This window comes from Corvus hawaiiensis, chromosome W (genome assembly GCF_020740725.1).
Source record: "Corvus hawaiiensis isolate bCorHaw1 chromosome W, bCorHaw1.pri.cur, whole genome shotgun sequence".
NCBI lineage: Eukaryota > Metazoa > Chordata > Aves > Passeriformes > Corvidae > Corvus > Corvus hawaiiensis.
The window spans coordinates 2593495-2664824 of NC_063254.1; the positions used below are offsets into that span (position 1 = coordinate 2593495).

Consider the following 71330-nt stretch of genomic DNA (forward strand, 5'->3'; position numbering starts at 1 on the left):
AATGTGATTTGCTAGTCTAACTACTGCATTGCACCTGGTCAGATAGACAGCAACTTCAAGGAAAAATATAAAAAACCCCCCAACAATTATTTAGAATCATAGAATAATAGAATCATTAAGGTTGGAAAAAACCTTCAAGATCATCAAGTCCAACCTTTGACTGAATACCACCATGCCCACTAAACCATATCACCAAGTGTCACGCCTACTCATTTTTTTAACACTTCCAGGGATGGTGACTCCACCACTTCCCTGGGGACCTTGTTCCAATGCTTAACCACCCTTTCAGTGAAGAAATTCTTCCTGATGTCAAACCTGAGCCTCCCCTGTTACAACTTGAGGCCATTTTGCCTTGTCCTATTGCTGGATGCCTGGGAGAAGAGGCTGACCCCCGCCTGGCCACAACCTCCTTTCAGGGAGTTATAGAGAGAGATAAGGTCTCCCCTGAGCCTTATCTTCTCCAGACTGAACAACCCTTGTACCATCAACTGCTCCTCATAGGATTCATCTTCCAGACCCTTCCCCAGCTCTGTTGCCCTTCTCTGGACACACTCCAGCACCTCAATATCTTGTCATGAAGGGCCCAGAACTGGGCACAGGACTCTAGGTGCTGCCTCACCAGTGCAGAGTACAGGGGGACAATCACTGACCTAGTCCTGCTGGCTGGCCTCACTATTGCTGACATAGGCCAGGATGCCATTGGCCTTGGCCACCTGGGCACACTCTGGCTCATGTTCAGTTGCTGTCAACCAGCACCACCAGGTCTTTCTCTGCCAGGCAGCTTTCCTGCCACTCTGGCTCAAGCCTGTAGCACTGCATGGGACAAAGTGGTCAAGCTGGCTTTATAAAGATGCTGAGATGTTAGAAACATATTACCAAAATATAATTTACTTTTCCCCCCATAAAGATAATTAAATATATGAAAAAGTAGAGGGCATAACAGAAGCATGAGCATATATGGTTCTTGAGATGGAAGAATAAAATAGACAAAAAAAGAGATACCAGGGAAAAAATTCTCTGTACATAGTTACACGTCTAGAGGTATATACATTGACTATAATGTGTACTGTGCACACTTTCACATTATTTATTTTTTAAAAGGACTAATCAAATAAGCCTAATGTAACCAGAATGTAAGCACTTTGACAGCTTATCTTCATTAAAAATTATAAGCTTAATTTCTTCCCCGTTTTTAAAAGCACCACCTGATATAGGAATTCTTTTACTACTGAGCTGATTTATAGTACAGCACTGAAAAAACGTCTTTCAAGTGTTTCAAAATGCAGAATAAAATAAACCATTTATAACATAAAAAATATGATCTCACCTCGAAAAATTACCAACCTAATAGCAGTAATAAACATGATTTTTAGTTGTACAATATTTAAATTATTTCAATACAATATTGAAATTACTAAACCCTTCAGAAATTATTTTGTAATTTTATTTATTCACATATCCTTGAATCACAGAATCAGAATAGTTGAGTTGAAATGGACAGCTGGAGATACTCTAGTTCAACCCCTCCTGCTAAAACCAGGATCAACTAAAGAAGATTGCTCAGGGCCTTTTCCAGTCAGGTTTTGAATATCTTCAAGGAAAGAGACTCCGTGACCCTTTTGAACAACCTAGTCTAGAATTAAACCATCTTCATAATGAACTTTAAGTCAAGTTTCTCTCTTACTGTCTCACATGCTTTCACTCTCATTCTCACTCTCTCGCTCTCATTCTGTTACTTGCTCTCGTGCTATCTCGTGCTTTCAGTCTCACTCTTGAACTCATGCTCTCTCACTCTCTGACCCACCCATGAGCACACTCATATTCCCTCCCTCTACACTTGTTCTCTCTTGCACACAAATACTCTTGTGCTCTCAGTCACTCTCTTGTGAGCTCCCCTTGCTTGTGCTCTCTGTCATGCTCTTGCTCGCTTGCTCAATCTTGCTCTTATTCTCTCACTCTTTCTTGTTCATACTCTCTTGCTTTCATTTGTGATCTCTCCCTCTCGTGCTCCCTCAGTCATGCTTTTGCTTGCATTCACTAAGTCTCCCTAACTTGTCCTCAGGCTTGCTTGCAATCACATTTGTCGTCTTACTGACATTCTCTCACTTATGTACACTTTCTTGTTCTCTCTTGCTCAGTCACAGCCTCAAGCTTGTTCTTACTTGCTCTCACATTCTTGCTTGCTCTCTTGCTTCCATGCTTTTCCAGTCATACTCTGGCTCACATATAGTCTTTTGCTCACTCACACTGTCATGACCTCTCCCACGTCCATCTTACTCTTTCTCCCTTGTGCTCTTGCTTGTGTTAATTCAATCTTGCTCACTCACTCCTCCTCATACTATCTGAGTCATGGTCTTGCTTGTGCTGCTTCACTCATGCTATCTTGCTCTCGCTTTCTGTCTCTCTTGCTCACTTGAAGTCTCTTACTTGCTCTCACTTACTCTTGCATTTTTCCTCCTTGTCTTGATCATGCTCTGGCTCACTGTCATGAGTTGGCCACAGCTAGCACCCACACAGGCACTCACTCACCCACCTCCCATCAGCAGGAGAGGAATTAGGAAAAACAGGAGCAAGAAAACTAATCGGTCAAAATGAAGACAGGGAAAACACCCATCAATAACTGTCATGGGCAAAACAAATTTGATTTGGAGAATTTAAGTTAATTTGGTTTACAGAAAATAGTGAATTCGATTTATTTTGCAGAATGTGGATACTGATGCCCTACCCGATAAGTCTTACTGTTGCACTAGCCTGGAATTGACTGTAAGGGTATGTGGAAGGAGAGTGCCTTCTCCTTTAAAGGTATCTGGTCAAAGGAGCCTTAAACAAGAACACACAGACACAAACCTGACCAACAAATAAGGGAGGCAGTGATGAGAAGAAACCCAATCAATCAATTGGTAAGGTTAGGTGGAGTGTGACAAATGTTTAATTTTTTAGGCAAGATTATCTGACTAAGAATCTTGCCAAATTGGGATGATAAGGGAGGGAGAGAGACAAACAAACAGACATAAAACTTGACCAATTAGTCTTAACAAAGATAATAACCAGAAAAAACATGGTTTAATTGATGGGCTATCAAGAAATTGCAGGCAAATTCTGACTTTGCAACTGATAAGGCTTCAAACCTGAGATTTCAGCATGTTGGAGGGGGAGGTCAGTGGAACTATGCAAACCAATGTCAATGTGCAGAAGAAAATTGGGGAGGAACAAACATGGGGTAGAAACAAAAGTATAAAGGGGGCTGGTCACATGTAAAATAAGGCTGGTCAGTACACTTGTCTGAGCCACACAACCTAATCACAGCACTCTATCCTATCTTCTTATTAAATGCTGTTACAGTGGGGATTCTGTAACACAATGTATCAAACAACGAGGCCCGTGGGAAAGAAATATATATGGACCGATTCTTGATAGATGTTTCAGAGAGATGTTTATTTCTCCAGCCGCATGGCCGGAGCTCTCCCTAGGAACTGTTACAGTCACGGGACCCAAGGGTCCTTGCCCGCGCAGGGGAATACAAAACAACAAATGGGGAACGAGGCTGACCAGGGGCTAGGGAAACCCCATGTCTCCCCCCCAGGGCCCCTCTCCCAGGGCTACATGTCAGGGGGGAGGGACCCCGACAAAATGCTTTCTTAACTAGTTCTCTGTGCAATCTTACTCTATCCTGTGTGTGTGTCTCCTGAGAGAACTAAGTGCCAGCTAATGGTGAGGCATGTGTGAATGGAATTGTGGCCATCTACTGGAGTCAGACAGAGGTGTGGGCACCCTGTGGGATGTGGTGTCAACTATTGGAGTGAATGGGGATTTGGGCCAGAAGCCACTGGATCAGGAACAGTGTTGTCCATGGTCCAGCCAGAACAGGGTTAATTTTTGCAGTAGCCTGTAGATACAAAAATGCTGCTAGCAAGGATTTTCTTGCTACTTTCTAAGTCTGTGAGAGACTTTTCTCTCTCACAGAAGAGGTAGCAGGGAATGTAAACAACCAAGCCACCTGCAACCTTGAAAAGTCTTGTTTATGGTATAGTAGAAAAATATTTTGACAATGGATGTTTTAGGATTTTAGCCAATCACCACCAAGGGGTGGCTGGTCCTTTGTCCAATTAGACTATGAAGAAAAAAGTCTATAAAAGAGTTTGTAAAATAATTAAATCAATCAATCTTGCTGCACAATTCCTGCCTGCTGGATCTTCTCTCCTCCTCCTCCCTATGGCTGCGGGACACGGTGATATACCCTAGGGCCCAGGCCAGCGGTAATATTTGGTGCTGCCCAACGTGATCTGCACTCTCTGACATGTCCTGCTGCTGCAAGCCAAGCCGAATTTCTCTAGAGGTACGCTGTTCCCCTTCCCTCCCAAGGACCGGGAGGTCCGACGTGACTGAGAAATGGCGAACAGCGGCTCACAAACCGACGCTGTGGTACTGGTCCGGAAAGGTGGGTTTAGCATATTGCAAACCTCCATTTCTGAAAATTCAGTTCGGGAATTATTAGATTGGGCTACCTTAAAAGGGGTTTCCATGGACAGAGATACTGCCCTGGACCTTGCCTTATGGCAGGAACTTGGCTGTGCTGTCCGGCACGAACTCCTGTCTGGGGACCCATCAGTATTAGAATTATACCAGACCTAGCGTTCGTTATTTATGCTGCTGACAGACCTTGACTGTAGCAGCTGAGCTGGCTCGCCTATTTCGGTGATGAGTGACGGAGGAATGTCCGAGGGGGCAAATGATGGTGAATCCGAAAAAACACCCCCGGCTCCACAGGCAGAGCCTGCGCTGCCTCACCCTGCACAGCGTGACCCAGGTACAGCATAGAAGGAAGAAAAGTAGGAGTGAGTCCAATTATCAAGATTTACACAGCCTTTTAAAGATATGTTAACCAATAGTTACTAAAAACGTACATTATTTTCACTTTCCTACCAATTATTCAGTAACACAACTAGGAACTGCGGAATTTTCTATCCAATCATTCCAAACCACTTTTACTGCAGAATATGGAGTAGTAGAAGAAGGAGAGGAAGGTTTAGAGAACAACAACAATCTTCCATTATGGTATTTTTTACTCTTATCTATTTACTACAAACAGAAGCCCAAAACCTCTAAATTTTTCACGCTGTGACAGTCTTACATAGCAGACCTAATTCACACCACTGTATTTTCTAGTTCTTGTCTGACTGTTGGTAATTTTTTTCCAAGGTTTGAAGCTAAACTAGTGTTGTTCAGGGGGGTTAAAACCCTTAAAAACAGGCAGAGAAATAATCTCAGCACTCTGGGTTCCTACACCTTCCAGGCTACAGTCAACAATTTACTTATGTCCGGTGGCCCATCTATCTTTTGCAGCTTTATGTCATTAGCAGATTGACCTGTAAACAGGTAGGCCAGGTGGATCTGCTGCTCAGGTGAGTCAGGGTCTAAGGTAGTGTATTTTTGTGCAACCTCTTTAAGCCTATTTAGAAACTCTGTGGGGGTCTCATTTGGATTTTGTTTGATCTCATATAACCTAGCCCAATTCACTACTTTAGGAACGGCACATTTTAACCCAACAACCACCTATTTTTGGTGTCGCTTCAGCTTTTCCATCTGTTCTGGGACATTGGGATCCCAGCCAGGGTTTGCTAGGGGATAGATATCATTAACTGACCCTTGGAGACTCCCAGTTGCAATTTGAGTTTCTATAGCAGATATAGCAGCTTTGTTGACCATTTCTCTCTCTGTTTTATCCAATAATTCATCTAGCATAACATTTAGATCACCCCAATCTGGGTTTTGGGATTTTATGGCCATTTCTACACGCATAGCTACTCTCTCTGGGTTGTCCCTGTACTTCTCAATTGAGTTTTTCCACTGCTGTAATTCTCCGAGAGAAAATGGTGCTTTTACAAAAATGACTCCTTGATTTCCCACAGCCTGTCTCAGAGGTGCTTCTAATGCAAGTTCTTCCTCCCCCCCTTTATCTGCTTTGGGCCTTGTGTGTTTAGCGACGGGACTGACTGCTTTCATAGCTTCTCGGGCTATCTTACCCCTTCTTCTCCCACCCTCCCCGTGAGAACCATCTGTATCAGAATCATCCCCTTCGCTTTTAATTGAAATTGGTTCATTGATTTTTGTCCTGGGTTGCAGTGTATTCTATTACCATCCTCAGGAGCTGTTGAAACCAGGTGGGGCAGTGTTTCCTTGCCTCCTCTCCCCAGACTATCTTTCTGTTAATTGCCCATCATTGTCCTGCCGCCTGACTCAGAGATAACTCCCTCTGGACTATCTTCTGTTAACGAGTCTAATCAACACTTTGCCTCATGACTCATTACCCCATTGTGAGATGCTCCACCCAGAGGGAGGAACCAAGCATCCCATCGTGGATATAATCTGGGACTCTGACCACCAGAGACACCCCTTCCCACTGGATTTCCAGAGGACAGGAGCTACACAGCCACCATTGGACTTTCTGAGGAAGAGCAGACTCTTTTACTACAGGATCACTGCTTCAGAGGACTGCAGCCACCATTCTACCAGACTGCTACCACCACCCTGCCTAACAGGGACTCAGGTTGTACCTTGACTCTGTCAGTTTGAACCAGTGTTTTCTTTTACATTTTTTCCTTTTCTTTAATTTCCATTAAATTGTTATTCTGACTTGGTGCCTCCCACTGGTTTGTTTTCAAACTAGTACATAATTTTAAAGATTGTTCCAGCTGAATGTTGATCAGGAACTGTCTTGCTTTTTGCGGCAGTGGAGGGGTAAGGAGGCAGGGGCTGCAAGCAGCTTCTCCTGTCCCTAGCTCCGCAAGAGCCGCCTGGGTCAGGGCCATCCCATCTGCCCTCAGCTTTAACATTGTCTGCGCCGCAGGGTGGGGAGAGCGAGTGGCTCCTCCTGTGTCTGGCTCGGAAACTTGCGGTTCTCTGTATTGGGGAATGCCTCCGCAATTGCCCGTGTCCATTTCTGCCTTCACTTCCGTGTTCCGGGTACTCGGGGAAAGGTGGCCAGCCTTCCTTTTCCCCTCCCCCTTCCTCGTCTCTGCCTCTGGAAAAGTCAGGGGGTGGCGGCCAGTCTGCACCTTCTCTGCCTCTGGGGTGGTCAGGGGCCGGTGGACAATCCACCCCTTCTCTGCCTCTGGAAAAGTCAGGGGCCGGTGGCCAGTCCACCCCTTCTCCGCCTCTGGGGCAGTCAGGGGGCGGTGGCCAGTCCACCTCTTCTCTGCCTCTGGAAAAGTCAGGGGGTGGTGGCATACCTGCCCCTTCTCTGCCTCTGGGGCGGTCAGGGGGCGGTGGCATACCTGCATCTCTCCCACCTCTGCGCCCGCCCTCCGCCCCTGACGAGGCTGGGGGCAGGGAGGCCCCGCGCCGCTCCTCTGGCTTGGAGCTGTCCGCTTGCCCCCTCCCCTGCCCCTGCTTGGACAGCGGCGGAGACAGCGGAGGCGGAGGCGGCAGCGGCTATGGCAGAGGCGGCAGAGCCGCCCCCACGCCCACTTGTGCGGGCTGCCCCGGTGGTTGAACAGGGTGGGGAGACCCCCCCCCCATCGCGCAAAGCTGGGTCCATCATATCTAGATCTGTCATATTGATTTCTCTGTCCGTATTAGTATACAAGCTAGCTTGTTGCAGCTTTTTCTTTCCTTTTCTCCTCCTCAAAGTCATTTCCATATTACTTTTGTCTACTACATATGCTTCTTCCCTGTTCAGGTACATAGTAAAAAGTTCTGCATATCTTAGTTCATCAAACCTACATAATGATCTCAATTCTATCATCAGGTCGGTAATGATGTTACTTTCCAAACTCCCATAGCGAGGCCAATTTCCTTGACTTAATTTTAAAGTCGGCCAAACCCGTGTAGACAGTCTGATCAATTCTCGGGTGTCCAAAGTAGTTTTTTGCCCTGTCAGCCATCTCCAGTGTTTTATTATCAACTCTAATGGGCTGTTAGGAGGGATTTTTTCATTCACACCGCCCATGTTTGCTCACAGACAGGAAAACTCTGCCAGAGGAAAGCTCTTAACTCCGGAATTCAGCCTGCAATCTGGCCTCGGAATTCCAATTTCCCAGGCAGTTTATCTAGGTTACTACACAAACACTTCAAAACAGCACTTTAAAATACTAAAAACCAACTAGTTTTAGCAAGCAGTAAATGCGCGCGTGCGAAAATCTGGTCTGAACAGGATTCGAACCCACAACTTCCCAACGTCTCAACCAACCAACCTCTGAGCCACTCCTGCAGCTGCGTAGGGTGCAGCCTCTGGGCTCCTGTGGGCTCCACGGAGGGCGTCCCCTCCTTTCCACAGTTTGCAGGGGAAAAGTTTAAGCTTTTCCCTTTCGTGGGCTTCTATGCCCCCAACCTTTCCAACCCCCTCGGAGATCTCCTTCCCTAGTGCTAGCACAGTCTCGGTAGTATCGATCCCCTTTTCACTCACCTCTTTCCGTGCTTCTGCCTTTCCGTGCTGGGTCCTAAAGTCCTGGTCACAGTCTTGGATTGTTGCTCCGGCCCCTCTGTAATTTGCCGGCAAAGAGAGGGGCAAAGCAAGATGTGTTCCAACCCAAGACTGCGAGTTTCAAGGTCTTTAGGGTCCCTTCGTGGTCGCCAGCAACTGATGCCTTTTCCTGGTCTTAAAAACAAGAGATACACGGTTAGAAGGGAAAAAGGGATTTTACCTTGGTATTTATTTTAAGGATCCTTAGGTGCACACGTCCAGGTCATATGCATCGAGATGCACCCCACCGAATATACCCCAAAAGATCGGGTATAACATTATAGGTTTTACTAATTAGCATATCTATCAAAGATTCCCCAATGAGAGGCTCAAGTGAGCCCCCCTCCCCAAGGAACCTTCCCCTGGATGGTTCTATCTTAGTTTATAGAATGTGTTCTGGAGAGGACCTTGGGGTCTGGGGCACACTGATCCCTAGCTACGAAGCTTCTAAAATGTTTAGTCTCTTAGCTTGACAAACAAGTCCAAGAATGTAGGTAAAAAGCACTAAGAATACAGAAGTTGTAAAAAGGTGTAACAGGGGTATAAAAGAAAAGGCAAAAAATCTTCATGGCATCAGGGAAAGAGAGTTTTACGATCTGGTTTAAACTGAATCGCTCCAAACCAAGCCTAGAGACACTTCAGAGACAGAGTCAGAGAAGCGGGCATTTGCTTTATTCAGCGTGCCAGGTGCGTGGGGGATCGCTCCTCCTAACACGCACACACAGCACTTCACACAGCACTGTATATGGTTAAAATTCATGAATATTCATCACATTTCTTGGGATAGGAGTGGGTGTACAAATTACTTCTCGGAAATCATTAATATCATTAGCATATGTGACTCACAGGCGCTGTGTACCCTGGTGGTCGCACTGGGGAAGGCCCCGCGTCTTCCTTGGGGGTCTTTCTGATGAAGGCTAGTAGTCTTCATCACAATGCACTTTTCACCTTTCTTTCTGGAGCATGAGCAGTCTTTTGTTGGCTGACTCAGCAGTTTCTGTGCTGGTTTCAACAGGTTCTGTTCCTCTTATCTTGACAAGGCTAAGGCACATCCTGCTTCTTAGGCTTGTGATTAACATTTGCTGACTCTCAGCAGTTAAGTTGTGCTTACATGAGTTAACTATTGATCTCCCTCTCTCAATCCTCCCTTTTTTTCTTGATCATTTGTAATTCTTTACACACTTGCATGTCTTGAAAGTGCCCTTCTCTATCTTGTTTCTAAGTTTGTATGTTTGCCATTGAGCATAAGCATTGCAATTCCAAGTACATAATATCATACAACAATAACTACTAATACAAACTGTAAATAACAATGTAATAACACAAATAACTATTACAAACAATTGTTTAAGCCAGGATAAGTTGGGTAACCATGCTGTAAGCTTATCCCATATCTCTTTAAACCCCCAAGAAGTGTCATCTAAGGTAATCTGATGCAATGTTCACGTTTTGTCCAGAATTGTCTGCAAATCTGTTTCTATTTGTTTATTTAAATCAACATAACTGCAACAGCTTGTATTTATAACTGTACATACTCCTCCTTCTTTGACATACAGCAAATCTAATGCAAGTCTACTTTGTATAGTTAATTGTGAGATACTCTTAATCTCGATTTGCTGTGCTCTTATATCATCTGCAGTGGCATTCATTATGGTTTCTACAGTAGTGGAAAGATTCACTATTGATTTCTCTAGCTCACTTACTCCGAGTCTGGGTATAAACCATCTGGAAAAGCTGTGAAATCCAGTGGGCTCATCTATTAAGGGGTTTGATGTCCTTTTGGTCCTTCGTACAAAAGTTCAGAGTAAGCCTTGTAGTTGAGAAACAACAGTAATGTGGGGAAATACTGGTCCTATTGCACAGTGGCCTTGCCATCCCAAGGGTAAAAATTTATAGGCGCTGTGTCCACATATCCAATACCAACCCTGTCCTGGGGACACTGGCCAACCCCTGGGCTTTGGTCCTCGTCTCATTTGATTCTTATTCGACATATTAGACCCCCCATAGGTCCAAAAACCTGAGCAGTTAGGATAACTCCCTATAAATGTTAAGTTCCCACATTTGGAGTCGGTCTTATTTTCTCCTGAGTTTTTAGGTATCAATTCTTCCCAGCACCTCTGCACACAGGGTACCTGTGAGGACTCACTTATTGGCTCTTCAAACTCTAATTTCCACTGAAGTTGATCTAGGGATATGTTGACATAATGTGAAAGCCTGTTAGTACTAAGTGCAGCATAGATTGTTGTTGTATTAGGGAATGTTGCCCCAACCAAAGAAAAGCCTCTAGCAGAATTTTCAGGCAGCTGGGAACATATCCAGCAATCAGTTAGATTAAAATTCTCAACAAGACCTTTGAGCAATTGAAGGTATGTATTTTGGTCCCACGAGCCCGCCCCAATTACCAATGTTACTAATATGGTCCAAATCAGGTTTTGTCGATTTTTCATATTTGAAGGCGCAGGGGTCCTGTTCTTCTTGCCTCCCACTCTGGTTTTGGTGCAGGTTTGGTCCCTGTATAAGGGATCCAAGTTGGTTTTCCTTGTACTTTAATTGCTGTATGAGTGGTCAGCAGTGTCTGATAAGGTCCTTCCCATTTTTCCTGGAGTGGATCCCCTGAAAGAGACTTAACATAAACCCAATCCCCTGGATTCACATTATGAAAGGGTTTATCAGGTGGTGGTGGTTGACAATTAACAACTGTAGTGTGTAATGATTGCAATTTTTGACCTAAATGCTTTACATAATCTATTAGGTAGCTTTGCCCTACCAGAACCACAGTGTCATTGTGAATCACGTTTCTTCCATAGGGCCTTCCATACAGAATTACAAAGGGACAGTTTTTCCTTGAGCTGTGGTTTTACTCTGATTCTTAGCAAAGCCATGGGCAGAGCCTGATACCAATATAAATTAGTTTCTTGACAAATTTTGGCTAATTGTTGCTTTATGAAGTGATTCATCTTTTCTACTTGTCCACTTGCCTGTGGTCTGTATGGTATATGTAGTTGCCATTGTATACCCACTAGATAACTCACTCCCTGACGAGAATTCACTGCTTGCTCAGTTGGCAGACTCACCGTTCTATGCCCTGGAATGCCTCAAGCTGCCTGGAGAGACGGCACAGGCAATCCGGCGGCTCGGTGGCTCCGAAACACGGCAAGTGATAGCTGTTAGGCTATCATCATAAGCAGAAGCAAAGAGGTAGAAATGTAGCCCTGACTCCGTGCCTGTATTCCTGTTTTCTTTATTCCTCCTGTCCCAGGAGGGACGAGAGAATCTGTTCACAGAAGGGAGAAGCAGGAGAAACGGGGACGGGCCAGCTGCGATCAGCCACCTTTATTTGGGGGAGGGCAACGGGGAGAGCAGGGGGTGGACCCGTGGTAACCAGCCAATCGGACTCTGTTTCGGGGGAGTCCGTGCTACTTTCAGATTCTACCTGCGCTTGGAACAAAGGGGATTCAGAGCACATGGCAGAGACAAGTCCGGACATGCCTGGGCGGGTCCCGAGGCCAGCCGGCCCTTCGGGCAGACAGCAAAAATTCCCCATTTTTTTCTTTAAAGCTGGGCTGTGACCCTGAGTAACTTAGTGTACAAAAGAGTAATAAAACAACAGTGCAAAACATAATTGAAATCCACCGTCCCTATAACCCGACACTACCCAGGATGTCCCTAAACCAGTCCCCCAGTTCTTCTTTCAGATGGTTGATTTAGTCCTTGATCTCCTTATGGAGACGTGGAATGATTTGACTGCGAGATGAAAAGTTCATGCAGCGTAACCCCTCAAGCTTGTTTTTGGGCTGTGCGACAGTCCACACGGCCATTGATATGGCTTTCTAGGACATCAGATAGGGGAGAAGACTCAGGAGGTTAGTCAGGACATCTATGGTACGGGGTATCAGGAGGAGGATCTACAAAATAAAGTACAAAATGTGAGTGCAAGCAGCATAACTTAACTTAGGGGATCAACATTGAAATCCAGTGCAAAGGGTTCAAATGGAGGTGCAAAATCAGGATCTTCCTTATGGCGTCTACTCTGTAGAGGGATTCCTTGTGGAACAGGGGCATATGATACCCCTGGAAAGATTGGACAACCCAGGGTTGCTGAGGAAAAACCCCTGAACTGGCCCCTGGCTGCAAGCAAGCCTGGAAAGCACCTGGCTGCAGGCAGCCTTGAATATCCTTGGCAAAGTTATACACTGGTCGGCTCCCCTGCTGATTAGAGGCCGTCTAGAGGGACTGGGCGTGAATCTTTGCAAAAGTAGATATAAGCTTGCATAGTTAAACAATAAAGGAAGAACGATGCTCAAATCGTATCGGTGTACGTGTCGTTACTCTGGCCAGCTCTCCAGACTCGGTCCCTAACACTCCTCCAGGAGGCAGTTTTGACCTCCTTGACCTTTGTGGAAGTAACATAGGGTTTTACCCATTTGCTGGGGATCCACCTCAATATCTGAGGGGTGGATACACTAGTGTATCGACGTCCCCAAGTTATAAGTTTGTACGGTCCCTGGATCTTTTGAGTCTCTGGGTCCCAGATCAGGACCTCTTGATTTTCTTCCAGCTTCTGTCTCCTGGTGTTCTGGAAATGACGACAGATCGGAGGGTTCGGATCCTCAAAGGTGCCGTTCAGGAAACTTATTGTAAACAATGCTTTGCTGAGTCTGAGGACAGGTGAGTTGATTTTGGTAGTTCCTGATTGTTGCAGCAACATTCGTTTAAGAGTTTGGTGGGCACGTTCAACAATGCCTTGTCCAGTTGGGGAGTGAGGAATACCTGTGACATGTCAAAATCCCCACTGCTGGCAAAAGTTTTTGAACTCCTGAGAGATGTAAGCAGGCCCATTATCAGTTTTTATCTCCTCAGGTACACCGATCACAGCGAAGGCTTGGACAAGATGTTTTTCAATGTCCTTAGCCTTTTCAACAGCATGTGTCGAGGCATACATAGCACCAGAGAAGGTATCAATAGAAACATGAACGTATTTTAATCTCCCAAATTCAGGGAAATGTGTAATGTCCATCTGGCACACTTCACTGCTCTTAATGCCTCTGGGATTAATCCCAATGCCCAGTGATGGAAGCTGTAGCTTCTGGCAGTTGGGACGTGTTGCCACTATTGCTTTTGCCTGTGTCCGCGATAAGTGGAACATGCGGATAAGAGCAGGAATATTTTGATGATACATGGCATGGCTCAATTTTGCCTGTTCAAAAACTTGGGGGAGCTTTGGTAAGTCAGCTGATAAAACTAGGTCTACTGGCATAGCCAGAGCATCAGCTCTACGATCACCCTCTGCAATAAATCCTGGCAGGTTTGTATGTGACCTCACACGCATGACAAAATAGGGATGCTCTCAGTGGGAAAGCAGATAAATCAGCTTTGAGAGCAGATCATAAATTTTCTTGTTTGAAACTTCTTTTAGGAGAGCGTGTTCTGCTCTCACAGTTACTCCAGCTACATATGCTGAATCAGTGACCAAATTAAAGGGTTCTTTGAACCTCTCAAATGCTCTAACGACAGCTGCCAGTTCAGCTACTTGTGGCGACCCCTGGATTACCCTGACGTCATATTCCCACTTTTGCATCTTAGGATCTTTCCAAGTCATAACTGACTTCTTAGGTTTCCCTGAGCCATCGGTAAAAATGGTTAGAGCATCAAGGGATAAAAGAGAATGCCAGATTAAACAATTGATGTTGTGGGTAATGATTTGATATTTGGCCTGAGTAACTGTCTAATGCAAATTGTAAGTTCATATTATTTTGAAGCAGGTGTTCTAATGAGTCTGCTGTTACAGGTAAGTAGATGCACGCAAAGTCACATCCTGCCAGGGTGCGGAGCCTTGCTCTACCCTTCATGATAATTTTAGCCATCAGTTCTTGTGGCTGCGTTATAGTCTTGGATGGTTGGAGTGGGAGGAACACCCATTCAGTTATGATGAGGTGTTCCTTCTGCTCCTTGTCCCACTGAAAAATGAGGCCGTGAAAGCATGGTACCTTCCCCAGAATGACAAGCTTAAAGGGTAGGAAGGGCTGATACCTGTGTGCCCGCCTGGTGGAAAGTGCCTCTTGCACCCTTTTGAGGGACTGCCTTGCCTCTTCTGTCAGGGATCTAGGAGATGCTGGACCACCTCCCCCTGACAGCAGGTTCATAATAGGAGCCACGTCCTCTGTGGTGAGTCCCAACCAGGGTCTTATATAAGTCAGTGATCCACAGAGCTGTTGCATTTCTTCTAATGTTTTTGGATTGTTATTAATGGTGATGGGTGTTGGGGTGATAGAGGTTTCTGAGATTTTGAGTCCAAGGTATTTCCAAGGGCTTGTTCTCTGCATTTTTTCTGGTTGTAATTCAAAGCCCTTGGACTCTAGGGCCTCAATCACCATGTTAAGTGTCCACTCAAGGTACTGGTTGTTGGGAGCACATATCAGTACATCATCCATGTAATGTAGGATGATGGCTTTCTCTGCTTTGGCACGGATAGAATTTTAGCAATATACTCTTGACAGAGAGTTAGGGAGTTTTTCATACCTTGGGGAAGCACGAGCCAATGGTAATGTTTCATGGGGGCCTCACGATTAATAGAGGGCACGGAAAATGCAAATCGAGGGGCATCTGCAGGGTGGAGTGGAATATGGAAGAAGCAATCTTTAATATCAAGGACAGCCAAATTCCAATGTTGTGGGAGCATTGAAGGTGATGGCATACCTGGTGAAGGGGTCCCATGCCCTCAATAACCTTATTGATTTCTCTAAGATCTTGGAGGAGCCTATATTTGTTCTTTCCCGGTTTTTGTGTTACAAACACGGGCGAGTTCCAGGGCCTATTAGTTGGCGCGATGTTCCCTTTAGCTAATTGTTCATTTACTAATGTGTGGAGTGCCTTTAACTTTTCATTTTTTAGCATCCACTGGTCAATCCACACAGGTTTATCAGTTTTCCAAGTCAATTTTTGTGGAAGGCACTCAGCTCCAGTGGCCGCAAGGGAAAATTTTGATGTCCAGGGGTGATATAAATTTTTGTTCCCCACTGAGACATGGCATCCGTTCCCCACAGGGTGAATTTGGTGTCCAGGACATACGGACGAAGTGTCACTATTTGTCCTTCAGGACCTTCAATTTGAATGATGTTTTTGGATTGCTTTGCAATTTGGTAACCTCCAATCCCTTGTATGATACCCTGAGACTGCAATTCCCATTGTGCAGGCCACTTATCAAATGGAATGACAGACACATCAGCACCTGTGTCTATCCTTCCCATGATATTGATTTTATGAGATCCATGACGGAGCTTACATTCCACTATAGGTTTATCGTTTCCCAGAACCTCAGTCCAACAGATGGCTGGCATATGACCATCTGTGGGCAGGTATTTGGGCAGTGGAATGGCTTGTGCAATGACCTGACCCTTTGGCATAAAGTATGGTGGACGTATACAGTGTGCCATTAGGATAGAACCCCCATTCCGATCCACTTTCATGAGTGTAGGTGTAACCTCTATCTCAGCAGGTGTTTCCTGAGTGTCTCCAATAACAAAAAGGTATGTAAAGTCTAGTATGTGGTCCACATTTTGGAATGTGATTGGTATCACAGTCCGTCTGTTGCTGGTGAAGTGATGTGCTACATCACAGGTTACCTTGAACCTTAGTCCCGGAGTCCATGTTACTTTGTCTGCGGCTCCATTTATGTCCGAACGCAGAGCTGTGATATGCTGGGCCGTTAGTTTCCCTGCTGTTGACCTGGGGAAAAAGTCTTTAAAGAATTTTTAGCAGCATTTATAATTGCTCTGCAATTCCGAGTCACGTGTCCCTTTTTGTGACAATGGTAGCACACGAGGTTACCTCGAGATTGAGTTTCCCCTGTACCCACTGCGTCCTCTCGGCCTTCCCCACCATCCCCACTTTTTTTGAAAAGGGAACAGCTGTGTTCAGCTGCACCTTCTTTGTACAAACTTTGAGGATGGTTTCAACAGTTGCGGGTGGACGCAAGGGAAGACTCAGGATCACTTGCTTGCAAGCCTCATTCGTATTGGCCTGGAGCAGTTCAAGCAGGAATGCTTGTTGCAGGTCTGGATTCGGGACCTGGGAAAAGATTGCTTCACACAAATTATTATAAAACTGTATAATATTTTCAGTTCGCAATTGTTTAAAGTTGGTATCATGAGATTCAGGAGTTTGAGATGGTATTAATGTTAAGGCCTTTTCAGCAGCACGTGTTATTTCAATAAGGACTGGGCGTGGAATAAACATTGCTTGTTCTTGAGCATTTGCCATATTATTGTCACCAGATAAATGGTCTAATGTCAGATAATTGTTGTCAAAATCCAGATAATTATCCGGAGTTTGCCACAGAACTTGCAATAAATCAGATAAAATTAGCTTCCACTGTTGTTTCCACAACACAAATTCACCAGGGGTGAGAAGGGATTGCATTATTGTAATCAAATCATGAGGCACAAACAGATGCGTTGAAAAGGTAGCCCTTAACAGGCTTTTAAAATAGTGACTATGCATCCCAAACTCCTTAATTTCTTTGCACAAATCTTTGATATTGGAATATGGGAAAGGAGTCCAGCTAGGATTAGCTCCTGCGCTACTACGAGGGAGAGTAGTAGCAGCCGGACGCACTTCCTGGTAGCCATGGGTTCCTGGATGTAAAGGGGTAGTCACATGACCGTGGGATCATGGGGCTGGACAGTGGGAAACAGGGGCGGGGAGGGGGGACAGGGGCAGGGAGTGCAGGGGCAGAGGCAGCAGTAGGAGGGGAGGGGTTGGGAGGCGGGGTTGTGGGCAGAGAGTTGAGGAGTGGAGGCAGCAGGAGGAAGTGAGGGGTTGGGGCGGGGTTGTGGGCAGAGGGGGGGGTGCTACCCTCAGGGGTGGGAACAGTTCCCGCTTCCTCAGCGGGAACTGAGGGAGGGGTGAAACACGACACTGTGAGGGCGGGGTTGAGGGCGGGGATAGGTTTCGAAGCAGGCATGGGAGGGGATGGAGACAAGAAGGGATTTGTGGGATGGAGGTGAAAGGGATTGTGGGAGGTGTAGTTCGGAGATTTGTGGGATGGAGGTGAAAGGGATTGTGGGAGGTGTAGTTCGGAGATGAGGCTACATGGCCTCCACAATTGTTGGAAACAGACTCAGGGAAAAGGGGTTTGGGGGGGGGAGGTTTTTCCCACGCTACAAGCACATGGCTATTGCTGTTCCTGGGAACAAAGAGATCAGGGGAAAAGTGTAGAGGGATTCCTCGTGGAACAGGGCCATATGATACCCCAGGACAGTCTGGGCACCCCAGGGTTGCTAGGGAAGAACCCCTGAAGGGGCCTCATGCTGCAGACAGGCTTGAAAGACACCTGGCAGCAGGCAGCCTTGAAAATACTTGGCAAAGTTACACACTGGTCGGCTCCTCTGCTGCTTAGAAGCGGTCCCGTGGGAATAGGGCGTGAATCTTTGTAAAGTAGATATAAGCTGGTGTAAGTAAACAATAAAGAGGAGCACGATGCTCAAATCATATCAGTGTTCGTATCGTGACTCTGGCCGGCTCCCCTGCGCTCGGAATCCCCCCCCCCCGCTAAAGAAAAGGGGTATTTTCACGCGCTTACAACATGGGGACTAGAAACTGGAGACATGGGAGTGGAGAAAAGGGGTTGGAAAGTTCCCAGGACAGGCTCCGGAATCCCGTCCAAGGCAGGGTGCTGAGGAGACATGGGTGGGCCAGGAGGTCGATAGCTCTCCTGTGCTAAAGAGCAGGCTGCTCCAGCCGTGTTTTCCAGCGTAGGGGAAGCGGGATCAGGGACACGGGGGTTAGGAGAAAGTATAAGGGAGTAGACTGGGAGTTTTTGCAGTGGCTTTTCCTGTACTGCATTCTTCTTTGGCAAAGTGTAAGTTAGTAGCAGAAGAGGAAAAAATTTTGAAACTCTTTCATCTCCTGAGCGAGGAAAGCTTTCTCCTGACACCATCCCAAAACTCAGAAGACCTTATGTCTTTGGAGGTTAGCTGAGGAAAGTACTGAAAACGCCAGCGCACAAAAGATTGAACTAAACTTTTAGGATATTTATGCCCAGTACAAGAAAGGTAACTCTGAACTTGGTAATATATTTCTTTGTGGTGTGCAGAGACTTCAGATCTCATTATAAAAGCAACACCACTCCCTCAGCCCCAAATCGCGAAAAAACGGAAAAAAAGAAAAAAAATTGCACCAAAACCAGGTATAAGACACAAGCCCCTAAGCCAGTGAGGAAATACTCACCAAAGCCTTGAATTTACTACAGGAAAGCAGATCCGGAGGAAAAAAATCAGCAAAGTGGGTCCTCTGCTGTTCAGCCATTCCCATGCCATGTGGCGGGGGGGGGGGGGGGGCTTTGGCTGGTGCTCTGAGCTCGCTACCATGCAAAAAGCAACAGCAGGGCTGCAAAGTGCTGGCACTGCATGCACAGGGTTCACTCTGGCTGACATATGGCTTGCCGGGACACCCTAAAAAGTCTCTCTAGAACCATGGTTCCAAGATAGCACGTTGGGTGCCATTTGACGAGAATTCACTGCTTGCTCAGTTGGCAGACTCACCGTTCTATGCCCTGGAATGCCTCAAGCTGCCTGGAGAGACGGCACAGGCGATTCGGCAGCTCGGTGGCTCCGAAACACGGCAAGTGATAGCTGTTAGGCTATCATCATAAGCAGAAGCAAAGAGGTAGAAATATAGCCCTGACTCCATGCCTGTATTCGTTTTCTTTATTCCTCCTGTCCCAGGAGGGACGAGAGAATCTGTTCACAGAAGGGAGAAGCAGGAGAAACGGGGACGGGCCAGCTGCGATCAGCCACCTTTATTTGGGGGAGGGCAACGGGGAGAGCAGGGGGTGGACCCGTGGTAACCAGCCAATCGGACTCTGTTTCAGGGGAGTCCATGCTACTTTCAGATTCTACCTGCGCTTGGAACAAAGGGGATTCAGAGCACATGGCAGAGACAAGTCCGGACATGCCTGGGCAGGTCCCGGGGCCGGGCGGCCCTTCGGGCAGGCAGCAACAACTCCCTGCACTTCCTGGGCTACAAAGTGTGATCCCCTATCAGAATTAATTTCCCTGGGTGTGGCAGGACGTCCTCCCTCTCTCATGGCTGGGGCATTTGGAAGAGATAACTCAATCCAGATTAATAGCCCAGCAAGAAGCCAGAGAGCCCAGCAGGAGGTCATCTCCAGGCTCCTGAGAGTCTGAGACCAAGCCCCAGTACACATCTTGGTATGAGAGCAGATGTGGAAAGAGATAAAGGAAAATAAACATCGGCGACCAAAAGACATGGTTCTTATGTCTATAAAAGCCCACTCAAATTATCATAGAGCAGAACTCTCTTGCACACTTCTTTGGGAATGTGTGAGAAGATTTCTCCCCAAAGCTGGATGTAGCTCTGAGGTCACTTTCCTGGGAATTTAGAGAGAGGATTTTTCGATGTGTACTCCATCAAGATTGGATGGTAAGAAAAATTGGATCCTAAGTTATACTATTTCTTAGCTAGCTGTAAATTTAATGGTACCTTTAACTCCACATGTATAATATTAGTATTCCCTTTTTGTCTTATCCCTGTGTAGTAATAGTCTGTTTTAAGTCTTACATCTGTTAGTTTTGCATCTATTAATAAATAATTCATTTTATAATAGACCGAATTAGCCATTATTAAAGAACTTGCAAATAAGAGTGGATCTTTGGGGTGCTGGACAGCTCAATAACACAACTGCCTGCTGCCAGAGGCCTGGGCAAAGGCAAGAGCTGATTTAAACCTACATCATCCATTCATAACACTGGGTACCCCAAATTGTGGAATAATTTCTTGTACTAAAGCTTTAACAACTTCTCTAGCTTTATTTCTTGTACAAGGGAAAGCTTCTGGCCAACCTGAAAAAGTGTCTGTGAGGACTAAAATATACTTGTATACCTCTTTTCTAGGTAATTCAGAAAAGTCAATTTGCCACACATCCCCTGGTAAAACTCCTTTAGGGACAGTACCTGTGTTTAGCCTACCAGTGGTATTGGGGTTGTTTTTAAGACAGATTTCACAAGTGGAAGTTATGTCCTTGATTCTCCTTTAATTTCAATGCTATCACTTTGTCCTTTAAGAGGTTATGTAAAGCATCAACTCTTCAATGTGTCTTAGAATGTTTGTTTTGGATAAATAATTTTAACAATTTTCTGGGTATGACTATGAGATCCTTTATTCTAGCCCACCCGTCTGTTCCTATTTGTCCCTTTTCTTCTTGTATCCAATTTAAATCATCAGTGTCATATGGTGGGGGTTTTTCACCCATAAGGATTCTAGAAGGGATTAAAACTAGGGCTTGAACCTGAACCCCACTAGCCACTGCCTTTGCTGTTTTGTCTGCCATAGCATTTCCCAGTTCAGGGATGGTGTTACCTGTGACCGATAGGTAAAGCTTTGTAAAGGGAAGGCCTGGTAAAATCATGGCTCCGGCCTGTTACTTAGCCTAAGTAGAAATGGACTGTGGAAGAATGACTCAGCTAGAATAGAGGAAGTGAGGCTTGCTGCGTGAATGCCTCGTGCCCGCACCGTGGTGTATGGTGGTTGGTTAAATTTGGTTTGTTGTGCCTTAAAACTATGTAAACTAACAACCGACTAACAGCATAAAAAGGCCAGGTTTTTTGTAAATAAAGTTCCTCCTTTGCACCTGCCTGGGGACTCCTCGCCGCTCCATATTGTTACATCTGGCGCCCGAATGCAGAAAACTACCCTACGACGAAGAGTGGACCTCGCCCAGGACCAAAGCCCCTGGGCCCCAGGAGCGGCCCCAGCCCGCGACCTGCACCGGTTCCCGCGGACCCCCCACAGTGGCCCCAGGCAGTGCCCAAGCCCACGCAAAGGACTCTGGCAGCGGCTCCAGGCAGCGCATCCCTACGGTGAACTCTGGCGGCGAGCTCCAGCGACAAACCCAGGCAGCACACTTAGACAACCCAAGCAAACTCTCAGCTTCACCTTATCAAACTTGGCATTCGACACTTTGAGGTGAACTGCAGTTAATAATGGGTACTAAGCTGTCTCTTGAGCAGAAACAGACCCTAGAGACTGTGCGGCAGCTTTTACGAAGGCAGAACAGAGATGTTTCCGATGCTAAATTCCTTTCTTTCCTAGATTGGCTTTCTACGCATATCAAAGATATCCCACTAGCCAGAATTTGTTACTTAGATGCTTGGCAAACGGTTGGGCAAAAACTTTTCTATCTTGCAAGTGCGAGTGACATCTGTGCATCCAGGTATCTTGCGACTTGGGGAATTATAATGTCAGCTCTTACAGAATCCAACGCAGGTTTGGCAGCCCCGCTATCCTGGGAACCTGTCTCTCCCCCCCTCATTCCAGTCTCCCCCGGGTCCTAGAGCTCCCTCACCGCCTGCCCTCCCCACCTCCGCCCCACCCAACCCCACCTCTGTGCTGCCTACTCCTCCCACAGCCTCTGTGCTGCCTAGCCCTCCTGGCCCCGCCTCTGCACCACCCACCTCTCCTACGGCCTCTGCACCACCCACCTCTCCTACGGCCTCCGCACCGCCCACGGCTTCTCCCCCGGTGCCTCCTCTTTCGCCACCCCCCCTCTTGGCACACGCCCCCCCTACGGCTGTGTCACCAGCCCCCCCTACGGCTGCTTCACCAGCCCCCTCCATGGCTACTTCACTTCTGCCAATCTCTGCCGCCAACTGTGGCCTCCCGGCCTTGGATGTGGACATCCCTACAGCCGTGGTGGATATCAAGGCCTCTCCGACTAATCCCCCGCCCTTGCAGGGCCTCTAGAATGCTGCAGCTACCCCTCTCCCATGTGGGCCCCTGGGCCAAGCCGCCCCCCCCACCTAGGCCATGCCAGGAGTTACCGGCCAGCTCCACTGCCCCTCCGGAGACTGTTACTTTGAATAGCTATTCAGACACGGCATCTTGTAATGCCCAGGCAGTACAGCAACTGTACCCTACACACGATCAAGACAGGGTCCCCCCATATCTAACTGCATACCCAGTTGTCGACGAGCAGGCCAGGCCTCCATCCTATAAAGATGTAGAGTACTCTGTCTTGAAGGAGTTGCGCAGGCTGGCACAAGACACGGGTGCAACTTCTGAGCAACTCATTACATATTTACAGACATTAAGTTCTGCCTATATTCTCACTCCTGCTGACTGGAAAAATATGATGAGTGTCTTAGGGTGACTTTATGACATATATCCCATATCGCTGCCCTATGCCCAGAAATTAACTTGGTGCCTTTCTATGCCTCTAAACTGAGCCTAAGAGGGGGAAGGAAAAACTGAGCAAAACCTTTTCAAAGCAGTTTGCAGCTCGTTCAAGGTCACACAGAGATAGCGACTTTTGCCCAGCTGCAGCAGGGGAGGGAGGAAACACCCAGCTTGCTGTTTTCCGAGTCAGTTTTTTGGCCAGTTGTTCAGCTTCTTTTTCTCCGGAGAGAGACTGAGAGTTGAATTTTTTCCTTCCCTGGAATTTTGGATTTTCTCCCTTTTCCACTGGACTGCTTCGAAATTAGAACACATCGGGAGGACTTTCCATCGAGCGCAGAGGGCCTGGCCCTGGGCCGAGCCCCAGCTCCGATGAGACCAAAGGGAGGACTCTAACACTTTCCCAGGTTTTTTCTCCACAGCGAGAGATTTTATTATTTAGCATTATTATCCTTTTCCCGTGTGTTTGTTAAATAAATAGTTTTTATCTCTTTCATTTTCCTTTGAGGAAAATTTATTTTCCCCGAACCTGGTGGGGGGAGGGGTGGTGACCTGCCTTCTCTCAGAGGATATATTTCTAAATTTGGCCAAACCGGAACAAATTTAGTGGCACCCAACTGCGTGGCTTGAAGGAAAGTGAAAAAACTTGTAGTAATTACATTTTGGTTTGAATTTACTTATTCTGTGTTGGGGTAAAGTAGTCACCATGTTGGTTGAATTCATAATGTCTCTCTGGCTTGATGTACTCATGTCTTTCTGGTCCTTAGGCTTCACTGAGGTACTGGTGTTTTTTTGGTCCCTAGGGTTGTTTGCCGACCCACAACTTGCTCCAATCTTGTCCCTGATATGTAGATTTTACAGAGAAGGGAGACGAATCAGGATTTCTATCTTGCTTTGCCCTGTGATAATGATTTATAAGAAGTTAACAGAGGTACAGGCAGCTGTTCGAAGTGTGTATGATATGTGGTTTCCCCGTCCTAACCCCAGTCCTAGCTTCAGTAGCCTGTTTTGGGAATTTATTAGTAATTGCACCCAGATTGTTAGAAGAGGAGGATACGGGGTTTCCCTTCCCTTTAAATTTGATAGGTTATCTTTTGAGAATGTTCAGTATTACCGTAGTCCTGAGCCCTAGGGTATATCACCGTGTCCCGCAGCCATAGGGAGGAGGAGGAGAGAAGATCCAGCAGGCAGGAATTGTGCAGCAAGATTGATTGATTTAATTATTTTACAAACTCTTTTATAGACTTTTTTCTTCATAGCCTAATTGGACAAAGGACCAGCCACCCCTTGATGGTGATTGGCTAAAATCCTAAAACATCCATTGTCAAAATATTTTTCTACTATACCATAAACAAGACTTTCCAAGGTTGCAGGTGGCTTGTTTGTTTACATTCCCTGCTACCTCTTCTGTGAGAGAGAAAAATCTCTCACGGACTTAGAAAATAGCAAGAAAATCCTTGCTAGCAGCATTTTTGTATCTACAATTCCCCCTTTTTGTTTTATAAGATAACAACTCTACTATTAATCCTAAATAGAAATCTACATCAGTTATTAATTCTAAATATGTCCTTAAGGCTTTAACTATCTGACTCCATAACAAGAAATTTAAAGTTCAGTCTCTGCTTGTGGAAGGACCATCCCAGTCTCTGCTTGTAGAAGGACCATCTGCCTGATGGTTGACATCCTGGTCATCATCAGAAGAGTCATTAGGCTGATGATCTACATTCTGGTCACCATTTGGATGGTTGGCGTTCTGGTCATCATTGGGAGGTTGCCTGTTCTGCCTCTGGTGCTGTAGGTCAGGGCAAACGCATTTTGAAGGTAGCCACCATACCTCAGTATCTGTGGAAACGCAAGCATACCCATGACCCCAAACGATAAGCTCATGAGGGTCCTCCCATTAGTTAGTGAGTAAATTCCGTACCCAGACTTTTGCCCGGGGCAGTTGTCTCTTGCCTGCAGACTGCAATGAGAGAAAACGATTCAGAATAACAGGATTATTTGAATTTTGTAGTACTGTAAGGTGATTAATTGTATACAAAGCTTTTGCTAGTCGGCTCTGTGAGGTTTCTCCATGCATTCCCCCTTTTTGTTTGTCCAAAACACGCTTCAAGGTACCATGAGCGCGTTCGACAATGGCTTGGCCAGTAGGAGAATGTGGGATACCAAAGGTATGGTCTACACCCCATAGGTGTAAAAACTGCTGCGTCTTCTCCGAGGTGTAGGCAGGACCATTATCGGTTTTCACAGAAGCTGGCATGCCCAGGACTGAGAAAGCCAATTTCCAATGGGCAATGACATCACGGCCCTTCTCTCCAGTGTGAGCAGTAGCCCACATAGCCGAGGAGAAAGTGTCAATAGACACGTGCACATATTTCAGCCAACCAAATTCAGGGATGTGAGTTACATCCGTTTGCCAAATCTGCAAGGCTTTTAGCCCTCTGGGGTTTACCCCCGCTGGCAAAGGCGCAGCGAGTCCGTGACAGTCAGCACAAGCGCTGACAATGTCGCGTGCTTTGGTTGGCGTTAAATGAAACTGCTTCTGCAGGGTATGTGCACTTTGATGGAAGAAACCGTGTGATGCCTTGGCTTGTGCAATTTTGTCAGGTTGAGGCCCTACCCACGCAAGGTTGGCCAGCATGTCAGCCCTGGCATTGCCTTCTGTTAGAAACCCTGGTAAATTGGTGTGGCTTCGAATGTGCAGAATGTAATACGGATGCACTCGAGCCTGAATTGCAGACCACAAGGTTTGCAACAACGAAAGCAGAGCTGCATTGTTCACCTCCTTCAGAAATGAACAATCTAAGCGTTGGGTGATATCTGCTACATAAGCAGAGTCAGTAACCAAATTCAAAGGTTCCTGTGAGAATTGTTGAAAAGCCATGGTAACAGCCCTTAATTCAACTAACTGAGCAGAGTCTGACTCGTGTTCCTTCAGCACCTGCCATTCCGATCCCTCCTTCCAGGTAACAATGGCTTTCCCAGTTTTCCCTGAACCATCCGTAAAGACGGTGGGTCCTTGCACTGGCACTCGGCTGTTTCTCGGCCGCAAGGAAAGTACGGTCGATTTTGCCAACTGCAATAATTTATGGCTGGGCAAATGGTAAGCGATCTGCCCTGAAAAGTTTTGCAGCGCGCTTTGCAAAGGAGCACTATGGATGAGGCTCCACTCAAAGTATTCCTTTGAGATCGGAATGACAATTACTGCAGGGTCTGCAGCCATGAGTTGCAAACACCGTTGATGGCATTTGATTATCAGAGAAGCGACCAATTCAAACACTGTGGTCACAATCCTTTTCGGCTGGTGAGGCAAAAAGACCCATTCTAGGATATGCAAAGGATTGGGCCATTGTGCATTCCACTGGCCAATGATACTTGTAGGATGGAGGTCTGGAATAGTAATGAAAACAGTGATAGCAATGGAGGGATCCACTTGATAAACCTGACGAGTGGAAACAGCCCATTGGACCTCTTGCAGCGCTCGTCGCGCTTCCGGAGTCAACTCCCGAGGTGAATTCAGATCAGGATCCCCTTTTAATGTATTAAAAAGCGGGGAAAGTTGCTTTGCAGTTAGACCTAGATAAGGTCGTAACCAATTGATGACACCCAACAGCTTCTGAACATCTTTCAAGGTTTTAATCGAATCCGGGAATTGCACCTCCTGGTGTTGGATAGTTTGGTCCAAAATTTTCACTCCTAAATATTTCCAAGGAGGATGCTGTTGAACTTTCTCCGGAGCTACCTCTAATCCATAGGCATGCAGAGCAGCAAGCAGCTGAGGCTGTATTCTCAGCAGCTCGTCCTGGGTGGACGCTGCCACCAGGATATCATCCACATAGTCGTAGCAGCGTGCATAAGGAAACTGCTTGCAAACTCCGGCTAAAGCTTGGGCGACATACCACTGACAAATAATTATAGAGGGATTCCTTGTGGAATATAGGATACCCCAGGGGGGCTTGGGCATCCCAGGACTGTTGCAGAAGTAACCCTGATGGGGCCTCAGGCTGAAAGCAGGCTTGCAAGGCACCTGCTAGCTGGAAGCCTTGAACAGCCTTGGGAAAAGGTATACACTGGTCAGCTCCCCCGCTGCTTAGAGGCTTTCTCATGGGAAAGGGGCTTGAACTTTGGGAAAAAGTATAACTTGGTGTAACCGAATAATAAAACTGGAGCACGATGCTCAAATCGTATTTGTGTTCGTATCGTGACTCTGGCTGGATTCCCCTGCTCCCGGGACCTCCCCCCGCTACACGTGGCGCCCGAACAGGGACCCGGGTGAGTTTTTCTTCAGGCAGGTTCGCTTCAATGCGGTAAGACTCCGTATTTCATCGTATCGGTGCGGCGGAGCCAGGGGAACCAGAGCGGGTGGCCCCAAAGCCGAGTAAAGCCGAGGGCCCGGTCTCAAAGCAGGATAGCCAGCCGGAGGATAAGTCCCGAAGCTGAGTAAAGCCGGGGGCTAAACCTCAAAGCTGAGTGGCCAGAGACCGTATTTTCGCGCGGCCGAGTGAATACCCGCAGCACAGAAGCTATGGACTACGGGAGAGGACCTCGACTCCGAGCTAGCATCCTCTCTAAGAGAGGCGAGATCGTGAAAGACCGAGATCTGAATGCCCTCGTTACGTGGGCCCGGGAACATGGATTATTGAGTTACACTTCGCTTTTGTTTTCAACCGAGGCGTGGGGGGAAGTTGGATATAAATTGTGGCTGTCCACGATTGAGGGAGGAAAGGCAGCTAAAGAAGCTAAAGCCCTCGGCTTAACCTGGAGGGCAGTAACTAGCACTCTCGCAGAGATGAACTCAGAGAGGACAGTGGCTGCGGCTGCCATAGAGGCTTTAGGGAGTAGCAGCTCTGGGAAAGGAACAGACAGGGGTCTTATGGAGCAGCGGCCAGAGACCAGGGTGGAGTCCAGGGTAGCACGGTTCTTCAGGCTGGCTGCGAGAAGACCGATTAAAGGCACAGCAGCATCCGTCCGCTCACTGGGGGAGTTGCTGAATTCAGCAGGGCAGGATGTTACCCCTCCAACATCTGAGGGAGAAATGGCTGCGAAAGCGGAAGCTGAGCCGCCAGACCCAGGGGGCAGGGCACAGGCGGGCCAAGGAGACACAGGCAGTCCTGCTGTCCTGCCGAAAGCGGCAGAGCAACAGAGAGGTCCTAAAACCCAGCCAAAAGCGGCAGAGAGTTCACCCCCCCCCCCTGCCGAACAGCGGGACGTCCGGCAGCAGCGCGGCTTCTGCGGTTTCATCTCCTGCAAAGCCAAAGCCGGCCGGGGCGGCCCGGAAGCAGCCCCAAAAGAAGGAGAAGTACCAAAAATAACGCAAAAAGTAATCAAAAAGCTTGCTGACTTATCTACACAAAGCATTTTGCAGTCTATCTTTACAGCAGATGTCCTGTGTTCAAATTACTACATCAGCATCATACAGTTGTTATTAACCCCTTCATAGTTCCTGCTCTTGGAACGAACGTGGACTGCAATGCTACATAATGTCCTGCAACAACAGGGACATGTCATCGCTGCAGCACTGCCCAGAGCTGTGCCCAGCAAAGTGGTGCCATGCTACAGACCCCGAAACAAGAAAGCACAGTCAGCATCAGCTCCTGAGGAAAGTGACGCCACTACTTCAACAGCTGGGACTCTGAGACCTGTCCCGAGAAGCCTTGGGAGAGGCTGCAGACGTGGCTGAGTGAAGGAGCTGAGGACTTGCCAGATCCACCACTCTCCATAGCAGGAGAAACAGTGAGACTCTGGGGTGAATGTAACAGCTGCCCTAGGTGGCTGCTAGTCACTTGTGGTGGGTGTCGGGGAACTTTCTCCAAAGACAAAATTAAGAAAAAGAATTGCATAAATTTTTGGGTATAGCACCAAACACAGAGGTAGAATGAGAAATGGGTTTTTGACTGTCTTGAGACAGGAGCATTAGCGGACATTTTCAATCAGCTGTCCGCCCATTTAGATCGAGTGAAGGCAGTCAGTTTGGCTAGCATCTATGTTGTTACCTGGTGTTTCAGCAGCCAGGGCTCACGCTATTTTGCATAAACTTGCTTACTGGGAGAGGGATAAGTTAAACATAACTTCGCAGATGCTTGATGAGTTAAGTGTAGATGTTACTAGTGTTAGACATACAGTATTACAAAATCGAGCAGCCATTGATTTTCTACTACTAGCTCACAGCCACGGCTGCAAAGAGTTCCAGGGTATGTGCTGTATGAATCTTTCTGACCACTCTGTCCCAATTCACAAGCACCTCTCTGACCTCCAGAGGGGCCTACACATCCTTCAGGAGACAGACGACCCTATTGGAGATTGGCTTAAGGGTCTGGGCTTCACCAGATGGCTGCGTACCTTGGTAGTAGAAGACTGCCGATTGCTATTTGTAGTTATATTAGGTTTAATAATACTTGGGTGTATTTTTTTTTTGCCTTAAAGCGGGGCTGCGATAGATCATCGACCAGACCTGGGTTGCCCAAAAAGAAAACGGGGGATGTGTAGAGGGATTCCTTGTGGAATATAGGATATCCCAGGAGAGCTTGGGCATCCCAGGGCTGTTGCAGAAGTAACCCTGATGGGGCCTCAGGCTGGAAGCAGGCTTGCAAGGCACCTGCTAGCTGGCAGCCTTGAACAGCCTTGGGAAAAGGTATACACTGGTCAGCTCCCCCGCTGCTTAGAGGCTTTCTCATGGGAAAGGGGCGTGAACTTTGGGAAAAAGTATAACTTGGGGTAACCGAATAATAAAACTGGAGCACGATGCTCAAATCGTATCGGTGTTCGTATTGTGACTCTGGCTGGATTCCCCTGCTCCCGGGAGCCCCCCCTGCTACAGATAATTGGGCTGTTCCTCATCCATTGAGGGAGGACCTTCCATTGGTATCTCTTAGCAGGTTCAGCATTGATAATGGCAGGCACAGTAAAGGCAAAATTTGGTTTGTCATCAGGATGCAAAGGAATTGTGAAAAAACAATCCTTTAAATCAATGATCAGGATGTCCCACCCCATAGGAATCATGGTGGGAGAGGGCATGCCTGGCTGCAATGCCCCCACACCTTCCATTACTGCATTAACTTTCCGGAGGTCCTGCAATAATCTCCATTTCCCTGATTTCTTCTTAATTACGAAAACAGGAGTGTTCCAGGGGCTAGTAGAAGGTTCAAGGTGCCCCTGTTGTAACTGTTCCTGAACCAGCTGATGAAAGGTTACTAACTTCTCTTTTGGTAGGGGCCACTGTGGCTCAAAGATTGGTGTGTGAGTCAACCACCACAAAGGCTGTGTAGGATACTGTGCGTCCTTATGCACAGTGACCCCTGCTAAAAATTTGTCCCAATCCGTACGCCCCAAGCTGCCAACACATCCCGCCCCCAAAGGTTAAGGGAAGTGGTAGCAACATAAGGCCTAATTGTAGCTGTGTGCCCTTCTGAGTCCTTCACCACCACAGGCCGTTCGCTTAAATAGCTGTGTGTGGTTCCTCCTACTCCTGCGATGGCCGATCCCACCGGGGCTAAAGGCCATGAGGGAGGCCATGCAGAGAAGGAGATGATAGTTACATCAGCACCTGTATCAATCAAACCTCGAAGCTGAATCCGGGGCGGACGGGGGTTCGGCAGGACCAGGGTACATGTCATCTGTGGCCTTTGGTCAGAGATGTCTGCAGTCCAGAAGGCCTGCGGAAGTCCCATAGATCCACTGCCGTTATCTTCGTGAATTTGTTGTTCTATCCTGGGGACACAAGACTTAAAAGGCACTAATTTAGCAAGGCAGGTCTTTTCAGGAATAGTTACAGGGGGTTTTTGCGTGGAGACCATAGCACAAATCTGACCTTTAAAGTCAGCGTCAATAACTCCTGAGTGCACTAAGAGTCCTTGATGGGCAACGTCAGGTTTTCCCACCAGCATTGCACTGGATCCCTGGGCTAAGGGTCCATATGCATCCAAGGGCACCTCATAAATACCGCTAGAGTCTAAGACGACTGTGGCTGCGGTGTGGACGTCAAACCTGTCTGATCCCTGGGTGCCGTCTCTAGGGTGGCTGGGTAGGCCTGTGTCTGTACCTGTGCCACTCTCTGGGGGAGAGACTGCATTGGAGAGCAATTCCCCCTCCTTTCACCCCGGCGGAAGTTTCCGTACAACGGCCGACCATCGGCATGGGTCTGGGATCTACAATAGTCTGAGCAATGCTCTGGCCTGCCACACCTCTTGCACTGGGGGATTGGTGTGTTCTCTTTTTGGTTTGGCTTAGGCTGCTTCCGTTTTTTCGCCTGTTTTGGTTGCTTTGGTTCACGACCAGAAGATGTGTGAACAGGCTGCAGGAACGCAGCCAAAGCAGACCTTTTCTGGTTCCCAGATCCCACCTTAGCGCAGGCTTCGACTATGTCTGTTACCTCAGGATCCCCTGGAAAGGCATCTATGATTTTTCTGCACTCCTCGTTTGCGTTATCTCTCACTAACTGCCTTAACAACAACTGTCTTAACCCGTCATCCTCAACCTGCTTCTCGAGAGACTCTGATCTCCCTTGAACTATTTCAGTATATCGCTTTCTAGGCACAGACAACTCTATGGTTTTCAGCAGGGCAGCCATGCCGACCTGTTGAGCTTGCTGCAGGACGCTAGAGGACAAGGTACCCGCTAGACTGGGATCAGAGAAGGGACCAGTCCCCATCAAAGCATCCATTCCTGCTGTCTGTCTAGGATCGGCAGCAGGGAGCTGCATATTCGCTAATGCAGCCTTGTCAGCCAGCTTTCTCCAGGTTTTCTCAAAAACTGTAAATTGTACAGGTTGAAATAGAATTTGACCTAAGTGTCATATCAAATGGAGAAAGCAAATCTGTATTTATCACCCTTATTATCTGCATAACCTCAGCAGAACCTAGCCCATATTGTGCCACCTTGGATTGGAGGTCCTGGGCAACTTTCCAAGCAATCACCTCATGCTTATCATGCTCGCCTGAATTTGGGAGAGCCTTATACACTGGGAAAGCTTGGATCTCCCCTTTTGGGGAATCCCTACCATCCTGAACTTCTGGCACAGCCTGTGGATGAAGTTTAAGAGCTTCTCAGTTACGCCCAGAATCCTCAAATCTATTTGGCATTCCAGGTGTTTCCAATAACCTCCAGTCACCCTCCTCCAATGCTCGCATCCTTGCTGATTCTAAGAAGAGACTGTAGTGGGTCGGACGCACTGTTACCGTGCAGTCCTGAAAGGTCCAGGGGCGAGACCGGCGCAACATTTTTCTTCGCCACGCGGCTACAGCCGCCTGACGACCTGGGGCCAGAACCTCATCTGCCTCACTGCCCGACGATGAGTCATCAGGCAAAGGCAACTCAGAGACGCTGGGAGTGAACAGAGATGGACGGAGAGGGGCACTTTGGCTAAGTTCGCTAGAGCCAGAACAGACAGTACAGACTGCAGTTGTCTGCGCTGCAGTTTGAACAACAGCTTCTTTATGGGAGGCCGTCTCAGCCAGTTCCAACCGAACCGGTACTGGAGCCACTGCCGCCATCTCTGGGTCTACAGCCGCACCCTGCGCCGCGCTTGGTCCTCGTTCCGCGGCCGCGCTCGGCACCGCTCCCCTCGCTGCTGTTTCTTGCTCCCCGGCCGCGCTCGGCGCTGCCACCTCCGGCCGCCGCTCCGCAGCCGCCACCACTTCCGGGTTTTCCCGCGGCAGCACTACTTCTGGGTTCGCCACTGGCCATGCCGCTTCCTGGTTTGGAGCCACGGCTCCCGCGGGCGGCGCAAGCGGTGCTGGCGGTGCGGGCTCGGGGCGCCCTGCACGGCAGGGTGGCTCTGGCATCAGCAGCAGCCGCTCTAGCAAGCTGAACAGGTCCTCCAACCTTCGGGATATGTTCGGTAACTCTGTCAGCAAAGGCAGATGCTGTATTAAAAGGTCGATGGCTTGGTTCTGCGACTGTGCAGAACAGTCCAGCGCCAAGGAGGGCAGCGGGCCACACCCAGGCAGTCTCGGTGCAGTCTCGCCCGGCGCTACGCCAGCTAAGAAGTTATTTCCAGGTGCATACGCAACCGGGCTAGGAGCTGCTCTGGGGATCCAATTCGCTAAGCCGCTAATTTGTGGCCCTGGATAAGCCGTGGCCACCGCCAAGCTGAGCGGTAAGGCAGGCTGTGCGCCCTCCCGCTGCCCCGACCCCCCCCTGCCTCTGCCGGCGTGGGGTCTCTGGGGGCCGCGGAGTCCTGCGATTGTGCAGGGTGAGGTGGCACAGGCTCTGCCTGTGGAGCCGGGGGGGTTTTTCCGAATCCACCATCATTTACCCCGGCAGCCCGGTCCGCGGGGTCCCCCTCGGACATTCCTCTGTCACTCATCACCGAAATAGACGAGCCAGCTCGGCTGCTACAGTCAAGGTCTGTCAGCAGAAAAAATAATGAACGCCTGGTTTGATATAATTCTAACACTGCTGGCTCCCCAGATGGGAGTTTGTGCCGGACAGCACAGCCAAGTTCCTGCCATAAGGCAAAGTCCAGGGCAGTATCTCTGTCCATGGAAATCCCTTTTAAGGTAGCCCAATCTAATAATTCCCGAACTGAGTTTTCAGGAATGGAGGTATGCATTATACTAAACACACCTTTCCAGACCATTAGCACAGCGTTGGTTTGTGAGCCGCTGTTCGCCATTTCTCAGTCACATTGGACCTCCCGGTCCCAGGGGGGAAGGGGAACAGCGTACCTCTAGAGGAATTCGGCTTGGCTCGCAGCGTGCAGGACGTCAGAGAGTGCAGATCACGTTGGGCAGCACCAAATATTACCGCTGGCCTGGGCCCTAGGGTATATCACCGTGTCCCGCAGCCATAGGGAGGAGGAGGAGAGAAGATCCAGCAGGCAGGAATTGTGCAGCAAGATTGATTGATTTAATTATTTTACAAACTCTTTTATAGACTTTTTTCTTCATAGTCTAATTGGACAAAGGACCAACCACCCCTTGGGGGTGATTGGCTAAAATCCTAAAACATCCATTGTCAAAATATTTTTCTACTATACCATAAACAAGACTTTTCAAGGTTGCAGGTGGCTTGTTTGTTTACATTCCCTGCTACCTCTTCTGCATGAGAGAAAAGTCTCTCACGGACTTAGAAAATAGCAAGAAAATCCTTGCTAGCAGCATTTTTGTATCTACAGTTCAGTATCCCCTGGATGTTAAAGAGACCACCCTCCTGGTATTTAATCTGGTAATCTTCCTCCATATGTCTCGCAGCTTGTCTAGAATGAGAGCTCAGATTTCCAGCGTGACTGATGAGACACCTGGCCCAGAGGTGGAAAATCCTGAGTGGTGTGGGTAATGGGAGAACATCGGCCAAACCCTAAAGAAATTCTCTGACCCGATAGTTTGGGATTTCCCATCTGAACAAATTCAGAAACCAGCTGAGGTGGGGAAATATCTGAAAGAGAAATACAATGAAAATTCTGAGAAAAAGATCTTTGCAATATGTTGGGCTTTGGCATATGCCTATCGCACACTGCAGCAGGTAATGGTAGAGGGGCAGGAAGATAAATCAGCAAAGCCTGGAGACACCCCTGCAGTCACTCAGGCTGCAGCCACACCAGACAGCAAGCCCAAACCAGATGGAGAGTCTAAGCCACTGACAGTGGCTCCTGTCACGAGAAGAAAGCACACAACCAAAACTGATTGTCCAGTGAAAGATGAGGATAATGCAGGGGAAGGAACCTCAAAAGATGCAGGGGAAGGAACCTCAAAACCACCAACTGACTCAGGCACAGAAACCATTACTGAGTCCATGTCCATAAAGGACCTTCACAGCCTAAGAAAGGATTACACCCAACGGTTTGATGAATCCATAATAAGTTGGATGGTCCGTATTTGGGATGCGGCAGGTGATGATGTGATGCTGGACGGTGCTGAAGCAAGGCATTTGGGATCCCTGTCACATGATCCAGTGATCGACCAAGTGATGAAAAGGGGGGCTGACTCTACCAGTATCTGGAGATGGGTTTTGACAGGCATGACTGAAAGATATATATGTGCGGAGATGATCTTTACATGCAGCAAACCCCGTGGAAGACCATAGAACAAGGGATCCAACGCCTGAGAGAACTAGGGGTGGTAGAGGTTGTCTTCACAAATGACCCAGGATTGAGGAGTCCAGACCGGGCTAGAGTTATTCCATATATGTGGCGAAAACTCATACAACTTGGGCCACAAGGATACGCTTCTGCTTTAGCAATAATGAAACCGGACTACGGTGCAAATGAGACCGTGCGGGATATGGCAGTGAAGCTCTGAGCATATGCAGACTCTGTGCATGGCCCAACACATGCAAGAATCGCAGCTGTGGAAACATGTATGCAGAAAATGGAAAATGAAATAAAGAAGAATCAGCAGGAGATTAAAGCATGCCTTCTCCGCGGACATTCCCCAGAGAGAAGGAACATCCCACAAAGTGAGCTGTGGAATTTCCTGTGTGACAGTGGAGAAGACATGAGGAGGTGGGGTGGTGTAAGAGACGGTCCGAAGATCCCTCATCTGCCTCACGATCATTGCTGAGGACAGAGACTGAACACAGCAGTCCTGGCCTGGCTGAGGTTGGATGTCTGCCAAGTGTTGCCTACAGGTGTGCCCACTGGGAACTGGTACGCATTCCTGAGGAAAATGAGTGCAGGTCGCAATGGACTGCGCTGTTCTTGCTGCCCAGGTGGGAAGGACTGCGCTGAAGCGGAAAGGAATGACCTGTCCTGTACACCTGTCCTGTACACCTGTCCTGTACCTGTTTCCCAAAGCAACGGGCCCCATAACAATGGCTGTAGATTTCCCCACCTCTTGGCCAGTTGTCCCTCTCTTCTGAAAAGGACTATAAAGGGACTTTCTGAAATAACTGAGCCCAAGATCTCCCCACGGAAAGAAGACGAATCTATTGGCAGAAGACCATGAGGACTTCGTCTCATCCGTTGGTAGCTATTGCCCCCCCCCCCCCCCCCCCCCGCCCCTTTTTCTTCCTCTCTACTTTGTTTTTCTCTCTCTCTCTCTTTCTCTTCTCTACTGCATTACTGTGTTGTGGGGACTTGATAAAGGTGCACTGTTTTGATTAAAACTGAAATCTTTTGTGTCCTTTTGCACTCTGAGATCTATAAACGAACCATCACGACCCCCGCTTGCATTAGCGGATCATGACAGGTGGACAACCCACTTCTGCTCTGGCAGCACGAGTGCGTGAATTGAAGGAGTGCAAGTCTCAGAAAGGAAGTTCTACCAAAAAGGAAGTAGCTCCAGTTGCCTGTAGCCAAACTGCCAGAAATGATTGAAAAGACGATGGCATGTCCAATTCCCATCAAGGAACCTCTAAGATGCAGGCCCAGGGAAAGAAGGATAACCAGGCATAGAGGGCCCCTGCGTCTAGCCAGGTAGAGGCCAGGGAAAACCGTGTTTTTTGGACTGTGTAGATTCGTTGGCCTGGTACATCAAAACCACAAAAATATGATGCCTTGGCCGACACTGGTGCGCAGTGTACAATAATTCCATCGCAGCATGTGGGAGTAGAATCTGTTTCTATTGCTGGCGTGAGAGGTGGATCACAGGACTTGACCCTGGTGGAAGCTGAGGTGAGCCTGACTGGAAATGAGTGGAAGAAACATCCCATTGTGACTAGCCCAGAGGCCCCGTGCATTTTGGGCATAGACTTCCTCCGAAACGGGTATTTTAGAGACCCAAAGGGACTCAAGTGGGCTTTTGGAATAGCTGCTGTGGAGACAGAGGGCATTAAGCAATTGAACACTTTGCCTGGGCTATCAGAGAACCCGTCTGCATTAGGCCTTCTGAAGGTGGAAGAACAAAGAGTACCAATTGCTACCTTGACAGTGCATCGCTGACAGTACCGGACAACTCGAGATGCTGTGATTCCCATCCACAAGATTATCCGTGAGCTGGAGAGCCAAGGGGTGGTCAGCAAGACCCACTCACCCTTCAATAGTCCCATTTGGCCTGTGCGCAAATCGGAAGGAGAATGGAGATTGACTGTGGACTATCATGCCTTGAATGAAGTGAATCCACCATTGAGCGCTGCTGTGGCGGACATGTTGAAGCTCCAGTACGAGCTGGAGTCCAAAGCAGCGAAGTGGTATGCCACTATTGACATTTCTAATGCATTTTTCTCCATTCCTCTGGCACCAGAGTGCAGGCCTCAGTTTGCCTTCACCTGGAGGGGTGCGCAGTACCCCTGGAACCGACTGCCCCAGAGGTGGAAGCACAGTCCCACCATCTGCCATGGACTGATCCAGACTGCACTAGAAAAGGGTGAGGCTCCAGAACATTTGCAGTACATTGATGACATCATTGTGTGGGAGAACACCGCAACAGAAGTGTTTGAGAAAGGAGAGAAAATTATCTGGATTCTCCTGGAAGCTGGTTTCGCCATCAAGAAGAGCAAAGTCAAGGGACCTGCTCAAGAGATCCAGTTCCTGGGAGCGAAATGGCAAGATGGACGGTGTCAGATTCCCACTGAGGTCATCAATAAGATCACAGCAATGTCTCCACCGACCAACAAGAAGGAAACTGTCATAGTTTAGCAAGCATAGTCCCGGAAGGGATGTCCTTGCTAAGGGGTGCTTACAGTTTCCTCTGGGACCTGATAGAACCTATCAGCTGGCCAGTTTGAATATGGACAATTCTTTAAGCCACTTAAAGTTGTGACTGCCTCTGTGATCCACACTTAAGAATAGACAACCCCCCCAAGCTCTCTCTCATTTCTGGTGCTGGGGCAGGTGGCTGCAGGCCCCGTGCTGGGGCCAGTGGGCCCGGCCAGGCCCTGCTTGGGCCAGGCCGGGCCGGGCCATGGCCATCCTGGGTCGATGGACCTGTTCCACCCATGGAACTTCCCCCACAGCGCTGCTGTGGGCAGCCGGAGCGGCTTGGCTCTCCCCCCTCTCCACTTTGATAAGCTACATTCCAGCCGCAAGGCCGAGGTGAGATTAACCCTTTTTATTGCTGTGACGTGCTGAAAACCTGAGGGAAGAGAAAGAGGAGATGCTTAAAGCTGAAATTCTGTTGTGAAGCTATGATATATCAGAGCATCCCATTGTAATTTCATGAAGATATGGGGGGGTGGAGGGTTCAACTCGTAAGCAAAGCTCCTGCGCTGAGATAAGCAGATGCTGACGCCGCTGTAATTTCATGAGAAGTTTGGACAGGGAGAGATGGAAGCGATGAGGACTTTGGCTCCAAATGGGAAAGGAGAAAACCTCAGTTCCTAGAGATGCTCCCAGAGATAGTCCTAACGATGAAGATGAGGAAGACCCTTTGCTCCCAGGGAAGGAGAAGGGCCTCCGTTCTTAGAGATGAAATGCTCCCAGAGATGGGTGAAGAGAACTTTTGTTTCTGAACGGCTCAACCTTAAAATTGTACCCCAAAAAACTTCAAGAGTGGACCCTCGAAAGCAGTTGCGGGAAAAGCTGCAAGTCGGGGGAAGGGACTCACATGCGAGCAGAGAGACCTCTTCCTAAATGGACTGAACAATATTTAGAAGTGGGCGGCTGTCTCGTTGTGATAATGTTTTCATAGCACGAGCAAGAAGAGACTTCTCTTTCTAAATGAACTGAACAAGGTTATTATGGAAGTGGCAAACAAACTGAACATCTTAAGGGTTGTCTTTTTACATTTTCAGTGGGAGAAGGGAGGAAGGTGGGGGGAGGAGGACAGTTCTGAAGGTGTGGTATAATTTTTTTTCCGTTCTTTTAGGTCTGTTAATAAACTTCTTTATATTCTTTCAAGATTGGTGCCTGCTTTGCGTTTCTCCTAATTCTTATTTCACAGAAGATAAACAGTAATGAGTATTTTGGGCCAAACCACTACACTAAATTGGTGTTTCCGCCTGGTTACAAACCGAACCCACGACAGGAACACAAGCTTTCTTAGGTGCCATAGGCTTTTGGAGGATGCATATTCCTCAGTACAGCCAGATTGTGCGTCCTCTTTACCTGATTACCCGCAAGAAGAACGATTTCCATTGGGGCCCTGAACAGCAAAAAGCTTTTGCCCAAATCAAGCAGGAAATCGCTTGTGCTGTAGCCCTTGGCCCAGTCACGACAGGACCTGGAGTGAAGAACGTGCTCTACTCTGCAGCTGGGAGCCATGGTCTGTCCTGGAGCCTTTGGCAGAAGGTGTCTGGTGAGGCTCGTGGTTGACCACTGGGATTTTGGAGCCGAAGCTACAGAGGGTCCGAAGCCAACTACACCCCAACAGAGAAGGAAATCTTGGCAGCCTATGAAGGAATCCAAGCTGCCTCAGAGGTAATTGGCACTGAGGCACAACTCCTCCTGGCACCCCGACTACCGGTGCTGGGGTGGATGTTCTAAGCAGAGGTTCCCTCTACCCACCACGCCAGCAGTGCCACATGGAGCAAATGGATTGCTCTCATCACACAGCACGCCTGTATTGGAAAACTGAATTGCCCTGGGATTTTGGAAATAATCACAAACTGGCCTGAAGGTGAAAACTTTGGTCTCACTGATGAAGAAGAACAAGTGACACGCGCTGAAGAAGCTCCACTGTACAATCAACTGCCATCAGAAGACTCACGCTACGCTCTTTTCACCCACGGTTCCTGTCGCATCGTAGGGATGAAACGAAAGTGGAAAGCAGCTGTATGGAGTCCCACACGACGGGTTGCAGAAGCTACTGAAGGAGAAGGTGGATTGAGCCAACTCGCTGAACTCAAAGCTGTTCAACTAGCCCTGGACATTGCTGAAAGAGAGAAGTGGCCAAAGCTCTACCTCTACACTGATTCATGGATGGTAGCCAATGCTGTGTGGGGATGGCTGGAAAAGTGGGAAAAAGCTAATTGGCAGCGTAGGGGAAAACCAATCTGGGCTGCTGAACAGTGGAACGACATCGCTGCCCAAGTAAGAAAGTTAGTTGTGAAAGTCCACCATGTAGATGCCCATGTCCCCAAGAGTAGGGCTAATGAGGAACACCAAAACAACAAGCAGGTAGATCAGGCTGCAAAGATAGAAGTGTCACAGATAGATTGGAAACATAAAGGAGAGTTGTTCTTCGCTTGATGGGCCCATGATGCCTCTGGTCATCGAGGCAGAGGTGTCACCTATAAGTGGGCACGAGATCGAGGGGTGGATCTAACCATGGACAGTATCTCCCAGGTTATCCATGACTGTGAGACATGCGCTGAGATCAAGCAGGCAAAACTCGTGAAGCCCCTGTGGTATGGTGGGTGGTGGTCCAAATCCAAGTATGGGGAGGCCTGGCAGATTGATTACATCACACTGCCTCAAATCTGCCAAGGAAAGCGCTATGTGCTCACAATGGTAGAAGCCACCACAAGATGGCTGGATACCTACCCTGTGCCTCATGCTACAGCCCGTAACACCATCCTGGGCCTTGAAAAGCAAGTTCTTTGGAGGAATGGCACCCCTGAGAGAATTGAATCTGACAATGGGACTCATTTCAAGAACAGCCTTATAAACACCTGGGCTAGAGAACATGGCATTGAGTGGGTGTACCATATCCCTTACCATGCACCAGCAGCTGGGAAGGTTGAGCGATGTAATGGATTGCTTAAAACCCCCTTGAAGGCACTGGGTGGGGGAGCTTTCAAAAATTGGGAACAGCATCTAGCAAAGGCCACCTGGTTAGTTAACACCCGAGGTTCCACCAATAGAGCTGGTCCAGCCCCATCTGAATCCCTGCATACAGTAGATGGAAATAAGGTCCCAGTAGTGCATGTCAGAGGTCTGTTAGGAAAGACTGTGTGGATAAATTTTGCCTCAAGTACAGACAAACCCATCTGTGGGGTTGTCTTTGCTCAGGGACCTGGTTGCACATGGTGGGTAATGCAGAAAGATGGAACAACACGTTGTGTACCACAGGGAGATCTGATTGTTGGGTGAAAACCACCTGTAGTGTGAAATGCTTGTATACCCCTGCTTGCTGATTGTCACTGTCACTGTTTGTACATAGCTGTGTATATATATGTATGTATTGATGTGTGTGTATGTAGAGCTAGAATATATTAATTTGGGTATTGAGCCAACGATATGGGATAAGGGGTGGAATGTCTTGGGGTGACTTTATGATGTGTATCCCATATTGCTGCCCATGCCCAGAAATTAACTTTGTGCCTTTCTATGCCTCTAAACTGAGCCTGAGAGGGGGAAGGAAAAACTGGAAAAACTGAGCAAAACTTTCTCAGAGCAGTTTTTGCTTGTTCAAGGTCACACAGAGATAGCAGTTTTTTTCCCAGCTGCGGCAGGGGGAGCGAGGAAGCACCCGGCTTCCTGCTTTCCAGTCAGCTTTTGGCCAGTTGTTTCAGTTTCTTGTTCTCCAGAGAGAGACTGAGACTTGAACTTTGTTTTTCCTTCCCTGGAATTTTGGATTTTCTCCCTTTTCCACTGGACTGCTTTCAACCTCAGAGCACATCAGGAGGACTTTCCATCGGGCACAGAGGGCCTGGCCCTAGCCCAAGCCCCAGCTCCCAGGAGACCAAAGGGAGGAGTCTAACACTTTCCCAGGTTTTTCCTCCACAGCGAAAGATTTTATTATTTAGCATTATTTTCCATTCCCGTGTGTTTGTTAAATAAATAGTTTTATCTCCTTAACTTTCCTTCAAGCAAAATTTCTTTTTTCCCGAACCTGGTGGGGGAGGGGTGGTTGTGCCTTCTCTCAGAGGATATATTTCTAAATTTGGCCAAACCGGAACAAACTGAAAAGCAGAGCACTATGAGGACTTCTATGGGGAAAGTTACCTCCATCTCAAGCCAGACCCTAACAAAAACTACATTGCAGGGAGATGGCAAATTTCAGCTTGCTTTAACAGCTATTAAAAAAGGGAGATGGGCATTGGAAAGGAGGGCGGTCCCTCATTGCCCTTGAATTCTATGTTACAGAGGCATGTTAGGCACTCACTGAAAGGCATCTTCATTTCTTCAAGATCCCCAAGAAATTGGGTGAAGTTTGGTGACGCGGTTGTGTAAATAACCCAAGGACTTCACCTTTATTTAATCGTCCCAGGGCAGAGATTGAAATGATTTACCGGAAGTAGATGGAAACTGCACTGGTGCAGTGTTTGCTTACTGAATGGCTGAGGTAGGTAATGCCTATTGTTCTGTCTATGTACCTAGAAGGTGTTCCTGCTTTCAGGGGGGTGGGGGAATTTTGGAAAAGCTAGGTAAGGCTTATACATTCCGAGAGACTGGGTGATTGCCATACTCTTTAGAAATTTGTGGTGCCTTGTGGAATTTTATGCCCCGCCTCACAGGCAAGGTTTTTGATACTTTGCTCCGAACTGAAGAGAGCCAAGTATTATGAAACCGAGATCCACTGGAGAATTGTAGGATCCAAGAGCAGCCCAGGTGTGAAGGGACCTCAGAAGATCATCTGGTCCAGCCTTTTCTTGGAAAGGGAGCCTAGATTAGATTGTCTAGCACCCTTTCCAATAGTATCTTGAAAACCTTCAGCGATGGGGACTAGTGCAACCTCTGCCCATTGTCCCTTGTCTTCTCCATGTGGCTCCTTGTGAAGAGACAGCCTGTGTCCTCTTTGTAGCCTCTTTTAAGTACTGGAATACTGTGATGAGGTTCCCTCTGAGCCTAGGCAGGTGCCTAACAGTTTGTAACGAATTCCTTTCTCTTTGCTAGCCTTCATGCAGCCCATAGCTGCTTTTAGATGCTCCTCCACAGCTTTCCGATCATGCCTAACCCATTTTTCCAAGAACTTACGACTCGGGCTTATTCCATGCTTCTGTAAGTAGCCATCGCTTGCCATCCTGCCAACTACGCCAATTTGTGCAAATGGGTGTTTTAGGTCGCTTAAAGAATCACCGGCAAAGGTATCAGCAAAAGCAGGTTTTGTATAAAGGTGAAAGCTCAACAAAGTTTGTTGGCATGGTTCATTTTACTACTACAAAATGCTTAAGGCACACACAGAAAAATTAAACTAAAGTCTAAAATCAATCAATCTAAAACCAAAATCAACTCACAAATTATCTATGTGGCAGCTGGGTTGGGGTGAGGGAGGAAAGGGTAAGTATAAAAAAAAATAAGGAATACACCCCCGCTGTGTCTTCTCCACGTGGCTCCCTGTTAAGAGACAGCCTCTGTCCTCTTTGCAGCTGCCTTTTGAGACCCAGAATACTGTGATGATGTTCCTCCTGAACCTTCTCTTTTCCAAGGGAGAAAAAACCCAACTGCTTCAGGATTTCCTCATAGGGCAGGTTCTCCAGCCCTTTGATCATCTTCATGGCCCTCCTTGGGACCCTCTCCAGTCTGTCTCTCTTTTTTTGAATTGTAGGGACCAGAACTGGACACAGTGCTCCAGATGCAGCCTGAGGAGGTGGCCTCTCTGAGAAGAGGCCAGGGTCTGCCCTGCGAAGGACACAGCTAGTTCCTGCCAGCTAGGCACTGGACTCCCTGAGGGCCAAAGCTAAGCAACTCAACAAAGCTGGTGGCGCCCCTGTGTAAGCATATTTAAGAAAGGGCAAAACACTGTCCGGGGCAGATATTTCCCTGCTGCCCTTAGATCTGGCAGGTGGCTATGTCCTGAAGGAACTTTTTCATCCTATTTTCTTCCCCTGTCCTTTTGGGGAGGGGCAGTGAGAGAACAGCTGGTTGGACCCCTGGCAGTCAGCCAAGATCTGGCATCAGAAAGCCTTAAAAGCAGATTTGTCAATGTAGAAGTAGAAGGGGGTTGGTGGCTTAGAGACTGATAGTGATCGGGGTAGGAACAGGACGTTTTGGGAGTAGCAAAGTCCATCAATATCTGGGGATCCAGTCACTTTGAGAGGGGGAAAGTTTCAATGGAAAAAGCCTTCTTTCTGAGCAATAAGAGGTTCTTGTGAGAAAAAGGATCTAGTCTCCATTTTTTGCACTTGGTAATACAAGTGGCAAAGATCTGGAACTCCTGCATTGAAAGGGATGCCTCTGAGCAGAGCCTGTTGGGTGCTTTTTGTGTGTTTGTGTTTGTGTGTGTGTGTGTGTGTGTGTGTGTGTGTGTGTTGGAAACCCAGGACCAGCTATAAAGATGCCATGGAGGATACGTGAGGGTGGTCTGGCTAACCTTGATTAAGACAGGGCCTTAGGGAAGGCAATGCCTTGAGGATGTGAAGGGTAAAAGGACAATAAGTAAGGCTGGCAATGTCATTCCCAACCCTTTTGTCGGGAGGGATTAGGACAGAACGTTGGTTTGACTGAAGCGCAGGCACCAATCCGTCTTCTATAACTGCAACTTCAGCAGCAAAGGATACCCAAAGCTGAGAATCAGGCACCAATGGTGCTGCATTGGGTGTGGCTGAGATGGAGCTCGTTTCCCCACAGGAGCTCTCTCAGTGTCATGCTTTGCATTGGTTGCTAGAAAGGTGTTGATAACACCCCAGTGTTTTGGCTACTGCTGAGCAGTGTTGGCACAGCATCAGCGCTGTCTCTCCAACATTCTGCCCCCCATCAGTAGGCTGTGGGTGGGCGAGATCTTGGGAGGAGACCCAACCAGGACAGCTGACCCAAACTATCTGGAGGGATTTTCCATACCATATGACATCAGGTCAGATATAAAAGCTAAGAAAAGGAGGAGGAAGCGGGGGCATTTCTTATTTACAGTGTTTGCCTTCCAGAGAAACCCCACTTATCAGAAAGTGGCCGGAAAGTGATTGCTGATGGAAAGTAAAGGGAAGTAAAGAATAATTTTTTTTTTCCTTTCACCTCTTTGCTTGTTTGTGTGCAAACTTTTGCTTTTACTTTAGTAAACTGCCTTATCTCAACCTTTGAATTGTTTTCCATCTTATTTTCTCTCCCCTGTTCAGCTGAGAAGGGGAGTGATGGTGCAGCTTGGTGGGCACCTGGCATCCAGACAAGGTCAACCCACCACAGTCCTTTTTGGAACCCAATGTGGGCTGAGACAATAGCACTTATATATCTTGCATGGTAGAGTAATAGGAGGTATTGAGTAGCAAGCTCCTGTGCGGGACATGGAGTTTGTCAGGTGCACCGTTTATCTCTTTGTTTTATTGAGTTTGGGAACATGTTAATACAAACAATGGCTCTGTGCTTTGCTGTGACATTAATGGCTTTGTCATGCAAGTGAATCTGTTTTCTGGGGACAATGAGGGAATACCTCTCCCTCTCCCGACATGGGATTGATGTGGATGGTTTTAGAATGCAGGCTCCCGCATTCCTTGTTCATCCTTATGTAAGCTGTTGAATACCATTAATACTATTAACTAATACTGTTGGTACACTATGGGGTTTGTGGAATCCTGGTGTCATCCTGGTGTAAGACAAAACAAACTCTAGGTGAGGAGGTACTGAAATGTGCCTTGAAGCGGTTGGTCCCTGGGTGGCAGTGTGTGTGGAAGGATTTGGGCAGGTTCCTAGAGTGGTTATCATCTCCCATTGCCTGGGACTTTACACCTGAACAGGCAATGAACCCTGGCAAACTGACACGTCACCTGATAAAAGTGTGCCTTGCCTACCCCAATGAAACCCAGCAGCTTCTCGTCCTGTACTGGGGCCTGGCCTGTGCCTATAGAGCCACAGTTCAGTACTGTCAGAAGACTGTGGCTGAGGCAGGGACCCAAACAACAACAACTACAGTAATTGCCCCCAGAAGTGACAAAGAAAAGGCAGATAAGGAGAGCCAAGGAGCGATCAGCAAGACTCACTCGCCTTTTAATAGTCCCATATGGCCAGTGCAAAAGTCTGATGGAGGGTGGAGGTTAACAGTAGACCATCGTGGCCTGAAGGAAGTAATGCCCTCACTGAGTGCTGCTGTACAGGACATATCAGAGCTCCAATATGAACTGGAGTCAAAGGCAGCCAGGTGGTATGCTGCACTTGGCATTGTCAATGCATTTTTCTCAATTCCTTTGGCAGCAGAGTGCAGACCACAGTTTGCTTTCACGTGGAGCGGTGTCCAATACACCTGGAATTGACTGCCTCAGGGGTGGAAACACAGCCCTACCATCTCTCATGGTCGGATCCAAAGTGTACTCGAAATGGGTGACATCCCTGAACATTTACAATACATTGATGATTTCATTGTGTGGGGCAGTGAGGCAGAAGAAGTGTTTGAGAAGGGAAAAAGAATAGTTCAGAATGTTCTGAAAGCTGTGTTTGCCATAAAGAAAAGTAAGGTTAATGCAGTTCTTGGTGCTCGAGGCACGAGCTCTGGCGTGCCCCAGGTCGGAGGCAGTCCAGCTGCGTTCTTCTGGGTGTCGCTGAAGCGACTTTGGCATCAGGAAAGGAGCTGCTGGCTGGGCTAGCTAGCTGGCTTCTTTGCAGAGGGAAATGGCAGGAGCCGATGGGATCGGCTCACGTTAGCTCGGAGACAAAGGAAGAGAGAGGCTGTTCTGGTCTGGCTTCTAACAGGTTTATTGTTAGAAGTTTCGCAATCCAAACAAGCTCGGAGGGATGGAATCCAATGGAAAGGTATGTGATGGGATCCCTCCCCGAGGCTCATCTTCAGTTTTATAGGCAATTTGAAAACCGCGGTGAAAGGGGAAAACAACCAATGAGTTACAAGCCAGGGGGAGGATACAATGTAACAACAGCCACTGGGGGAAACCGAGAGGCGGGAGTTATAACAGAGAACCAGTGAACAACCGAGTAACCGAGAATTTTCCCGAACCGGGGGAGGCGGCTTGTACCCAGGCACCACCCAGGAGGGGTGCGGCTTAGGCTTCTGAGCCGCCCATCGACCCACCCTCTGAGTCTGCCTCTTAGGGAAACTCGATCCAGGGGAGGGGCTGGGATTGATTGGCATCACACTGCCCCAGCCCCGCAGTGGGCTGGGTCACACCAACATAAGGTCAAGGGACCTGCACAGGACATCCAGTTCTTGGGTGTCAAATGGCAGGATGGATGTCATCATGTGCCTATGGATGTGGTTAACAAGATAGCAACTGTGTCTCCAGCAGCTAAAAAGAAGGAAACACAAGCGTTTTCAGGCCTTTTGGGGTTCTGGAGAATGCATATTCCAGGTTATAGTCAGCTTGTGAGGCCTCTCTATCGAGTGACCCAGAAGAAGAACCATTTTGAATGGGGCCTTGAAGAACAAAAGGCCTTTGAGCAGATCAAACAGGAAATAGCTTGTGCAGTAGCTCTTGGGCCTGTTTGGGCTGGACTGGCCCTGCAAAATATTCTCTACACTGCAGCTGGGTAGTATGGTCTCACTTGGAGCTTCTGGCAAAGAACATCGGGAGAAATCCAAGGTTGACCATTAGGGTTTTGGAGCCAGGGTTATCGAGATGTCTTGGTTTGAAAGACAGGTGTCTACCAAGGAAGATGGGAACCTCCCTTGGAATGGAAAATGTGACCTCCTCCCCTCCAACATATTGTAACTTTGAAACTATGGGGCTTTCAGACAAAGATATGGAAAAAGGAATAACGGTTCTTTACTAGTATATATACTAGTATATAACAAGGCAAACAAACAACAACAACGGCAGCAACGACAAACAAAAACAGAAACCCAACAACGGCCTTCTCTCAGCTGTCACTTTCCCTGATGGTATAGTTATGGTCACAGCCGGCAGGGGCACTGTTGACTCCTGGCTGGGCAAGGCAGGTGCAATGATTCCCCCATGGCTGCAGAGGGCACTGTGGCGTGAGCTCAGCTGTCTCCCTTCACGTAGTAATGGCAGGCGAACTGGCAAGAGGGAGAGAAGAGGCTTTCCTTTGCAAATTCATGGGAAGCAGCCGGTCTCAGTGCCACTCAGGAAACTGAATGGACTGCAGCAGGAAACCTCAGAAGCAGCAAGCTGGAATGGCAGAAGCAGGCACACCCAAGGGTGGCAAACAAAATGTAGCAGAAACTCTGGGGCGTGCCAGAATCCACAGGGTGTCCAGGTATTGGGTTAAAGTGTAGCAAGAAGCCCTGAAACAGCAGCAGAGAACAGCGGGGCTGGGCGGGGAGTCGCTCTCCTGGATAGCTCACTGGCAATGGCTGGTCCCAGGGTTGCGCTGCACAGAGGGGTCAGCCCCGGCGGGGGGACAGCGGATTCCCAGCACAGCACGAGCTGACTCTGGGCTCCCAAGCAAGCAAAGGAGCAGAGAAGCAAGCCAGTAAGCTCCAGTCACAGTGCTGATGGGAAGAAGAAGAAAAAAAAGAAATGGGCAAAAACCACAAGGCAACAGTATCTCTAGCCAGAAACACCGCACTATGTGGCCGTGGAGACGATCGCCCCACTGGAAGGAAGCAACTCCCCCTTGCCCCCAACTCTCACAGGAATTCCACGAGGGTCTCACCCGTCGCCATACTCCCCGAGTTGGCGGGGGGGGGGAGTAGTGACCATTTCCAGACAATAAACTAAAACCAAAACCAAAAAATGGATATGGGATAAAAACTATTCCCAAGACAAGAGGATCAGATGGCCCACTATACTAATGATTGAGGGGTGGAACTGACCATGGAGGGTATCACATTGGTCACTCATGAATGTGAAACATGCTGCAATCAAGGGAGCCACATGAGTAAAGTCTCCTTGGAATAGAGGGCCGTGGCTGGGTTTTCCATATGTTGAGGCCTGGCAAATTGACTATATTGGATCGCTGCCATGAACATGCTAAAGCCAAGATCTACATACTTATCATGGTGGAGGCAACCACTGCTTGGCTGGAAACATACCCTTTATACCATGCCACTGCTCGAAACACCATCTTAGGTCTTGAGCGGCACAGTTTGTGGTGACATGGTACCCCAGTGTCATGGGTTGGCAAAGCATAGTCCCGGAAGTGCAAAGGGGTGCTTACAGCTTCCTAATTCTTTAAGCCACTTAAAGTTGTGACCGCCTCTGTGATGCACACTTAAGAATAGGAAACTCCGAGGCAGAGCCTCTCTGTCTCGTTTCCGGTGCTGGGACAGGTGGCTGCGGGACCCGTGGGGGGGCCAGCGGGCCCGGCCCAGGCCCTGCTCCGGCCAGGCTGGGCCGGGCCACAGCCATCCTGGAGCCGATGGACCTGTTCCACCTGCGGAACCCCCCCAAAGCCCTGCTGTGGGCAGCCGGAGCAGCTCGGCTCCCCCCCCTCTCCACTGCGATAAGCCACATTCCAGCTGTAAGGCCTGGGTGAGATTAACGCTTTTAGTGCTGTGAAGAGCTGAAAACCTGAGGGAAGAGAAAGAGGAGATGCTTAAAGCTGAAATTCTGTTGTGAAGCTATGATATGTCAGAGTACCCATTGTAATTTCATGAAGATATGGGGGGGTGGAGGGTTCAACTCGTGCTTGTTAGCAAAAGCACCTGTGCTGAGATAGGCAGATGCTGATGCAGCTGTAATTTCATGAGAAGTTTGGACAGGGAGAGATGGAAGCGATGAGGACTTTTGCTCCAAATGGGAAAGGAGAAAACCTCAGTTCCTAGAGATGCTCCCAGAGATAGTCCTAAAGACGAAGATGAGGAAGACCCTTTGCTCCCAGGGAAGAAGGGCCTCTGTTCTTAGAGATGAAATGCTCCCAGAGATGGGTGAAGAGAACTTTTGTTTTTGAACGGCTCAACCTTAAAATTGTACCCCAAAAACCTTCAGGAGTGGACCCTCAAAAGCAGTTGTGGGAAAAGCTGCAAGTTGGGGGAAGGGACTCACATGCGAGCAGAGAGACTCCTCTTCCTAAATGGACTGAACAAAGTTGTTTGGAAGTGGGCGGCTGTCTCGTTGTGATAATGTGTTCATAGCATGGACAAGAGAGACTCCTCTTCCTAAGTGGACTGAACAAGGTTATTATGGAAGTGGTAAACAGACTGAACATCTTAAGGGTTGTCTTTTTACATTGTCAGTGGGAGAAGGGAGGAAGGTGGGGGGAGGAGGAGAGTTCTGAAGGTGTGGTATTTTTTTTTTCTTCTTCTTCTTTTAGGTCTGTTAATAACCTTCTTTATATTCTTTCAAGTTTGGTGCCTGCTTTGCATTTCTCCTAATTCTTATCTCACAGAAGATAAACAGTAATGAGTATCTTGGACCAAACCACTACACTAATTTGGTGTTTCCGCCTGGTTGCAAACCCAACCTGCTACACCCAGAAAGAATGGAATCAGACAAAGAATCTCATTTTTTAAACAACTTCTTAAAGTCTTGGGCAAAGAAACATGGCATTGAGTAGATATATCACGTCCCCTGTCTCCCACAAGCCTCTGGAAAGACTGAGAGTTATAATGGACTGCTAACGACTATTTTAAGAGTGCTAGGCAATGGGGCATGGAAGTTTTGGGATGCAAATTTAGCAGAAGCCACTTGGTGGGTTAACACCAGAGGATCTCCTAACCACCCTGGTCCTGCCCAAGCAAAACCACTACATACTGTGGGAGGAGATAAGGTCCCCATACTACACACAGGGAAGTGGCTGGGGAAGTCGGTGTGGATTTCTCCTCCCATGGGAAAAGGCAAACCTATTAATGGGATTGATTGCCTTTGCCCAAGGACCAGGGTATACTTGGTGGGTAACACAGAAGGATGGGGATACCAGGTGTGTTCTTCAAGGAGATTTAACCTTGCATGAAAAATAATCTGTGTGTAAATTGTCTGTTGCAGGAAGTAAAGTAGCAGGAGTGACATGAACTGACGATGAGTAAATTTTATGAGGAGAGAGGAGAGTGCGATGATGACCCAGGCAGGGCCGGTGTTGGGACCCAATGATCGAGCATGCTGCTTGTCCTGTCCTGAGCACCCATCTTGATGGAATGGAGCCCAAGTCACAACCTCTTTTTGAACATCTGTAGGAGTGGAGGAAGCCCATGAAATGGGAAAATAATAACTATCTGTGAATGGACGGGGGACAGTAGTTAATGAAAATGTATGCATCTATGTGTTGGATATAAAGATGGTTTAATGATGGAGTTTAAGTTGTAAGCATTGGCAAGAAGGGATTTCAGTCATGACAAATAAATAGAGTGGAATAGTTAGAAGATAGATAGATAGATAGATAGATAGATAGATAGTTCTGTGGGATCTATGATACAAATGGTATGGAGTAAGGGGTGGAGATTGTATTGAGCATGGCTGAGATGAAGTTCATTTTCCCCATAGGGGCCATCAGTGCCATGCTTTGCATTGATTGCTAGAAAGCTGTTGATAACACCCCAGTATTTTGGCTACTGCTGAGCAGTGTTGTCAACACATGAATGCTGTCTCTCCAACATTCTGTCCAATCATCAGTAGGCTGTTGGCAGGCAAGATCCTGGGAGGGGACACAACCAGCACAGCTGACCCAAATTGGCCAGAGGGATATTTCGTACCATATGATGTCAGCTCAGATATAAGAGCTAAGTAAAGGAGGGGGAGGGGGCACATTCGTTATTCACAATGTTTGCCTTTCAGAGCAACCGCTATGAGTGCTGAAGCCCTGCTTCCCAGAAAGTGGCCATAAAGTGCTTGCTGATGGGAATTAGAGGATAGAATTATTTTCTTTTTCCACTTTGCTTGTTCACCCAAACGCTTTTGCTTTTGTTTTAGTAAACTGCCTTATCTCAACCTGTGAGTTGTTTTCCATCTCATTTTCTCTCCCCTGTCCAGCTGAGGAGTAGGAGTGATGGTGCAGCTTGGTGGGTACCTGGCATCCAGCCAAGGTCAAGCCACCACAGATGCTTTTGATGCCATCCAGGTGTTGCGGGAGAAGGGTCAGTGACCACTCGGATAGATCTGATCTAGCAGTTAGTTTATTTAGTTCTAGTCAGTAAATTTATGTATGTAAAATTTTTAATAAGTATAGATGGATTGGCGGTCAATAGTCAGGGAGTGAGTTATTATGAATGTATATTCCATGATCCTCTGCTTTGTGCCCAAAAATGGTTGCTGTATCTTTAAGGCCCAGGGACTGGATGTGTATGGGGCTGGGGCGGGGAAGCTTCTGTTGCTGCGCGGGTGTTTTTAAACTCTCGCTGCCCAGATTTTCCACGGGTCCGTGCAGCATGATTTTTTTTTTGCCTGGCTGGCTTGGGATTTTTGGCCCAGGCAAGAAAAAGCTTTCCTTGGCTTGGAGAAGCTGTAGTAGCGATCTTTGGACTTCCTTGAGGCAAACTGAGCAGCTGCTTTTTCGGAGATCGGGGACACCACACTGGCAAGAGCGGAGCGACCCCGCTCCAGTCCAAAGCCCTTGCGAGCCGAGCTAGGAGAGAAAAAAACACCGAGACTTCAGCCCAGCTGCTTCGCCTCAAGAGGGATTGACTGCATAGAGCTGTCTTTGAAAGACAGTGATGAACAGGTTGAGAACTCATGGGTGAAAATTAGAGGCCAAGCTGTTGCATTAAGAGTAAGAAATTTGGCAGAAAATAAAGCCCCTTGCGTTCCAGCTGGTCCTCAGAGATCAGAAAGACTGGGTGTGGTTAGGCTTAATTTCCCATTACAACCAATTCGGCACTATAAGTCTGGTTGTGTTCTCTAAGAACCTTCATGAGCATAGATTCACCAATAGTGCGGTGTATTGAAGCTACAGAAATACAGATTCAGAAATGCACTAGCTGTGATAGAGCTCTAATAACATTGTGCTAACCCAGGTAATAATAAGAATAACAACAATCACATGCAGAAGCTTCCCAAGAAGGTGTCTGTGCTGGTTTGAGACATATTTGGAGGAAAATATCCTCTGATAGAAGGCAGGTTACAACCACCACTCCCCTACCAGGTTCGGGAAGAAAAAATTTTCCTCAGAGGAAAGCGAAGTGGAAAAAAACCTATTTATTTAACAAACACACAGGAAAAGAATAATAATGCTGAATAATAAAACCTCTCGCTGTGGAGAGAAACCTGGGAAGATTTCAGAGTCCTTCTGTAGGTGTGGTCTCTCTCCTCCTCCTCGGAGCTGGGTCAGTGTGGGCCCACCTCCGGGGCCTCGGTGGAAAATACTCCCGGTGTGTTCTGATGTTGAAAGAGTCCAGAAGAAAAAGGGAGAAACTGAAGTCCCAGGAAAACAAAGTTCAACTCTCCGTCTCCCTCCGGAGAAAAGGAGCCAAAAGCTGGCTGAAAAGCAAGAAGGGTGCTTCCTCTGCTCTTGTATCTGTGTCCTTGAACAACTGTTTTGAAAAGTTTGCTTTGCTTTTCCTCTCCCCCCTCTCGGGCTCAGTTTAAAGGCGCAGAAAGGCACAGGACTGATTTCTGGGCATGGAGCAGCAATAGGGGATACACATCATAAAGTCACCCCAAGACATTCCATCCCTTATCCCATATTGTCGGCTCATGCCCAAACTAATATATTCTAACTCTACGCATACACATTAATACATACATATATACAGCTATGCACAGTGACAGTGACAGTGACACTCAGCAAGCAGTGGTATACAGGCATTCCACATTACAGATGGTTTTCACCCAACAAGCAGATCTCCCTGTGGTACACAACGTGTTGTTCCATCTCTCTGCATTACCCACCATGTGCAACCAGGTCCCTGAGCAAAGACAACCCCACTAATGGGTTTGTCTGTACTCGAGGCAGAATTCATCCACACAGTCTTTCCTAACAGTCCTCTGACATGCACTACTGGGACCTTATCTCTGTCTACTGTATGCAGGGGCTCAGATTTGGCTAAACCAGCTCGATTGGTGGAACCTCAGGTGTTGTGGCAGGACATGTCTACCCCCTCTCTACCACAGATGGTTGGTACATATGCAAGAGATAACTCGGGCGGGTCACAGACCCAGCATGGGGTATCTCTGGCACCAAAAGGCTCACGCCCCCAGCTAAGAATCAACATCTTAGTCTGGAAAGCAAATGTGGGAAGAGATGAAAGAAATATTCTTGACCCAAGGACACTGTTCTTATGTCTATAAAAGCCCACACAATTATCACAGAGGCAGAAGTCTCTTACACACTCCTCTGGAACGTGTGAGAAGATTTCTCCCCAAAGCTGGACGCAGTTTTGAGGCTACTTTTCTGGAAATTGAGGGAAAGGACTTCGATGTGTACCCCATCAAGAATTGGATGGTAAGAAACATGGAATCCTAAGTTATACTATTTCTTAGCTAGCTGTAATTTTAATGGTACCTTTAGTTCTGCGTGTATATACTAGTATCTTCTTTTGTTTTATCCCTGTGTAGTAATATGTGGTGGCCTGTTAACCCTGTGATTCTGTATGTTCCCCTTGCTCCCTCCCTAGCCTTGGCCACTCCCTCGGTTTCTCCCTATTTACTTCTGTACCCCAACCCCGCCCAGGGACTGCCCCATGGCCCCTGACAAAACCACCCCACACTCAGACCATGCTGTCTCTCTACCTCTGAACATCGCAGGGAAAAGATGTGATTAAAACCATCTCAAACCCTCATGAGAGACCCTTCTCTGCCTTCATTACCATCCACTGCGTTGTAACGCTGCTAGCTGCTGGAGCCAGATCGCAGGGCTGTCCAAAATGGACTCTGGAACGCGATTAATCGCATGGCCCTAGGAAACCCTCGCTTAGCTTTCAGGCAGCAGCAGCCTGCTAGACAGAGTCCAGCGGTTACAACAGTAGTAGTCTGTTTTAAGTCTTATGTCTGTTAGTTTTGTGTCCATTAATAAATAATTCATTTTATAATAGACCGAATCAGCCATGATCTATCTGCTTTTTGTTTCGGTGCTCCAATTAGCCCTACTCTTGGGGACATGGGCATCTACATGGCGGACTTTCACAACTAGCTTTTTTATCCGGGCAGCAATGTCTTTCCACTCTTCAGCAGCCCAGATTGGCTTTCCCCAACGCTGCCAATTAGCCTTTTCCCACTTTTCCAGCCATCCCCACACAGCATTGGCTACCATCCATGAATCAGTGTAGAGGTAGAGCTTTGGCCACTTCTCTCTTTCAGCAATGTCCAGAGCCAGCTGAACGGCTTTGAGTTCAGCGAGTTGGCTCAATCCACCTTCTCCTTCAGTAGCTTCTGTAACCCGTCGTGTGGGACTCCATACAGCTGCTTTCCACTTTCGTTTCATCCCTACGATGCGACAGGAACCGTCAGTGAAAAGAGCATAGTGTGTGTCTTCTGCTGGCAGTTGGTTGTACGGTGGAGCTCCTTCGGCACGCGTCACTTGTTATTGTTCCGCTTCGTCAATGAGACCAAAGTTTTCACCTTCGGGCCAATTTGTGATTATTTCCAAAATCCCAGGGCGATTCAGTTTTCCGATATGGGCACGTTGTGTGATGAGAGCAATCCATTTGCTCCATGTGGCATTGGTGGCATGGTGGGTAGAGAGAACCTTTGCTTTGAACATCCACCCCGGCACCGGTAGTCGGGGTGCCAGGAGGAGTTGTGCTTCTGTGCCGATTACCTCGGAGGCGGCTTGGATTCCTTCATAGGCTGCCAAGATTCCCTCTCTGTTGGGGTGTAGTTGGCTTCGGACCTTCTGTAGCTTCGACTCTAGAATCCTAGTGGTCGACCTCGAGTCTCACCAAGCACTTTCTGCCAAAGACTTCAGGACAGACCATGGCTCCCGGCTGCAGAGTAGAGCACGTTCTTCACTTCTGGTCCTGTCCTGACTGGGCCAAGGGCTACCGTGTGAGTAATCTCCTGCTTGATCTGGGTAAAGGCTTGCTGCTGTTCAGAGCCCCAATGAAAATTGTTCTTTTTGTGGGTTACCAGGTAGAGAGGACTCACAATCTGGCTGTACTCAGGAATATGCATTCTCCAAAAGCCTATGGCACCTAAGAAAGCTTGCATCTCCTCCTTGTTGGTTGGCGGAGACATTGCTGTGATCTTGTTGATGACTTCAGTGGGAATCTGACACCGTCCATCTTGCCATTTCGCTCCCCAAACCTGGATCTCTCTAGCAGGTCCCTTGACTTTGCTCTTCTTGATGGCGAAACCGGCTTCCAGGAGAATCTGGATGATTTTCTCTCCTTTCTCAAACACTTCTGCTGCGGTGTTCCCCCACACAATGATGTCATCAATGTACTGCAGATGTTCTGGAGCCTCACCCTTTTCCAGTGCAGTCTGGATCAGTCCATGGCAGATGGTGGGACTGTGCTTCCACCCCTGGGGCAATCGATACCAGGTGTATTGCACGCTCCTCCAGGTGAAGTCAAGCTGAGGCCTACACTCTGGTGCCAGAGGAATGGAGAAAAATGCATTGGCAATGTCAATAGTGGCATACCACTTTGCTGCTTTGGACTCCAGCTCGTACTGGAGCTTCAACATGTCCGGCACAGCAGCGCTCAATGGCAGAGTCACTTCATTCAAGGCACGATAGTCCACAGTCAATCTCCATTCTCCTTCCGATTTGCGCACAGGCCAGATGAGACTGTTGAAGGGTGAGTGGGTTTTTCTGATCACCCCTTGGCTCTCCAGCTCACGGATCATCTTGTGGATGGGGATCACAGCATCTCCAGTTGTCCAGTACTGTCGGCGATGCACTGTCGAGGTGGTAATTGGTACTCTTTGTTCTTCCACCTTCAGAAGGCCTACTGCAGATGGGTTCTCTGATAGCCCAGGCAAAGTGTTCAATTGCTTAATGCCCTCTGTCTCCACAGCCCACCTGAGTCCCTCTGAGTCGCTGAAATACCCGCTTTGGAGGAAGTCTATGCCCAAAATGCACGGGGCCTCTGGGCCAGTCACAATGGGATGTTTCTTCCACTCATTTCCAGTCAGGCTCACCTCAGCTTCCACCAGGGTCAAGTCCTGTGATCCACCTCTCACGCCAGCAATAGAAACAGATTCTACTCCCACATGCTGCGATGGAATTATTGTACACTGCGCACCAGTGTCGGCCAAGGCATCATATTTTTGTGGTTCTGGTGTACCAGGCCAACGAATCCACACAGTCAAAAAACCACGGTTTTCCCTGGGCTCTACCTGGCTAGAGGCAGGGCCCCTCTATGCCTGGTTATCCTTCTTTCCCTGGGCATACATTTTAGAGGTTCCTTCAAGGGGATTGGACATGTCATCTTCTCTTCCATCATATCTGGCAGTTTGGCTATGGGCAACTGGAGCTGCTTCCTTTTTGGTGGAACTTCCTCTCTGCATCTTGCCGTCCTTCAATTCACGCACTTGTTGTGCCGGAGCAGCAGTGGATTTTCCATCCCACCTCCTCATGTTTTCCCCACTATCACACAGGAAGACCCACAGCTCACCTTGTGGGATGTACCTTCTCTCTCTAGCTGGGGGACGTCTGCATTTGGTAACAGAATCTCTGATCTGTACCACCGAGATTTGGAGAAGGCCCTCTTTAATCTCCTTCTTGAGTTCCTGGTGATTCTTCTCTATTTTATCTTCCACTTTCTGCAGACATGTTTCCACAGCTGAGATTCTGTCTTGGGGTGACTTTATGATGTGTATCCCATATCGCTGCCCTATGCCCAGAAATTAATTCTTGTGCCTTTCTATGCCTTTAAACTGAGCCTGAGAGGGGGGAGGAAAAACTGAGCAAAACTTTTTCAAAGCAGTTTGCAGCTTGTTCAAGGTCACACAGAGATAGAGACTTTTTTTCAGCTGTGGCAGGAGCGCGGGAGGAAAGGGAAGCACCTGGCTTGCTTTTCTTTCCAGTCGGCTTTCGGCAGTTTTTTTTTCCTCAGCTCCTTTTCCTTCGGAGAGTTGAACTTTTGTTTTCCTGGGACTTCGTTTTTTCCCTTTTCTCTCTGCTGGATGGTTTCAACATCAGAATACATTGGGAGGACTTTCCACCGAGGCCTTGGCCCTGGAGGTGGGCCCACCACCCCGTCCCAGCTCCAAGGAGGGGGAGAGAGAGATCTACAGAAGGACTCTGAAATTTTCCCAGGTTACTCTCAGCAGGGCAAGGGATTTTATTATTTAGCATTATTATCCTTTTCCCGTGTGTTTGTTAAGTGAATAGTTTTTATCTCTTTCACTTTCCTTCGAGGAAAATTCATTTTTTCCTGAACCTGGTGGGGGAGGGGTGGTTGTGCCTTCTATCAGAGGATATATTTCTAAATTTGACCAAACCGGCACAGATTCTTGCATGTGTTGGGCCATGCACGGCATCTGCACATGCTCGGAGCTTCATCGCCATATCCCGCACGGTCTCATTCCCACCGTCATCCGGTTTCATTATTGCTAAAGCAGAAGCGTATTCTTGTGGCCCAAGTCGTATGAGTTTTCGTCACATCACTGGGTCAACTGGGACCCTGTCTGGACTCCTTAATCCTGGGTTGTGTGTGTAGACAACCTCTACCACCACTAGTTCTCTCAAGCGTTGGATCCCTTGTTGTATGGTCTTCCACTGGGTTTGCTGCATATAGAAATCGTCTGCTCACAGGTATCTTTCCCTTGCGCCATTCAAGACCTGTGTCCGGAGACTGACAGAGTCAGCCCTCCTTATCATCACTTGGTCGATAGCCGGATCACGTGGCAGGGATCCCAAATGCCTCACTTCAGCACCGCCTGGCATTATATCATCACCTGCAGCGTCCCAAATATGGACCATCCAACTTATTATGGATTCATCAGACCGTCAGGTGTAGTCCTTTCTTAGGCTACGAAGGTCCTCATGGACATGGACTCAGTAATGATTTCTGCGCCTGAGTCAGCTGGTGGCTTTGAGGTTCCTTCCCCCGCATCATCATCATCATCTTTCACTGGGCGATCGGTTTTGGTTGTGTGTATTTTTCTCGTGACAGGAGCAACTGTCAATGGCTTAGGCTTGCTGTCTGGTTTGGCTGCAGCCTGAGTGACTAAGGTGTCTGCTGATTTATCTTCCTGCCCCTCTGCCTTTATCTGCTGCCCTACAGTAACCAGCAGAGTGCGATAAGCTTATGCCAAGGCCCAGCATATTGCAATGAGCTTTTTCTCATTCGAATTCTCATTGCATTCCTCTTTCAGATATTTTCCTACCTCAGCTGGGTTCTGAACTTGTTCAGGGGGGCAATTCCAAGCTATTGGGTCAGACAATTCCTTCAGGGTTTGGCCCACATCCTCCCATTCCCCACACCACTCAGGATTTTCCACGCCTGGGTCAGGTGTCTCATCAGTCACCTTGGAAATCTGAGTCCTCATCCTAGACAAATTGCAAACCATATAGAGGAAGCTTACTAGATAAAATACCAGGAAGGTGGTCTCTTTAACATCCAGGGGAAACTGAACATTCTCAAAAGATAACCTATCAAATTTAAAGGGGAAGGAGATAAAAGGCTGGGAAACCCCATCCCCTCCTCCTCTAACAAACTGGGTGCAATTACTAATAAACTCCCAAAACAGGCTACTGAAGCTAGGACTGGGGTTAGGATGGAGAAACCACATATCATACACACTTCGAACAACTGCCAGTACCTCTGTTAACTTCTTATAAATCCTTATCACCGAGCACAGCAAAATAGAAATCCGGATTCGTGCCCCTGCTCGGTAAAAGTTACATATCAGGGACAAAACCGGAGCAATTTGTGGAAACAGGCCTACGGACCAGAAAGGCATCAGTACCTCAAACAGGCCTAGGGACCAGAAAGACATTAGTACCTCAAACCAGAGAGACATTATGAACTCAACAACATGGTGACTACTTTACCCCAATACAAAGTAATTAAAACCAAATCAAAATGTAATTAGTACAGGTTTTTTCACTTTCCTTCGAGCCTCACATTGGGTGCCACTAATTATTTGTGCCGGTTTGAGACAAATTTGGAGGAAAATATCCTCTGATAGAAGGCAGGTTACAACCATCCCTCCCCCACCAGGTTCGGGAAGAAAAAATTTTCCTCGGAGGAAAGCGAAGTGGAAAAAACCCCTATTTATTTAACAAACACACAGGAAAAGGATAATAATGCTGAATAATAAAACCTCTCGCTGTGGAGAGAAACCTGGGAAGATTTCAGAGTCCTTCTGTAGGTGTGGTCTCTCTCCTCCTCCTCGGAGCTGGGTCGGTGTGGGCCCACCTCCGGGGCCTCGGCGGAAAATACTCCCGGTGTGTTCTGATGTTGAAAGAGTCCAGAAGAGAAGGGAGAAACCGAAGTCCCAGGAAAACGAAATTCAACTCTCCCTCCAGAGAAAAGGAGCCTGTCATGGGTTAGCAAGCATACCTCCGGATTTTCCTGCAAAGAGGTGCTTACAGCTTCCTCTGTGACCTGACAGAACCTATCAGCTGGCTAGTTTGAATATTGACAAATTTTTTAAGCCACTTAGAATTTTGACCGCCTCTGTGGTCCACATTTAAGAATGGACAAACCCCGGGAAGCTACCTCTCTTGCTTCCGGCCTCGGGACAGGTAACTGGGCTGGGCCCGTGCGGGGCCTTCTGGGCCCTGCCGGGACCTGCTCGGGCCAGGCCCGGGTCGAGCCACAGCCATCCTGGAGCCAATGGGCTCTGTTCCACCCACGACCCCTCCCCCCCCAACCCTGCTCCATGCAGACAGCGCGACCCGCCCTCTCCAGTACGGCCGAAGATTCAGCTGACGCTGCCCTGCTGTCCGGCAAAGATCATGTGACCAACAGCGATAAACGAAATTCCAGCTGCAAAGCCGGGTGAGATTACCCCTTTTAGTGCTGTAAGCTTCCTCCAGAACAGATGGAGCCTGCAGACATTAAGTAAAGAAAGAAGAGCTGAAATCCTGAGGGAGGAGAAAGAGGAGATGCTTAAAGCTGAAATTCCGTTGTAAAGCTATGGTGGTGATGGACTATGATATATCAGAGTACCCGTTGTAATCTTGAACCGGGGAGAACACTTCTCCTCCCCCCACCTTTCTCCCTTCTCCCACTGAAGATTCAGATGAAGTTGCCTGCTTCCCGGCAAAGATCATGTGTAATTTGCTTGTTTCAGCACAGGTACTTTTGCTCACAAGTACAAGTTGAACGCTCCACCCCCCATGCTTTCATGAAATTACAATGGGTATGCTGAAACCAGCAAATGCTGAAGCAGCTGTGATTTGAAGAGAAATTTGAACAGGGAGAGATGGAAGCGATGAGGACTCTTGCTCCAATTGGAAGGAGAAGACCTCTGTTCCTAGAGATACTCCCGGAGATAGTCTTAGAGATGAAGATGCTTTTTTTCTCCCAGGAAAGGAGGAGGGCCTCTATTCTCAGAGATGGAAATGGTCCCAGAGATGGGTGAAGAGAACTTTTGTTTCTGAATGGCTCAACCTTAAAATTGCACCCCGGTAGCTCAATATTGGACCCTCGAAAGCAGTTGTGGGAAAAGCTGCAAGTTGGGGGAAGGGACTCGCACGCGAGCAGAGAACCAACTCGGGCGGCTGTCTCGTGATACTGAAGCCATGAGAGAATCTCTTGTGGAGATGTCTCCATAGCATGAGCAAGAGGGACTCCTCTTCCTAAATGAACTGAACAAGGTTATTATGGAAGTGGTAAACAGACTGAACATCTCAAGGGTTCTCTTTTTACAGTGGGAGAAGGGAGAAAGGTGGGGGGAGGAGAAGTGTTCTGAAGGTGTGGTATGATTTTATTTTTTTTCTTTCCCTCCTTTTAGGTCTATTAATAAACTTCTATATGTTCTTTCAAGTCTTGTGCCTGCTTTGTTTTTCTCCTAATTCTTATCTCACAGAAGGTAAACAGTAATGAGTATTTTGGACCAAACCACTGCACTAAGTTGGTGTTTCTGCCCGGTTATGAACTGAACCCGCTACAAAGCCGAAAGCTGGCTGAAAAGCAAGAAGGGTGCTTCCTCCGCTCTTCTCGCTGCTGCAGCAGAATGCAGAGGAGTGTGTATCTGTGTCCTTGAACAACTGTTTTGAAAAGTTTGCTCAGTTTTTTCTCTCCCCCCTCTCGGGCTCAGTTTAAAGGCACAGAAAGGCACAGGATTGATTTCTGGGCATAGAGCAGCGATAGGGGATACACATCATAAAGTCACCCCAAGACAGTGTCCCTGCTTGGGAGAAGACAGCAGCCCGTCAGCTGTCTCTGCGGTCTTTTGGGAAGTCCTCCTAACTAGGTGAAATTTCTACCCTCCTTATATATAGCATGATCTAAGAGGACAGTGGAGTAATACAGTCACATATGTGGTAGCATGTACTTCATTAAGCTTATTGGCATACTCAGGGGTCTGCATCTTAATACTTAAATGACCCTTAATCAGGCAAAGGTTACTTTTTTGGCTGTAGTGTTGAAAGGAATGAGAGGGATTTGTCTTTACAAACAAACTGTGGGTCTGCTAGATAAGGCCAGATACTGAGAGATGAAAGAAACAGTGGGAGGAACCATTGTTATGAATTAGATGTGAGGGGTTTAGATAAATCCCTGCCTTTTGCCCAGGCCTCTGGCAGCAGGCAGTAGCTTTATAGGGATGGCCAGCACCCCAAAACCCACTCTTGTCCGCAAGTTCTTTAATAATGGCTGATTCAGTCTATTATAGAATGAAGTATTTATTTAATAGACACAAAACTAACAGACATAAAACTTAAATCAGGCTATTACTACACAGGAAAAAAACACAAAAGAAGCTATTAATAGCTAAATATACGGTGCACAATAAGGTACCATTTTTTAATACGGCTAGCGAAGAAATAGTATAGATTCAGATTCAATGTATCTTACCACCAAATTGTTGAAGGGGCACACATTGAAATCCTTTCCCTCAATTTCCGGAAAAGTAACCGCGAAGTTGCGTCCAAGCTTCGGAGAGAAGTCATCTCATGTGGACGGTATCTTTTCAGCTTTATACCGGCTAGCGCTTATATTTCAATGCCTTAGAAAGCCTCGAGCAGCCTTGAGAGGTAGCAAGGGCGATCTAGCACTTTAGTAGCTCTAAAATCGGTACCTGAATCAGCTGCAGAGCAAATACCATCAGCAGAAGCAAAGAGGGAGAAATATAGCTCCCTGCTCGCTCAATTCCCTGCGGTTAGAAGCCTTCAAATGAGACAGACGACCAGAGATGTTTACAGGAAGGTAGCTGAGCTGAGAGAGGGCGTTTGCCTCCCCTCGACCATCTTTTATTAGGAGAAGGGGAAAGGGGAGGACTGGGGGCGGACCCGGGGTGAGCGGCCAATCAGACACTGCTGAAGAGTCTGAGTTACATTTGGTTTTGCCCGCGCTTGGAACAAAGGAACTCGGAGCACATGTCTTTGGGAGGGGGGAGGGGAAGCTCAGAACAGGCAGCAACAATTCCCTATTTTTTTTCTTTAAAGCTGGGTTGTAACTCTTAGTAACTTAAAAGTGCATAGAACAGTAACAAAACAACAGTGCAAAATATAATTGTAATCTATCGTCCCTACAACTCGACAGTACCTAGGATGCCTTTAAACTAGTTCCCCAGTCAAAACTCAGGGGTTTAGTCAGGACATCTATGGTATGGAGTATCAGGACAAAGATTTACAAAATACAGTGCAAAACCTGAGTGCAAAACAGTGCAACTTAACTTAAGGGATTAACATAAAGATCTGCAGTAGGGGGTTTACATGAAGGTGCAAAATCAGGATTCTTTTTTACGGCGTCTCTTCCAGGAGGCAGTTTTAACCTCCTTAACTTTTGAGGAAGTGACATAAGGTTTTACCCACTTCCCTGGGATCCATCTCAGTCCTTGAGGGGTAGATACACTGGCATACCCACGTCCACAAGTTACAAGTTTGTACGGTCCTTGGATTTTTTGAGTCTCTGGGTCCCGGATCAGGACTTCTGGATTTTCCTGCAGTTTCTGTCTCCTGGTGTTCTGGAAATGACGATAGATGGGAGGGTTTGGATCCTCAAAGGTGCCATTCAGGAAGTTTATGGTAAACAGTGCTTTGCTGAGTCTGAGGACAGGTGAGTTGAGTTTGGTGGTCCCTGATTGTTGTAGCAGCATTCGCTTGAGGGTTTGATGGGCACGTTCAACAATGCCTTGTCCAGTTGGGGAGTGAGGAATACCTGTAACATGTCGAAATCCCCACTGCTGACGAAAGTTTTTAAACTCCTGGGAGGTGTAGGCAGGTCCATTATCAGTTTTTATCTCCTCAGGTATACCGAGCACAGCAAAAGCTTGGACAAGATGTTTTTCAACATCCATAGCCTTTTCACCTGCATGTGCAGAGGCATACATAGCACCAGAGAAGGTATCAATAGAAACATGAACGTATTTTAATCTCCCAAATTCAGGGAAATGTGTGACGTCCATTTGCCACACTTCACCGCTATTAATACCTCTGGGATTGACCCCCATGCCCAGTGATGGAAGCTGTAGCTTCTGGCAGTTGGGACATGTTGCCACTATTGCTTTTGCCTGCGTCCACGACAGATGGAACATGCGGATAAGAGCAGGAATATTTTGATGGTACATGGCATGGCTCAATTTTGCTTGTTCAAAAACTTGGGGGAGCTTTGGTAAGTTGGCTGATAGAACTATGTCTGCTGGCATAGCCAGAGCATCAGCTCTACGATTACCCTCTGCAATAAATCCTGGCAGGTTTGTATGTGACCTCACATGCATGACAAAATAGGGATGCTCTCTGTGGGAAACCAGATAAATTAATTTTGAGAGTAAATCATAAATTTTCTTGTTTGAGATTTCTTTTAGGAGAGCATGCTCAGCTCTAACAGTTACTCCAGCTACATATGCTGAGTCTGTGACCAAATTAAAGGGCTCTTTGAACCTCTCAAATGCTCTAACAACAGCTGCTAATTCAGCTACTTGTGGTGATCCCTGGATTACCTCGATGTCAGATTCCCACTTTTGCGTCTTTGGATTTTTCCATGTGACCACGGACTTTTTACTTTTTCCTGAGGCATCAGTAAAAACGGTAATCGCATCGAGGGGTTTTCTACTTTGAATCTCTCGAGGGATGAAAGAGAATGGCAGATTAAACATGTCATGTTTTGGGTAATGATTTGAGATTTGGCCTGAGTAACTATCTAATGCAAATTGTAAATTTATATTATTTTGGAGCAGGTGATCTAATGCGTCAGTTGTTACAGGTAAATAGATGCATGCAAAGTCACATCCTGCCAGGGTGCGGAGCCTTGCTCTACCCTTCATGATAATTTTTGCCATTAGTTCTTGTGGCTGTGTGATGGTTTTAGGAGGTTGGAGTGGAAGGAATACCCATTCAATTATGATGAGGGGTTCCTTCTGCTCTTTGTCCCACTGAAATATGAGGCCATGAAAGCGTGGTACCTTCCCTAGAATGACAAGCTTAAAGGGTAGGGAGGGCTGATACCTGTGTGCTTGTCTGGTGGAAATGAGCTCTTGTATCTTTTTGAGAGACTGCCTTGCCTCTTCTGTCAGGGATCTAGGGGATGCTGGACCGCCTTCCCCTTTTACTAGGTTTGCAATAGGAGCTACATCCTCTGTGGTGAGTCCTAACCAGGACTTTAGATAGGTCAGTGTCCCACAGATCTGTTGCACTTCCTCTAATGTTTTTGGGTTATTATTAATGGTGACAGGTGTTGGGGTGATAGAGGTTTCTGTGATTTTGAGTCCGAGGTATTTCCAAGGGCTTGTTCTCTGCATTTTTTCAGGTTGTAATTCAAAGCCCTTGGCCTCTAGGGCCTCAACCACCATGTTAAGTGTCTGCTCGAGATACTGATTATTGGGAGCACACACCAGCACATCATCCATGTAATGCAGGATGATGGCTTTCTCTGCTTTGGCACGGATGGGAGATAGAATTTTAGCAATATACTCTTGACAGAGAGTTGGGGAATTTTTCATACCTTGGGGAAGCACAAGCCAATGATAACGTTCCATGGGAGTTTCATGATTAAGAGATGGTACAGAAAATGCAAATCGAGGGGCATCTGCAGGGTGGAGTGGAATATGAAAGAAGCAATCTTTGATGTCAAGAACAGCTAAATGCCAATGTTGTGGGAGCATTGAGGGTGATGGCATACCTGGTTGAAGGGGTCCCATGTCTTCAATAACCTTATTAACTTCTCTAAGATCTTGGAGTAGCCTATATTTGTTCTTTCCCGGTTTTTGTATTACAAACACGGGTGTGTTCCATGGGCTGTTAGTTGGAACTATATTTCCTTTAGCCAATTGTTCAGCCACTAATGTTTTGAGTGCCTCTAAGTTTTCTTTTTTTAACGACCACTGGTTAACCCACACGGGTTCATCTGTTTTCCAAGTTAATTTCTGTGGATGGCACTCTGCTTCAGTGGCCTGCAAGGGAAAATTTTGATGTCTAGGCGTGATATCAATTTTTGTTCCCCACTGAGACATGGTATCCCTTCCCCACAGGGTGAATTTGGTGTCTAGGACATACGGACGAAGTGTCGCTATTTGTCCTTCAGGACCTTCAATTTGGATGGTGTGTTTGGACTGCTTTGCAATTTGGGTACCTCCAATCCCTTGTATGATGCCCTGAGATTGCAATTCCCATTGCGTAGGCCACTTATCAAATGGAATGACAGACACATCAGCACCTGTGTCTAAAATTCCCATTATACCGATTTTATGTGATTTGTAACGGAGCTTACATTCTATTACAGGTTTGTCATTTCTCAAAACCTCAGTCCAACAGATGGCTGGGATATGACCATCTGTGGGCAGGTATTTGGGCAGTGGAAAGGCCTGTGCAATGACTTGACCCTTTGGCATAAAGTATGGTGGATATATACATTGTACCATTAGGTTAGAACACCCGTTCTGATCCATTTTCATGAGTGTGGGTGTAACCTCTATCCCAGCAGGTGTTTCCCGAGTATCCCCAATAACAAAAAGGTATGTAAATTCTGGCATGTGGTCCACATTCTGGAATGAGATGGGTATTACAGTCTGTTTGTTGTTGTTGAAATGGTGTGCTTTATCACAGGTTACCTTAAACCTGAGTCCAGAAGTCCAAGTTGCTTTGTCTGCAGCCCTATTTATGTCTGAACGCGGAGCTGTTAGGACGCGTTGAGTCGCTAGTTTCCCTGCTGTTGACCTGGGGAAACAGTCTTTGGAGAGTTTTTATCAGCAGTTATAATCGCTCTGCAATTGCGAGCTACATGTCCCTTTTTCTGACAACGATAGCATACAAAGTTACCGCGCGATTGAGTTTCTCCTGTACCTGTAACATTCTCCACAACCTCCCCAACCATCCCCACTTTTTTCAAAAAGGGAGCAGCTGTGTTCAGCTGCACCTTCTTCGTACAGACTTCGAGGATGGATTCAACAGTAGGAGGAGGATACAGCGGGAGAGTGAGAATGACTTGTTTGCAAGCATCGTTTGTATTAACTTGGAGAAGTTCGAGTAGGAGCGCTTGTTGGAGGTCAGGATTAGGGACCTGGGAAGAGACAGCTTCGTACAAACGGTTATAAAAGTGAATAATATTTTCATTTGGCGATTGCTTGATGGTGGTATAATGAGAATTAGGAGTTTGAGATGGTAATAATGTTAAGGCCTTTTCAGCAGCACGTGTGATTTCAGTAAGAACTGGACGAGGGATAAGCATTGCTTGTTTTTGAGGATTTGCCATATTATTGTCACCAGATAAAAGGTCTAATGTGATATAATTGTTTTCAAAATCCAGGTAATTATCTGGAGTTTGCCACAAAATTTTCAATAAATCAGATAAAATTATTTTCCATTGCTTTTTCCACACCATAAAATCACCAGGTGTGAGAAGAGTTTGCATTAATGTAAGTAAATCATGAGGTACAAGTAAGTGAGTTGCAAAAGTAGCACTTAAAAGGCTCTTAAAATAATTACTATGCATTCCAAACTCCTTAATTGCCTTGCACAAATCCTTAATATCAGAATAAGAAAGGGGTTTCCAGTCAGGGTTAGCTCCATTGCTAGTACAAGAGAGTGTAGTAGAAGCAGTTGGAGTTACTTCCTGGTAGGCATGGGTTCCCGGATTCAGAGGGGCAGTCACAGGACTGTGGGAACCTGGGGCGGGACAATGGGAAGCAGGGGCGGGGAGTGGAGGGGCAGGGGCGGGGAGTGGAGGCGGGGACACGGCCGGCGGAGGGGAGGGGTCGGGGGCGGGGTTGTGGGAGGCAGGGGCGGCACTTGAGCCATGGGCGGGAACAGAGGGAGGGGTGAAACACGACGCTGTGGGGACGGGGTTGGGGGCGGGGTCAGGGTGTGACGCAGGAGTGGGAGGGGATGGGGACAAGAAGGGATTTGTGGGATGGGGGAGAAAGGGATTGTGGGAGGTGTAGTTTGGAGAGGAAGGAACATTGCGTCCGCCATTACTGGAGACAAACAAACTCGGAGAAACGCGGTTGGGGGGAGGGGTTTTTTCCCGGGCTGCGAGCACATGGCAATGGCTGTCCCTGGGAACAAAGAGATCAGGGGAGAAGGGGTTTTTACGCGCGCTTGAAACATGAGGGCTAGAAACTGGGGAAAAGGGAGTGGAGAAAAGGGGTTGGGAAGGTCCTGGGATGGGCTCCGGATTCCCATCCAAGGCAGGGTGCTGAGGAAACACGGGTGAGCCAGGAGGACGATAGCTCTCCTGTGCTGAGAAGCAGTCTGCTCTAGCTGTGTTTTCCAGCGTAGGGGAAGAGGGGTCCGGGATACAGGGGTTGGAAGAGGGTATGAGGGGATTAACAGGGGGGTTTTGCAGTGGCTTTTCATGTACTGCCTTTTTCTCCGGCAAAGTATAACTTAGTAACAGGAGAGGAAAGAATTTTGAAACTGTTTCATCTCCTGCACGCCTCAGAGAGGAGAGTTTTCTCCCCACCTTATCCCAAAATTCAGCAGATCTTATGTCTTCGGAGGTCCGATTAGGAAAGTACTGAAAAAGCCATTGTACAAAAGATTGAACTAGATTTTTAGGGTATTTATGCCCAGTTAAAGAAAGGTAACTTTGAACTTGGTGGTATATTTCTCTATGGTGTGCAGAAACTTCAGATCCCATTATGAATGCACACGAAACCTCAACCCCTTACTCACGAAAAAGGAGGAAAAAAAAAGAGAAAGTTTACACCGGCACCAGCTTAAGACAGGAGCCCCTAAACCAGCAGGGAAATACTCACCAGAATTCTGGATTTATCACAGGAAAGCAGGTCTGAAGAAAAAAAAAACGCGAGAAGGGTCTTCTGCTTTCCAGCCGTTCCCTCGCCACGTGGCGTGGGGGAGGGTACAGGCTGAGGCTCTGGGCTCGATGTTACACAAAAAGTAACACCTCGCCACACAGAGCTGGCACAGCAGGACGTGCAGAGCTAACTCCAGCAGACACAGCTGCCGGGACACCCTAAAGTCTCTCAGAACCGGAGTTCAGAGATAGCACGCTGGGCGCCAAATGTGGACGGTATCTTTTCAGCTTTATACCGGCTAGCGCTTATATTTCAATGCCTTAGAAAGCCTCGAGCAGCCTTGAGAGGTAGCAAGGGCGATCTAGCACTTTAGTAGCTCTAAAATCGGTACCTGAATCAGCTGCAGAGCAAATACCATCAGCAGAAGCAAAGAGGGAGAAATATAGCTCCCTGCTCGCTCAATTCCCTGCGGTTAGAAGCCTTCAAATGAGACAGACGACCAGAGATGTTTACAGGAAGGTAGCTGAGCTGAGAGAGGGCGTTTGCCTCCCCTCGACCATCTTTTATTCGGAGAAGGGGAAAGGGGATGACTGGGGGCGGACCCGGGGTGAGCGGCCAATCAGACACTGCTGAAGAGTCTGAGTTACATTTGGTTTTGCCCGCGCTTGGAACAAAGGAACTCGGAGCACATGTCTTTGGGAGGGGGGAGGGGAAGCTCAGAACAGGCAGCAAGTCTCACATGTTCCCAGGGAGTGTGTAAGAGACTTCTGCCTCTGTGACAATCTGTTGTACTTTTATAGTGTAAAACAGGCCTTTTGGTCACCTATGTTTTTTTATCTCTTCCCACATCTGTTAAGATGGCAGACCTTTTGGCGCCAGGAGATTATACCTGTTGGGCCTTGCCCGCCTGGGTTATCTCTCCTATCTGCACCAGCCAGCTGTGGTGGGGAGAGGGGTGATATGCCCTGCCACAACCATAAATTCCATAGGAATTACACTGATTGATGAAAGGAAAGAGAGGGATTTCTCTTTGCAAACAAACTGTGGGTCCGCTGGTAGATAAAGCCAGATACTGAGAGATGAAAGAAGCAATGGGAGGAACCATAAATTCCATAAGAATTCCACTGATTGACACAAGGAAAAGAAAAAGGGGGAGTGTACATTAGAAGGGGGTCTGTATTAGGCGATTCAGGAAGTCTGTACCTCTCAAATACCTCAGCCAATGGGGAAAGAGAGAGGGAAATGCGGCCGGGAAATTAGGATAAAAAGGAGGCTGCGTCCTCTAACAATTTGAGAGACCCCAGGGGAAATGCCCACGATCTCTCCCTTTATTCAAATAAAGTAACAGGACTCCTCTGTCTCCTTCTTGGACATAAACCTCTGGTGTTTGTGGATTAATTTTCCTGACAGTGTCCTTCAAATTCTGGTCATAAGATTTTGTTCCATTCTGTGCCATTCATCAGAGCTAAAAGTGGACTATTCTAGCTGCCTGGGACCTCCTCCTTCGGCCAACTTGTCCTTTCTTGACATCAGCTATGCAGATCTCCATCCACAAAGATAATGTGGAGGATACACAGTGTAGGCCATAGGCCCTTTCCTGGCTCCGTGGTCATCATCCTACACTGTCGGGGTCTCCTCCCCCCTGCCATGTAGCCCTGGGAGAGGGGCCCTGAGGGGAGGCACGTGGTTTCCCGAGCCCCTGGTCAGCCTCGTTCCCCATTGGTTGGTTTGTGTTTCCCTGCGCGGGCAAGGACCCTTGGTCCAGACTGTGAGAGTTCCTCGGCAGAGCTCCGGCCATGCGGCTGGAGAAATAAACATCTCTGAAACATCTACCAAGAATCCGTCCATATATATATACTTCTTTCTACGGGCCTCCTGATTTGATATATGTGTGTTACAGTATCCCCACTGTAACACTACACAAGCCAACAAAGGAAACCTTGTGGTTTGTGTCTACTATAGGCTGCCCAATCAAGAGGAGGAGGAGGAGGTCAACGTAAGAAATCAGGCAAGAGAGGCAGGAGCCCAGCGTTGCTGAGTAAGGGCCTTCTCTTCTGGTCGAGCTGAAGCGCAAAGTGGAAATGCATAGGTAGTGGAAGCAGGCACATGCATCCTGGGAAGAATCTAAAGATGTCTCCCGGGTCTGTAGGGATGGGATCAGGAAAGCTGAGGAACACCTGGAGCTGAATTCGGCAAGAGATGTGAAGAATCATAAGATGGGCTTCCATGGGTGCATTGGTAAAAAAAGGAAGACTAAAGAAAGTGTACGCCACCCATATGCCACATGCCCCCCCCCTCCCCCTCCCCACCCCCCTTCCTTTCCCCACCAATAAATAAGCCAGAAAGTTTAGTGACAAGACACATGGGGAAGGCTGTGGTATTCGGCAATTTATTTTCCTCTGTTTTCACTGGCAATCGCTGTTCCCACATCTCTCGAGACCCTGAACCTCAAGGCAGGCACTGGGGGAACAAAGTCCTTCCCGTCATAGGAAACAATCCGGTTTGACACCACTTGAGGAACCTGTACGTACATCAGTCCTGCACCTGGGGAGGAACAACCCCATGCACCAGTACATGCTGGAGGCCCATCGGCTGGAAAGCAGCTTTGCAAAATTAGACAATGTGCCCTTGCTGCAAAGGTGGCAAAGGATATACTTAGCCTAATATAGAGGAAAGCAGGGTTTATATATGTTACAAGACAGTTGTGTGGACCACTCAAAGTGCTCACTGTCCCTGGGGGTGCAGGGCACCACAGACCACCCTTGGGCAGCTTTGGGGGCACTGCCTATTTTTCTAAAAGCCTCCTACCCAGCTTAGCCCAAATGCTACTATCTTGAGCCCTCAAGGCAGCAGCGCCGAACGCACATTTTGTATTGTATTTTCTCCCAGGAGGTGTGCACCTTAGAAACGCCTGCAATTGTAGTGGGGCTTTCAGGGAACAATGTAGAGAAACTTCTGTTGGTTCTGCAAAATGTCCTGAGAAGTTAAGGCCAGGCCTGCCCTGCCCTGGCCAAAGCAGTCGTTT

The 71330-nt window shown here is 47.7% G+C and overlaps 1 long non-coding RNA gene across 1 annotated transcript; it reads left to right on the top strand.

Moving 5' to 3' along the window:
* Positions 1–27607: 27607 nt before the first annotated feature.
* Positions 27608–43240, top strand: LOC125319359. Its single transcript, XR_007200680.1, has 3 exons — positions 27608–27950; positions 28374–28384; positions 43231–43240. It is a non-coding gene; the product is annotated as an uncharacterized LOC125319359 (long non-coding RNA).
* Positions 43241–71330: the final 28090 nt, after the last annotated feature.